At 38.0% G+C, this 69,591-nt stretch overlaps 4 protein-coding genes and 1 pseudogene across 5 annotated transcripts; 3 read left to right on the forward strand and 2 right to left on the reverse strand.

The window, feature by feature from the left end:
* The first annotated feature begins 2,177 nt into the window (after positions 1 to 2,177).
* LOC113076643 (guanylate-binding protein 1-like) lies at positions 2,178 to 7,978 on the forward strand (annotated as a pseudogene).
* A 2,711-nt stretch (positions 7,979 to 10,689) lies between these two features.
* LOC113076644 (helicase with zinc finger domain 2-like) lies at positions 10,690 to 34,560 on the forward strand. 2 transcript variants are annotated; one of them, XM_026249332.1, is made up of 19 exons: positions 10,690 to 10,900; positions 12,452 to 13,017; positions 13,489 to 13,596; positions 13,709 to 14,229; positions 15,774 to 16,418; positions 17,346 to 18,138; positions 24,626 to 24,698; positions 24,882 to 28,962; positions 29,153 to 29,238; positions 29,675 to 29,812; positions 29,958 to 30,113; positions 30,188 to 30,332; positions 30,529 to 30,648; positions 30,774 to 30,966; positions 31,746 to 31,880; positions 31,957 to 32,178; positions 32,356 to 32,521; positions 32,637 to 32,804; positions 32,968 to 34,560. In XM_026249332.1, exons 2-19 carry the CDS (start codon positions 12,502 to 12,504, stop codon positions 33,078 to 33,080), a joined length of 8,379 nt encoding a protein of 2,792 aa, XP_026105117.1. In that variant the 5' UTR covers positions 10,690 to 10,900; positions 12,452 to 12,501; the 3' UTR covers positions 33,081 to 34,560. The 2 variants fall into 2 exon arrangements, with proteins under 2 accessions (XP_026105117.1, XP_026105118.1); XM_026249333.1 differs by having other exon boundaries at positions 10,690 to 10,866.
* Positions 34,561 to 39,361: 4,801 nt separating this feature from the next.
* LOC113076646 (interleukin-27 subunit beta-like) lies at positions 39,362 to 43,211 on the forward strand. The gene is made up of 4 exons (XM_026249335.1): positions 39,362 to 39,418; positions 40,076 to 40,193; positions 42,603 to 42,760; positions 42,932 to 43,211. Exons 1-4 carry the CDS (start codon positions 39,362 to 39,364, stop codon positions 43,166 to 43,168), a joined length of 570 nt encoding a protein of 189 aa, XP_026105120.1. The 3' UTR covers positions 43,169 to 43,211.
* A 4,328-nt stretch (positions 43,212 to 47,539) lies between these two features.
* Positions 47,540 to 50,790, reverse strand: LOC113076645 (outer dense fiber protein 3-like protein 2). The gene is made up of 4 exons (XM_026249334.1): positions 50,430 to 50,790; positions 49,127 to 49,237; positions 48,365 to 48,475; positions 47,540 to 48,043 (listed from the first exon to the last, which is right to left on the reverse strand). Exons 1-4 carry the CDS (start codon positions 50,476 to 50,478, stop codon positions 47,556 to 47,558), a joined length of 759 nt encoding a protein of 252 aa, XP_026105119.1. The 5' UTR covers positions 50,479 to 50,790; the 3' UTR covers positions 47,540 to 47,555.
* Positions 50,791 to 54,382: 3,592 nt separating this feature from the next.
* On the reverse strand, positions 54,383 to 68,725 carry LOC113076642 (cytokine receptor-like factor 1; the record flags this gene model as incomplete). The annotated part of the gene is made up of 8 exons (XM_026249331.1): positions 54,383 to 55,488; positions 56,259 to 56,440; positions 57,729 to 57,897; positions 59,189 to 59,346; positions 60,946 to 61,115; positions 61,685 to 61,814; positions 63,746 to 64,024; positions 68,669 to 68,725. Coding segments are annotated over 8 exons (1,169 nt in total), but the record flags the coding sequence as incomplete, so codon positions are not given.
* Positions 68,726 to 69,591: the final 866 nt, after the last annotated feature.

The raw sequence follows: 69,591 nt of genomic DNA on the forward strand, positions 1-69,591 counted from the left end.
TAGATCCTTTATTCACATTTTACCTTTTACTTTATTATTTTAAATTATATTTATTGTATACATGAACGAAATTATCTCCTTTTAGTGAAGTTACCATTTTGCACATATTCAGTTATCTTATCAGAAGTTTCTCTCACCGGACTGTTGTCCCGCCAGGCGGTTCATAATGTAAGACTTCCCCGTACGGTAGAGTCCCACCACAGACACCACCACCACCGGCTCATGGATCCCATCTAGAATTTCTTTGCCCTCTTTCTTCACATGCAGCTTCCCATTTTCATCATTTTCAATGAGACACACCGGAGCAGACATAAGCCCTCCACACGCCAGAAAATGACTCTGCGAAAGAAAAAAACAAACAAAGAGAAAATATAATGATTAGCTAGTATATTGCATATATATATACACAGATATAGATAAATAATGTATGTATATATTATATAAACTGAAGAATAAAGACAGGCGCACCGTCAGCAAAGCGATTTGTTTTAACAGCAGAAAGCGAAGGCTATTCAGTTATTAAATACAGAACCGAACAAACTCGATTGTCCGAGGCTCCTCCCGTCTTAAATTATTTATTTTTGTTCCATGAGTCTTTTGCAAGAGTGAAAGTGAAAATAAGCTGGTTCGGTTCGCTCGAGATAATGGCTACATAGGCTTCCCAGAAATCACCCGCTTAACATAAACCGCTGAACAATTGCTGGGTGTCAGCAGTGTCGAAAATTATAAATAACCCAAAAGAGGTAGTTTAAGCACCACGTGAGCCCATTAAAATAATTTCTATTAGAACAAATGCTTTTCTTTCTGCACATCAAACAGTGTCTACCTGTGGGGATAAAAAAAATAATAAACAAAATCTCCCGGGTGATGCTATCCCACCAACCACCAAAAGAGCCAACAAGAATAACAAATAAGTAAACATAAATAACTAAATAAAAATATTTTTATTATAAGAACAGCATTCATACGAAACAGAATACCTTTGTAAAATTATAAATATCTTTATCATAAATGTTGATAAATTTAAGCCATTCTTGATTAAAAAAAATAATTTCAATAATTTATTTAAAAATAGATATTAATAATATAACACACACACACACACACACACACACACACACACATGTATATATATTGTATTTTTATTTCACATAAATCCTGATGTTTGGATCCTTCATCAAAGATTCCTGTTTTTTTAAATATATAGCCTATACAGTTTTAAATATTGTTAATAATAAATATAAAATGTTTGTTAAACAGCAAATCAGCATATTACAATGATTTCTGAAGGATCATGGAACATTTTGATCACAGCAATTAATTACATTTGAACTGATATTCATATACATATACATAGAAAGCAGTTATTTGAAATAGTAAAAATATTTCACAACTTTACTGCTAACATTTCTGTCCCCATCACTTCTGAAATGATGGCTACGCCCCTGCCCTGCTGTCTCTGGGCTAAGCCTGGGATAACTACTCACCCTTGAACCGCCCCTGGCTGACTTTGTTCACGAAGTCAATTCTGCAGCAGCATGATTTCCAGGAAATCTCCCCACTTACGACTTTCTGGTGAGGGCAATCTGAGACGCATCTGACCACCACAACCCCTTAGTATTTATGCACAAGCTTCAGTCTGAACCATCAGAAGGCAAAACAGAGGTAAGATCTAATTTTTTCTCCTCTTTAAATTGCTTTAGTATATATGATAATAAAATATCTTAAAACACATAGTAGTCATACAGTCCAATTAATTTGAATTCTAATAAAAACTGTAAAAAGAGCTGTAAATGATACTGTAGCCAGGGGGCAGCAAAGCGATGCTTAAACAGCTACGAAACACATATTCTTCATATTCTCCAGTTATTCAACTGTGGAGAAATTACACTTCTGTATTGCTATTATTCGAGCTCTAATGCAGATGAATGATGGGAAGTGCTTCTATAGAAAAAAAAGAATAGTTATGACCGTAAAATAAAATTTCTATCTAAATAAAAGATAATCATGAAATATGTTTTATTATTCTACAGAGCCTACAAGCAGGGTTTGAGATAACTGATAAATTGTTGTTTTTCATCTTGAACTGAATTGAAAAGACTTTCACTTTCTATTCCTGCATTATGGGATAGGCCAGTGAGCATGCATTTTTTCCCAGTCCATACCTTGCATAGAGCAGAGGACTAGAGAAGATGTTTTTTAGCTGTTTCTCTTAAACTGTATGTTGATGCAGTGGTTTACGCAGTATAAAAAGATTTATTTTCAATTACTGCAGCAAATTTAGAAACATTCCATGTGGACTTCACCTGCCTCTAAATAAGGTAATCTGTAATAATTAATTATCGCTTGAGCAAAAGTTGTAATACCATGATGCAATTCATCACAGCTATGCTGAAACACAGGCAACAAACTGTCTCAATATATGCACACTGTAGGGTAAGTCTATTTAATTTTGTCTGTATGGTTTTTACTTAGGATCATGTCTTGTAGTAAATACATGTCTGCTCCGGTGTGTCTCATTGAAAACGATGAAAATGGGAAGCTACACGTGAAGAAAGAGGGCAAAGAAATTCTGGATGCGATCCATGAGCCAGTGGTGGTGGTGTCCTGTGGTGGGACTCTACCGTACGGGGAAGTCTTACCTTATGAATCGCCTGGCGGGACAACAGTCCGGTGAGAGAAAAATGTTGTTATGTTGATATGATAGTGAGACTATAGAAGCTGAATGTGTGTACATCTGTCAATATCTCAACAGTACTGCATAATAATAATGTGATTGTCTCAGGTTTTGCTCTTGGCAGCACTATTGAATCAAAAACCAAAGGCATCTGGATATGGTGTGTCCCTCACCCTAAAAAAAAGGACACACTCTGGTGCTGCTGGACACAGAGGGACTTGGTGACGTGGCGAAAGTGAGCACAGTCACGACTCACTAACTACTGCTAATAATTTCCCAGTCTCAGTTTGCCATAAACACCTAGGAAGGAGCAGCATTAAGTTGTATTGTGTTCTGAATGAAGTTGCTTTGATCTGAAGACACTCTGTGTTTCAGGGAGACTCTAAGAATGACGGCTGGATCTTCTGTCTGGCTGTTCTGCTCAGCAGCACATTGGTGTACAACAGCCGTGGCACCATCGATAACACTGCAGTGGAAAAGCTGCAGTATCCTTTAAACTTGCCAAACAAACCACTTCCTCTTTACAAACCACTTTACAAGATGATGTTATTTCTTAATGTGCTGCAGCTATGTTGCTGAGCTCGCTGAGAACATCAAGATCAGGTCAGCAGAAGCAGAAGATGAGGAGGAAGGGGAAGATTCTGAGTTTGTGATGTTTTTCCCATCATTCACCTGGGTTGTGAGAGATTTCACCTTGAATTTAGAAATTGATGGGAAAAAAGTGACAGATGATGGTTACCTTGAATTTGCCCTCAATCTGAAGAAAGGTATTTTAGACAGATGCTTTTTTTTCCAACTTGCATACTTTTCCAACTACATTATCAGTTCTTGGTTCAAATGGGAATCGAAACCCATGATCTTTGCATTGCTAGAACAATGCTCAACTGTCTGAGCTAAAGGAAGGCTTATTTGCCCATCAGATGGATTAATTTCTTTTCTGGAGCTTATATTGTAAATATAAACAGGCATAGGCTTACTGACGCATGATACAGTATGCGTTCAGTGTGATTTTTGACATAACCACTGATGCATGCAATCTAGACTACATACTCAACTGGTATGATACAGATGTTACAGATACTGCAGTACACACAATACATGCATCAGCTGTATGCATTTGTGCAAATCAATGATGTTCTCTTTTCAGGTGTGGGTAGGAAAATGAGTGACTACAATCTGCCTCGTGAATGTATCAAGCATTATTTCCCTAGCCGGAAGTGTTTTGTGTTCCCGTTTCCTGTTACCACCCAGGAAAACATGACACGCCTAGAGATCTTACAAGACAAGGACCTTGCACAACAATTTCTGGAGGTCACGGGGCATTTTTGTCACCATATTTTTGTAAACAGTGCTGTGAAAAGACTGAAAGGAGGACACATAGTTACTGGCCGATGTGAGTATTCTACCAAATGAAAAGTTTAGTTAATTTCAGTGTTTAAACACATTTCAGATACAGCATACGCTTTTGATAATCAAACAAATAAAGAAACAAATTAAAAATGTATTTAGTTAAACTCTTCACCTGTGGTTTGAAGATACTATGGAGCATTTATTGTTCTCTTAACTTTTTGTGTATGTTATCAGTGCTTGGCCGTCTAGTTGAGATTTATGTAGACACTATCAGCAGTGGTGAAGTGCCCTGTCTGGACAATGCAGTGGTTGTTCTGGCAAATCAAGAAAACCAGGCAGCTGTTCAAGAAGCTTTGAAAGTATATCGGAAAGGGATGGAAGAGGTGAGGCATGCACATTCTGATTTAGTTCAGTTGATTTTTATATGGTAATGTTTAGTAATGTGTATTTGGTTCAATTAAATGAGTTTATGTGGTTTAAGGTGAAAAACCTTATTTTCCACATATTGTACATTATGGTTTCTCCTCTATTCCCCGCCTTTCTGAAATGTGTAGTTTTTACAAAGCTCATCTTTCTTAAAAGCGATATGTACGCTGATTGGCCAGCTATCCAGTGTGTTGTGATTGGCCGAATGTCTCAAGTTTGTGACGGAAATGTTATGCCCCTTTCCATACGGTGTCTTGGTTGCATTGCATCGCGCCACGTAAACATACAACCATGTCTGCATTAGTGATCAGAGAAACAACAAACAACAAGCGCTACTCTACACTTCTCAAAACTAGCGTTTGAATCATCAGTGGCAAATACTTTACATATGTAAACATACTTACAGACTGTGAGTCAGAACAGCTGGCATTGTAGTTTACTCTCCCAGAATCAGGAAACAGTCCTCCATAAAATGTGCAGCTTACATCTGAATATTTGGATTGAACTGAATATTTGGATTGAAACAAGGCGTTTTAGGAGGGCATGGACTAGTCTTAACTTTTATAAAGAATATCTCTTTGGATTTGAGATTTTAGTCTTTGGAACTTTAGAAATCTTTTCTATTCCCGAACAGCTAGTAACACTCCAAAGAGAAAGGAAAACTTGAAATCGCATCATATGCCCCTTTTAATAATCCCATTCAAATATTTTGAATATGTCTCCAAAATCAGAACCACCCATTTTGGCTTGAAAAGTTTCAATTAATGCACAAATACCCTTCAAGTAAATGCACACTATGTTTTTACAGGTGAAAAATATGTTACCAATCAGTATAGAATATTTGACCTGTGAGCACCAGAAACTCAGCAGTCTGGCCATTTCTCAGTTCACGAAACGCTCATTCAAAGATGAAAAAACGGAATACCTGAAAAAACTGGAGGTGAGTTAAAAAGGCATAAAATCGACTCATACTTGTACACTTATGCATGCATCCTAGCTTATATGTAACTGGGAGATTAATGCCATTGTAATGAATGGGAATAGTAGCTTTCTGCAAGTATTATAGATCTCACTGGATGTGTCAAGTTAGAGATTGTTTCATGTGTTGTCTGGTTAGCACATAAATTACATCCATGAGATTAATGCAACTAATTCACACAGCAATGTATACAAACACCATTTCTTATACTTTCAGCCTTTGTGAAAGTTTACTTATGTATGTTTGAGATTTATATCTGCTTTATGTGTTTATAGGAAGCTGTATGTGTGTGCTATGCAGACTTGCTGCAAGATAATCAGATGGCATCAGAGAAAAAGTGCAGAGACCTGCTGAAGAATCTGTTTGTGGACATGAATAAACGGCTGCAGGATGGAGAATACAGTCAGGCTGGAGGATATGAACTCTATAAAAGAGACAGAGACACCATTGTTGAACAGTACCGCAAAGAACCCAACAAAGGTGTAAGGGTAAGGACACTTTCAGTTTCTATTTGTGAGAGTAAGTGATTCAAGTGCATCTAAACAATAAGGCTCTCTTTATATCTGGCATTGACATATGTTCTGTAGATGCATCTGAAGTATCTGATTTTTTTTTTTTTTACACCAGGTTACACAAAAGTGCAATGTCTATTGCCTATTTCAAATATTTAAAAAAATCCACATGTGATGTATATGATTATTAGCCTCATTCATTATAACTGAATTTTGTGGTTAATGAAAGCACATCTGCATTTACACTTTAATTGTGTTCACAATCCAGTCTAGCATGTCCCCAGTACTTGATTTTAAGGGGTCATATGAAGCTTTTTTAAAGATCATTATTTGGTGTACTTGATGTTATAGAATGTCGACATGCTTTAATGTAAAAACACACATTCTTTTTTAAAATACTGTTCATTATTGCAGGTCCTCTATGCCCCGCCTCTCTCAAACTCATCTTTCAAAATAAATGTAAAGACTGTTAATACTGTCCTTAGTTTTACCATCAGTTCAAGCCCGTAAGGGGAACAGAGTGGAGTGACAGACAGATCGTGTGTGTTTGCAATAGACAAGCCACCGTACTCTCACACACAACACACAAAACTCTGCATTTAAACAGTCAATAGAAAATACTTAAACTTAAAAACAAAACATTCTTACAGTAGCTGATTCTGAAGCCCAGATTGCAATGTCGTAGCAAAATCAGAATTACATCCTCTTCTAGGTTCATGAAACGGCCGTCCATAAAATGCATGCTGTTCTGTTGAAAATAATCTTAAAGATTCCTAAATGCATTTATTTTCAGAAGGCCAAATAAAGTGCTTTTGCTTTTGCCTATAGATACACACGGCATCTCCCTGACATGACTGCTTCAACACTAACTGCGGTTACTGAAACCACACCTTCTTTCTTTGTGTGAACATTTGGGCGGCATTACACAAATATTTCCACATAGTTATGTAGAGGTGTGGAGGTGTGTTTGATTGAGCCATTTTAGGGGGCGTGGCAGAGTCTTAACTTTGATAAAGAACATCTCTTTGGATTTTAGACTTTAGTCTTTAGCAACTTTACAGATCTTCATTATGCACCAAGAGCTTGTAACACTCCAACGAGATAAGAAAAATGTAAATTGCATCATATGACCCCTTTAAGAACCACTGGTCTAAGATATGTTTATGTGCAGGCTGAGGCTGTGCTGGAAGAGTTTCTGAAAGAACGGGAACCTGAAGCAAACAGCATCCTCTGCATGGATAATAAACTCACTGAGAATGAGAAACAAATGAAAAGTAAGTTTATATTAGGCTTTTTAAAGCACAAGATGTAGCCACCTTAAACACTTAAATCTGAATTGCTTAGAGTTGAAGTTATCACCGATCATTTCATTCTCTTTCTATCTTGACTGAATGTTCAGAGCAGAAGGAGAAAGCGGCTCTTCTGGAACAGAAGATGAAAGAGGAAGAGGAGAAACGAATTGAGAATGAGCGAATGATGGAGACTGAGAAAGTGAGGCATGAGGACATGGTTAAACAGATGCAGGAGAAGTTCAACAAGGAGCTGGAGCAGCAGCAGCAGGAGAGAGACAGAGCCATTGAGAGCAAACTGAAGGAGCAGGAAGAGATGTTTAAGAAAGGCTTTAAGCAGAAAGCTGAAAACCTTGAGGAAGAAATTATGAAGTTAAAAAATGAAAAGGAACACTCAAGAGGTGGTGGCATTTTTAAGGACTATGTGATGCCGTTTCTTTGCCCTCTTGTAGAAATGGTTCCCAACCTCCTCATGCAGAGATCAATGTTGAAAAGCCTGACAAAGGGATTGAAACGTTAAAACCCAAAACACAATCATTGTCTCATCCCTTATGAAAAAGAAGTTTATTCAAGTGTGCTATAAGTATAATTCTTTTAAACTAAAAATAGGAAAGTATCCTTTTAGGTTACTCTTTATTTACTTCTCAGAAATGGGCTTTATGTACTCCTCAGAAATACAGTATACTTAAAATGACATTTAAGGATACTTGACTTATACTTAAAAAAAATCTAAATATATTTGAGCTTTACTCCTAGAATCCATGTTTTTAATATTATACATTAGAGGGCGCTAGTACACATCTTCTGCACAGAATTTCAAAAAAAAAAAAAGAAGAAAAAAAAAGAAGTTTTTAATTAGTAAACTATCAGTAAACCTGCTGTATAAGTTTACTTTTAGTATAATTGCAGTACAAACTACAAACAAAGAAGTAAACTAGTTGTGTTCTCAAAGTTTGCTTCTGTTATACTTAAAAGTGTATGAAAAAATGGTTTTTTTTCTCCATTCTGTCACCGATGGAGTTTCGGTTCCTTGCCGCTGTCGCCTCTGGCTTGCTTAGTTGGGGTCACTTCATCTACAGCGATATCATTGACTTGATTGCAAATTAAAACAGACACTATTTCAACTGAACAGAGATTACATAACTGAATTCAATGATGAACTGCCTTTAACTATCATTTTGCATTATTGAGACACTGTTTTCCAAATGAATGTTGTTCAGTGCTTTGGCGCAATGTATTTTGTTTAAAGCACTATATAAATAAAGGTGATTGATTGATTGATTGATTGATTGATTGAAAAGTATACTTTTATATATAATATAACATATTATAAGTGGGCTCATTTGGTCCCAAGGAGTATTGAAACAGTACAGTTACAAGTATAGAACACTGATATTTGTATACTTGCTACATGAAGTATACTTAAAAATATACTTGAACTTTACTTAAGTATACTTAATAAACTTGAAGTATACTACTTTTTGGTAAGGGATATTTTCCATTCACTGACATATCTCAATGGCAGGTTGTCTGATTTTGAAGCCTTTAAAGATTTACTAAAGCATGCACTCTATAGAGCAGGTAGTAAATGAGCTGAGCATCCTGAACATATGCACCATTGAAAGTGCACAATATAATGTCTTCACTGTTAGCAGCACCCTAAGGATTTGTAAAATGCTGTGGTGTGTTTTCCAGTGCACAATTCATCGTTAGGATAAAAAAAGTAGTCCCAGCTCAAACAAACAACTGATGGTTGGGTCGCTGAAACAGATTGCAATTCCATTACTTGCCATTAGTGGTGTAGAAATTAAACACTGAATTCACAAAAAACATTCACTGGAACTGGCACTTTTTGAAATCCAAAACATGCCTCTGTATGCCGCTGATGGGATGAAAATGGGAAGTCCCTTCCTAAACTAATTCCATAAGTGGAGTGAAATGAATAACGTTTAAATGTGTCAAAATAGTTCCAGATTCTGAACAAGACTTACTAAATGTTGTAGGGAGGAACAAATGTTCCTAAACCTTAGACTAGACTATATCAACTATTAGCAGTTACAATTTCTTACAATATTTTTATAAATGGATTGGAAAGATAGTGGCTTTTTTTTTTTTTTTTTTTTTTTTGGAGATGCAAAAAGGAAGTGCTTTGAAAACATTTAACGCATAAATTGATTTTTTTTGGTTCCTGTATTTGCTTCAGAAATGTACTTATGTTGCAATTACAGATTTAGTGTAATAGGCCACACATGGTCAAGAAGGGGTTAAGGGGTTATTGATAAATAGCAAGCTGAGATGTGCATATGATTTAAAGACAAAGATGCTCAGCCCCAATATTATGCAGTCTATATGATCTTATGAAAATGCTTAGCTCTGTAGAATCTTAAATCATCATGACCAATCCCCAGATCAGTATAGCAAGTCAAAGTGAAGAAATCTTTAACCCTTAATGTATTTTCGTCCTAATGTAATTTGGTCCTCAAAACATACAGCATATTTTGTGGCATGTAACATTCCAATATTGTACAATAAAATTGTCTTTCTTCTGAACATCTCTGATCTGGTTCTTTTTCCTGTGCAGTGGTTTACAGATACCCAACCTTATTTATTTTTCTTAAACATAGAATAACATAACATAATGTAATCCCAGCACTTTTGATAAATGTCTACACAATTTTTCATTTTGTCACTTTACATGAACATCAACATTTGTCAGTGAAACAGTTTTGAGGTTTAAATAATCAAATTTTGTGTAATTGTGTTTCTGAAAAACAGTGATCTATGGCATTGCATTATTCTGAATATCAAAGTTTTTGTGTACATTTTTTAATGAAGAATTTGTGGAGTAGAAATTGTTTTTTTATTTTTAAAAAGATCAAATTTGACACTTTTAAGATGCAATAAATGTGGTTATTATTTAATATTCCCACCAATTAGATGTTACTTTAAGACATCTTCACTTTCTTTAAAATGTATAACCTAGGTTCAACATTGAATTTGCATTCACTATGTTGCTATTATATCATATCTTCAATTAAACCATGGACAACTGAACATTTTTACCTTTTAGATTAGATTTTAGATTACTCTCATTTACCGGGATTGTGCTTTAAAAATAGATTTAATATTAATAAGATTAATAAAATTCACACATTCTCTAAAACTGTATACAAGGGGTCTTCTTACACCAGGTCAGTGTAACCCAGAGGTCATCTTACCTCTCTTTCGATATTTTCCATATCGGGCAACCAAATTAGCAGATGTTTCTATTGATTTCCTATTAAAAACACAATGGCTTGTGCATAATTATCGTGCACATCCAAAACGTCTACTGTATATCTAAATATTTGTTTAAAATTATTCTACACTGATCTTAAGGGGCGTGACTTCCACTGTCTTATATTATAAACAAGTGAATGAGAAAGACAGACATGTAGATGGAAGGACACCCATTTGTTTTTACATTCGCTCTCTCTTTATGCAAATAGAAAAGGGGAAGGGCAAACGTGATCCATGACGATCACCTCCCACTCCCAGGAAAACGAAACTCAGACGAATACGGTAATGATGAGTACAGGATGATGAAGTTGGCTTTGCGTTGTGTACACGTGATGGATAGGTGTTCAAGTTCAGGTGACCTCACTTTTCTCTACTCAAAAATGTAAAGGTATGTTAAAAAATGAATTAAGCGTTTTATTTGTATGGAAAAGATGAGTACCGTTCTGTTTCAGGCGTGCCTTCTACGTCAGGCATCTAATTGCAAAGCGCGCGCTAATGCAATATTGTCGTTTCTTTCATCAGCCATTGGATGCGACACTCCAACAGCAAGTGCAAGATTAATTTACAACAGCATCATGCAGAATAATAAGCAATAAGACTAACTGTTGTTATTTTGTCGTAATAAGCCAAACCAACGTCTGAAAACTTAGTAAATCCAATCGAAAAAGGAACTAAAACGAGGACAACGGCTCTCCGACTGTTCTTTATTACGCTTTAATAGAGGCTACATAAAAGCACTACAGAACGTTTTACAACGTGAAAAGTGCAATTTCACTGCACATTTATTGGGAAAACTTCCCCTTCATTGGTGAACATAATCAGGAAATAATAGCTGTTCCTCCTATAAACACCCTCTCTCTCATCTCTCTATGGCAGTGAATGTGCGGAATGTGATGTGTGGTAAGATGTGTATTTATTTTTAGTGTCTGAAGTGGTCAACCTTGTTATTCAATGATGAACTGCCTTTAACTGTCATTTTGCAATAGTGACACACTGTTCTTCTAATGAATGTTGTTCAGTTGCTTTGACACAATGTATTTTGTTTAAAGCGCCATATAAATTATGGTGACTTGACTTGACTTGACTTGAATTGGAACCTGACTATTCAAAAGTAATCAAACTGGTATAATTTCCTGGTGCCAGCACAAAACCGTCTGCGTACTTGTGACATGAGGATATATGATGGTAGTATTAATGTTGGGCACTAATAAAAAAATCTGTATTTACTCTATAGGCTGAAGCAATCGCCTCATAATTAGACAGGGCTGCCCAACAATAAACAATGTGCTTTGATATCTTTCCCCTGTGTGTGTACCAGAATATAAATATGCAATGAAATTAATTCTTATGTGTATGCAATTTTTTTGTGTAATGCAATATTACAAAGGTAATGTACTTTGCATAGTTTTTCTGGAGAGTTTTTCATTACACACTGACCTGAAACAGTCCTTACATGATCTAAAGCCATTTTTATACACTGTCATATTGACGTGAAATAATCCTAACATGTCTTAAAACATCCAGGCTTCAGACTAAAGAGGTTTTAACTACAGTAATATCAGTTTAAATGCTACCTGACCTAAAAAAAAAAAAGATTCTGTGGAGTTAAATTCCCTTGTTTTCATGTTTTTTCATGCCATTTAAATCTGGTTGCTAGACGTTGTGAGCACTTGTCAAATGGGAAAAGAAGTCTTGTTTTGTCTTCTGTGCATGATAATCTTGACCTTGCATTTGTACACCCCCACATTTTCTTTCTCACATGACAAGAACAACTCTGTCTGACAATTACAGAATGCTTGTCTTTCTACTTCCCTATAGCTATTCAAAGGTCAAAATATAGCAGGATTTTCAATAAGCTGGAGTTATATTTGCATACTCTCTAATGTGAGCACTACAAGGGTCATCTGATGAGCTGTGTTCTTCTCTTTCCTCACCTTAGGCTGAATCTACAGCAGCATTTGAAACTGTGAGTGCCAGCTGAAGGCGTTCATGTCTGAATCTGTGAAAATGTCTACAGTACAGTCTAGAGATGCTAAGCTGCAGGCGTTTATGCAGATGTATGAGCTGAGAGCTGCTTGTAACGTCTGTACTCATAAAAAGTCACACGTTTCTTACTCCATCATTGCAACACCTCACCGTTGTTCTCACAGTCTTTTGCTAGTCAGAGCAAAGGTCAGAGGTCACAAATGGAGCCCTGTGTCTGTGCGGCCCACTCACCCACAACCTAGTCGATATGAAGTGTGTTGGTACTTTAAGGAGGATGTCGGGTGCTACATGCATCACAACCGTTGCACTTTTGCCAGTAGCCCAGAAGAAGCTGCGGTGTGGAACTTACAAAAACACACAAACCTTGATCACAAAACACTGATTCATCTAATAACTCAGAGAAAGCGATTGGATGAACATAGCAGGCAAGAAGATGGTCAGTCGAGCGCTCATGAACCTTCATCTTACCAGGAGAAACTCCTGGAAGAATACAGATGCAGCAGCAATGAGATTCTTATTGTAAGTAAAATTAAAAAAATCTACACAATAAAATTGCACTTAATCCAACACTTTACAACTAACGTTTTAAAGATACAATTTAGTTATTTTTCAAGTTAGTGGCCAAGTAAAATAATTCAAAAATGAAAATTGTCATACATAACTCACCCTCCACTTTTTCCAAACTTGTATTAGTTTCTTTCACCTGCCGAATACAAAATATTTAATATTATTAAGTATATTGATAACAGCAGCCATTGACTTTCGCAGTATAATATGGACGTCAATGGCTGTGAGTTCTGTAACTCTTCTTTTGTGTTCAACAGAAGAAAGACACTTATACAGGTTTTTGAACTTGAGGGTAAGCGATGACAGTATTTCCATTTTGGGGTAAACTATCACTTGAATTGTTTTACTTACCTACTAACTTAAAATGGAACAAAATCCACAATAAAATGTGTACATCTAGACACATATATGTATATTTTGCAGATCTCTGAGCAGGTGGATGATGTGTGTGTTACACATGATGAGAATCTCTGTTTGGACTGTTTACAAGAAGATGGTGAAATCAGGTGGAAATTCACAATCACCACTGAGGTCAGAAATCAGAACCTGCATTAACCAGCATCATCTTACACTCAGCCGTATTGCACACTGGTTACTGATTACCTTGTTTTCTTGTGTGTATTTGTGTTTTGTGTTTGTGTAGAGGTCTTTGGCTCATGTAGCTCTACTGAAAGCAGAAAATGGTGCCGTTTTCTCTTTGAGTGACAGTTTAAAGAACACCTTCCCCCCAATCACATACATCGCAGGCCACCACCTTCACTCCTCTCACTCCTACCAGCTGAGTGTGTCCTTTCTCTCGTTCCGGCCCGGTGTGTATGAGCAGTGGTTGGTATTTGATTTTGATATGCGACCGGTTCTGCTCAGGAAGCTGAAGGTGAGAGTCGGTCAGCAGTTCCATGTCCAGCCAGATGAGGCAGAAGAGAGCGAATGTGCTGAGATTCTATCGGATGAGCGCTGGAACAGTGGAAACAGGGTTATCGTGCCCTTCTTTGCCAGAAAGGAGAAGGAGGAGCAGTTACTTAGTAAATACAAACCACCTCAGATTAACCTACAGTTCAATCCCTATGCAGATCACAGTTCCCCACTTCATCGTGACAATTACAGAGAGAGAGCACACCACTTTCTTTTCAAAGAGGAAATTGCAGAGGAAGAGCTCATTAGCAGGTACAGATAGTTTGTAGAAATAATACACCACTTGAAACACCCTTGGGTTATGGGTTAGTGCTTGTTTCAGAATTTTTTATGCCAGAAATGCCCAGTCTTGTTCTTGGAGATCTACCCTCCTGCAAAGTTCAGCTCCAACCCTGATCAATCACAGCTGGATAAGCTACTTAAGATCATCAGAAACACGTGATCATTACAAATAGGAGTGTTGGAGCAGGGCTGGAACTGAAGTCTAAAGGTAGGTAGATCTCCAGGAATAGGATTGACCATCCCTGGTTTAGGAAAACAACAATGCTGAAAACAATTAAACCTTCAGAATCAGCTGCAGTGAATGTTAAGGCTTATATACGCTACTAACCAGTATGTTCATGATTGAAATAATAAGTTCAAATAAAATAACAACAAATGCCAGTTTGTAACATCAAGCAGCATAACCTACTATTTTGCACCTTTATTTTGGCTGTGCCTGTTAAAAATAAGGTGGATCTTTTTATCTTTTTTGATCAAGGACATATTGTTTGGCCATATTTACTTCTTTTTAAATGCAAATTCAATCCTGTTCTAATTATAGTATAAAATGTGGCCAAAGTTCAACACATCTTGATATAATGTATAGATAAAACGGAGATGTGTATAAACAGATTCAGGTTTGGGTTCACAGATAGATTCTATTATAACTATTGGTTTTGTTCCTCCTAGAGATGTTATATCCTTATGGAAACAAATATCCAAATGTGTAATTGTAAATATTACCACATGCTTATCTTAGTCCAATAACGTATTTGGTAGCACTTTATTTTACAGTCCTGTTCCTCATGTACATACTATGTACTTATTATAGCAATTACAATAACTATGTAATAACTAGGTACTAACCCTGAACCTACCCCTAAACCTAACCCTACCCCATGTAGTTACCTTGTGTTACCAGAACTTTCTTAGATAAATACACTGTAAGTACACTATAAGTACATGTTAGTACACGTACTGTAAAATAAAATGCAACCACGTATTTTATATCATATTCTCATCTACAACCACAGACATTTTTTCCTTGGTCCCTCATGATGTTTTTGAATCATTTGCATAGAGAGGAGTCAAAGACTACTTAGTATGGGTCAGATGGAAACATTGTAAACAAATTAATCATAGAGATTTGACTTATTGAATAGAATGTCTACATCTAATACTTTGTATTGTAATGTTACTTATTCCTCATCACATGAATTTGAGCTCATTCAGGGATCAGAGACACTGAAATCACAGAATGTAATGGCCTCTGAGTTTGATAATACTAGGCAGGTATATAGTCTTCACCCAAATTGGTTCTGTGACCTTCAAACCAAGCCAAAAATAAATACATTGTTTATCAGTAGGGATACACTGACTATCTGCTTCATATTGGGTTATAGTCCTTATTAGTGAGTTATAATTGATCTATATTGGATATTTAATTGTGCATGCTCATTTCCTCTGTTTTTACCTTTAGATTACATATGCAATATATTAATGGTTGGTCTTGTTTTCTTTCTCCACACTTGTAGATTAAATGTTTGTGGGAGAGTGTTTCTCTCTGACCAGTTGGGTGATGGTAAGTTTTACGCTGCTGCAGGGAAGCTCTTTGCCACTCTGAAGGTATCCTGCTCTCTCACACCAGACTCTCCTGAAGGGCTGATGCTTAAACGAGGGGTGCAGATGGCTTTGGTGAACTGCATACCAGCAAAGGCCAGTGTGCCTGTAGATCGCAGAAACCATGTGTACGAGGCATTGGTGCTCAAACAAGGTGCTGGTGAGGGTCACATAGGTCTTTATCTGTGTGCACAGTGTGTGTCTGAGCTACAGCTGAGGAAAGAAACTTGGTGTAAAATGGAGGTTCAGTTTCAGTTGGACAGACTGACATTCTGTCAGATACACCAGGCTATTGACCACCTCCCGGACTTGCACAATGTTCTGCCTGACTTCAGTAACTGTTGTGTCCCTGTGAACATAACCAAACAGTGTGAATTGAACAACAAGCAGCAAGTCGCCCTGAACTTCATCCTTGGCAAGTGCGAGGTCAATAAATTGGCTCCTCCCTTGCTGATATATGGGCCATTTGGCACTGGAAAGACACTCTGTCTTGCCTCAGCGGCAGTAAAGCTGGCCCTACATTCTAAAAACAAAGTGCTCATCTGCACATATACTAACAGGTAAGTTTCTACGTTATAAATATGTTTGAGATATGTTCATTTTACATCATTATTATGTGAGAAGAAAGAAACTGGAAAAGGAAAAATCAATCGTAGACATGGCATGCATTCCTATATAGTTTATTCAGTCTTATCCAGCAACAGAATTATAATTTAGAGCCTGTCCTCCAACAAAAAACGACCATATAGGTTGTTTGTGCAAGCATTTATTACGACCTATATTTACGTTTTAAAGTTAAGCGCCCTCTAGCTGCGGTAAAAATAATGACAGTTTCGCGTTGCGTCTGTTGTCATGAATTGACGTATAACGTCATTACCAATCAAAACGCACGTTTATTTAAATGCAATGTGTGGGCGTTTTACACCGATCTCACAGTATTTCCTACATATTTTACTACTGTAGGTGGCTTATTCGTTTGAATGACCATACCTAACCCCACCCCTAAACCTAACCCTCACAGAAATCATGCTAAATTATGATTTATTGATCATATACATTTTCGCACACGTCTGTTCCCTGGGATCGAACACATGATAGCATGATTACATATCAAGGTATAACGCAATAATCTACTAACTGAGCTACACGAAACGCAAACCAGAGGGCAAATAAAAGAGTACAAAACAGTAATATGAAAACGACCTTTTACCTATAGGGGCGCAATTGTAGTATACGCTCTGATGGGTTGTATTTCAGGGATTTGGACAAACGACCTATACAAGCGTATTGGTTGGAGGACAGGTTGGATAATCAAGTTACTTACGTGTTCATAAAATACAATATTATCAGTTGTTTATTTAAATTGAGATAGCAACACTTAATTTGTATAGATATGCTTTGCAATATTTCCCCTGTGAATATAAAAGCTCCTGTTTATTAAAATGTACATTTAAGAAATCAAATTTTTTTAACTTTGTTTCCTGTAGTTCTGCAGATTTATATGTCAGCGAGCACTTCCATCCATACATTGCAAATGGACACCCAAACCTCAAAATACTCAGGATAAAGGCAAACAGAGGTGGGGCCTCCATCAAGGCAACTGATGACATCACTCAGAAATATTGTCTTTGCTCTCCAGATAGACAGTCTTTCATCCACCCAGCACGCTCTGATCTCGAGTCACACCGCATCATTATAACCACCACATCGATGACAAGGCATCTCCGTGAGCTGAGGCTTCCTGAAGGATTCTTTAGTCATATTCTGATTGATGAGGCATCTCAGATGCTGGAGGGTGAAGCACTTATGGCTCTGGGCTTAGCAGACAAACGCACTCGAGTGGTTTTGGCAGGAGACCACATGCAGATGGCTCCAAAACTTTTTTCTGTAACCGATGAAAAACGATCAGAACACACATTGCTCAATCGTCTCTTCCACTACTATCAGGATGAGAGCAGCAACATTGCCAAGAAAAGCAGGGTAATCTTTAACGAAAACTATCGTTCCACTGCAGAAATAGTGGACTTTGTATCCACTCACTTCTATGTAAGTGATGGAATCAAGGCCAAAGGAGAGGTCCCTCCCCACCCAAGGTTACACCCCCTGATGTTTCAGCATGTCAGAGGAGAATGCCATCTGAATTCCACCTCCATGTCTTGGTTCAATCTTGCTGAGGTCCACAGTGTGATAAACATGGTGCAAGAGCTTCTGACAGACTGGCCAATGGAATGGGGTGATAAAGAGCCAAGGCAAATCTGTGTTCTTAGTGAAGGCCAACAGGTACAATTCAAAGCATTTATACATTGGACATATGGGAAATGAGTTATGAATAAAATTATTAATGCCATACTGTAAGTGGCTGTTCACACAGAATGCATATTTGCATCTAAAAATGCTAGACGCAGTGCTCAGTAATTGTTTTAAAAAGTGTGCAGAAAACAGTGCAGAATGCGGGTGTAATGATGACTGACTCGACATGGGATCCATTTGCAAGCTTTTATTAGAACACTCGTAGTCGTACAGGCGAAGGGTCAGGATCAGCAAACACAGTATAGTAGAGATATCAGAATCGTAGTCAATACCAAGCAGTGGGTCGGGGTAACCAGCAAGTATCACAGTCCGTATTACAATCTGGGTTCAAAGGTAGGCAGCAAAGGTTCTAGGATCGATAATCATCAAGGGTTGGCAACTGGGATAGCAAGACAGGGTATAACGCTCAGAAATGTTAGCCGTGGCAGAAACAAGACTTCGCAATGAGGTGACGCCAAGGTCTGGCTTATATGGCAGTCTCTGATATGGAACACCTGGCCGGTGATCAGTCCAAGATACGGGGCTGTTGGGTAATGTAGTGCGTATCAGTGTAAGTGAGTGTTTGGATGCCTGTAGGTGTCAGTATTCGGGCGATGGTGCCCTCTGCTGGCCTCTGGAGGGACTCACGGGGTTCGTACTCGTGACAGAGCCCCCTCCCTGCGAACGCCTCCTGGCGTGAGGTGGAGGGCGACGTCGGGGTCTTCCTCGAGGTCGAGGGGCCGGTTTCTCTGGATGTTCTCTATGGAAATCCGTGGTTAAGTTGGGGTCAAGAATGTCCTCGGCATTGACCCAGGAATGTTCCTCTGGACCGTACCCCTCCCAGTCAACCAAGTATTGGAGAACTCGTCCCCCGACGTCTTGAATCAAGCAGCTCTCGCACCTGATAGGTCTCCTCGCTCTCCACCTGAACCGGTTGGGGACTCTGCTCACGGGACCTCCCCTCACCCTCCTCCTCAGGGGCAGCAGCGGGCTTGAGCAGTGACATGTGGAAAGTGGGAGAAATACGATATGTGTCAGGCAAAGCAAGGCGGAATGACACAGGAGTGATTTGTTGTGTGATTTTGAATGGACCCACGTACCTAGGACTTAGCTTTCGGCATGGCAATCTCATCCGAAGGTCTCTGGTGGACAGCCAGACCCATTGACCCGGTTGGTAGGTGTGTCCAGGGCGTCGACGACGGTCGGCCTGTTCCTTCAGGCGCCGTACAGCTTGTTGAAGATGTACATGGGCCTGATTCCATGTGTCCTCGCTTCGTTGAAGCCAATCAGTAACAGCGGGAACATTGGTGGGTTCACCTGACCAGGGGAACATGGGTGGTTGGTACCCTAGAACGCATTTGAAGGGGGTGATTCCAGTGGAAGGCTTGATCAGGGAATTCTGAGCATATTCGGCCCATAGGAGAAAACGAGACCAGTCCTCTTGATGGGAGCTGCAGTAGGAGCGAAGGAACCGAGTGAGCTCCTGGTTGAGGCGTTCCACTTGACCATTGGCTTCGGGGTGATAGCCAGACGTGAGACTTACGTTGACCCCTAGGGCTTGAAAGAAATCCTTCCATAAACGAGAGGTGAACTGAGGACCTCTATCCGAAACGATGTCGTCAGGTATGCCGTAAAACCTGAACACCCAATTACACAGGAGTTCGGCGGTCTGAAGAGCAGTAGGGAGTTTGGGTAGAGGTATGAGGCGACAAGCCTTGGAGAATCGATCGATGATCGTGAGTATGACCGTGTTACCCTGGGATAGGGGTAAGTCTGTGATGAAGTCTATGGCAAGGTGTGACCAGGGTCGTTGAGGGATAGGAAGAGGTTGAAGGAGTCCAGCTGGCAGTTGACGAGGGGTTTTGTGCATGTTACACGTCTGACAGTTCTGAATGAATTTAATGGTGTCGGGGTTAATGGTCTCCCACCAGAAGCGGTTCTTGAGGAGATGGAGTGTGGCTGTGATGCCGGGGTGACCGGAGGCAGGAAGACAGTGAATATGACTCAGGACCTGATCACGGTGAGGGGCAGGTACGTAGGTTTTATCCGGTGGACAGGCGGCTGGTGGTGCTTCTTGTGAATTGTGTTGTTCAATAAGAGTCATGATATCCCACTGGATGGGAGCAACCACCACATGGAAGGGCAATATGCGTTCGGGGACTGAGATGGAAGGGTCGTCATCATGGATACGTGACAAAGCATCGGCTTTAGTATTCTTGGAACCTGGGCGATAAGTGACATTGAACTGGAACCGGGAGAAGAACAAGGACCATCTGGCTTGGCGTGGGTTGAGTCTCTTGGCGGAGCGTAGGTATTCCAGATTTTTATGATCAGTAAAGACGGTGAAAGGATGAATAGCCCCTTCGAGCCAATGTCTCCACTCTTCAAACGCTGCCTTCATGGCTAACAGTTCTCTATCACCCACATCATAATTCCTCTCCGCTGGGTTGAGCTTGCGTGAGTAGAAAGCACAGGGATGAAGTCTCTCCTGAGGGCCTGGTCGTTGTGAGAGAACGGCCCCAATGCCAGTATTGGAAGCGTCAACTTCGACTAAGAAGGGAAGAGAGGGGTCAGGGTGATGCAGGATAGGAGCGGTGACAAAGCGTTCCTTTAATTCCTTAAAGGCTTGACGGGAGGCTTCGGCCCAGGTGAGACGATGGATACCTCTTTTGATCATGGAAGTGAGAGGACTGACGACTGTACTGAAATTTCTGATAAAGCGTCTGTAGAAGTTGGCGAATCCCAGGAACCGTTGTAGCTCCTTGAGAGTCTGAGGCTCTGGCCACCTGAGTACAGCAGAGACCTTACTGTCGTCCATAGCAACTCCCCCGGACTGATGACATAACCCAGGAAGGTAGTGGATGTGGTGTGAAACTCACATTTCTCGGCTTTGGCGTACAGTTGATGTTCGATGAGGCGCTGTAGCACAGTTCTGACGTGTTGAATATGATCCTGTAGGGTGTTGGAGTAGATGAGAATATCGTCAATGTAGACCACAACAAACTTGTTCAGCATGTCCCTGAAGACATCATTAATGAACGCCTGGAAGATGGACGGACTATTGACCAGTCCAAACGGCATAACCCGGTATTCATAGTGACCGTTGGTTGTAGAAAGGCCGTCTTCCACTCGTCACCCTCTCTGATGCGAATCAGGTTGTAGGCACAGCGTAAGTCAAGCTTGGTGTAGTATTGAGCTGTGCGAAGTTGTTCTAATGCAGCTGGAACCAGAGGAAGGGGATAACGGTACTTCACCGTGATCTCGTTGAGACCACGGTAATCAATGCAGGGTCTTAAACTGCCGTCCTTCTTTTTGACGAAGAAGAAACCAGCGGATGCAGGGGAAGTGGAAGGACGTATGAAGCCTTTCTCCAACTCCTCCTTGATGTATTTAGTCATGGCTTCGGTCTCTGGGAGTGACAGTGGGAACACACGACCCTTGGGTGGATTGTGACCTGGTAGAAGATCAACAGCACAGTCATGGGGTCGATGAGGTGGTAAGGTGTTTGCTTGGGTTTTGCTGAAAGCTGCCTTGAGGTCGTGATATTCCGCTGGTAGGTTGGGAACCTCGAATGACTCCTTGTTAATCGCCAACGAGCGCACTGGAAGAGGAGAAACGGTAGACAGGCATTTTGTTTGACATTTAGTACTCCACTTTAATATCTGACCTTCCCTCCATGATACTAGCGGATCGTGCAGTCTCAGCCATGGTAGTCCCAGAATTATGGGTGTATTAGACGTGGGCAGAACGTAGAACTGAATGACCTCCTGGTGCAGTAAACCGGCTGTGACGGATAGACTTTGTGTAAGGTGAGTGATGATACCAGTTCCCAGTGGACGACCATCTATGGTAGCTACAGACAGAGAGTTAGCACAGGGTATTAATGATACGTTGTTTGTTCTTGCAAACTCAGCTGACATGAAATTCCCAGCCGCTCCAGAGTCCAGTAAAGCGAATGTGGTCACTTGAACGTTGTTAATGGTCAGCTTCAGGGGTACAAACACACTGTTTACTGGATGGAGAGAGTGTAAGGATTCACTCACCAATTTGGATGAGACAGATGAAGGACGTGAAGGACAGTTGACTCGTTGATGACCAGGGGATCCGCAATACAGACATAGACGATTTGCCAAGCGGCGATTCTTCTCCTCAGATGAGAGATGATAGGTATTAACTTGCATGGGTTCAGAGTCCTCGACAGACTGAGCTGCTTTAATGACAGTACTGACATGAGAGCGAGGTTTACGTGAAAGCTGCAGATTGTCAATTGCTATCGTCAACTCGATGAAATCGTTCAAACTTCTCCCCTCATCTCGACATGCTAGTTCAGTTTGTAATTCATGACTTAAACCCTTTCGAAACAGAACTTTTAAGGTGTCACTCACCCAGGTCGTTTGTGCTGCCAATGTGCGGAAGTTCATAGCATACTCAGCAGCTGAAGATCTCCCCTGAGAGAGCTCTAGCAAGCGTTCGCCAGCACTCTTTCCCTCCTTGGGATGATCGAAAACCTCACGGAAGCGTGTGAGGAAATCATTGAAGGAGGAGAAGGATGATCCATCCGTGCGCCATACAGCGGTAATCCAGTCAAGAGCCCTTCCGGTTAACAACGAGCAAACAAAGGCAACCTTACTGTTGTTAGTGGAATAGAGCATGGGTTGTTGTTCCACAAACAGCGAACATTGTAGTAAGAAGCCTTTACATTTGTTAGGGTCACCGTCGAATCTCTCAGGAAAAGCCAGTCGTGGGTTAATCTGAGAGGGCGTGGGAACCGCATGTGCAATGGCGGCCGCTTGTGGCGCGGGTGTCGTGACAACAGGACTATGGAGATTCTGAATAGCCTTCACCAATTCCTCCGTGACGGCGGTAAGATGATTTAACTGTTGCTGATTAGCAGCGATCTGACTTGCCTGAGCTGCCAGGTTGGTGCAGAGATGTTCATGGGCTGCTGGATCTTGTCCTGGCGAAGTCTTCTGTAATGATGACTGACTCGACATGGGATCCATTTGCAAGCTTTTATTAGAACACTCGTAGTCGTACAGGCGAAGGGTCAGGATCAGCAAACACAGTATAGTAGAGATATCAGAATCGTAGTCAATACCAAGCAGTGGGTCGGGGTAACCAGCAAGTATCACAGTCCGTATTACAATCTGGGTTCAAAGGTAGGCAGCAAAGGTTCTAGGATCGATAATCATCAAGGGTTGGCAACTGGGATAGCAAGACAGGGTATAACGCTCAGAAATGTTAGCCGTGGCAGAAACAAGACTTCGCAATGAGGTGACGCCAAGGTCTGGCTTATATGGCAGTCTCTGATATGGAACACCTGGCCGGTGATCAGTCCAAGATACGGGGCTGTTGGGTAATGTAGTGCGTATCAGTGTAAGTGAGTGTTTGGATGCCTGTAGGTGTCAGTATTCGGGCGATGGTGCCCTCTGCTGGCCTCTGGAGGGACTCACGGGGTTCGTACTCGTGACAGCGGGGTTCTCGAGATGCACTTTTCAGATATTATCCAGTAACAGATATAATAGTTTCTCCTTCACCATGTTTCCAGGGAGTAAAACAGTTGTCATGCCAACTTTCTGTTGTAAACAAAAGCTTGCAATGCTTGCTCCTCCTCCAGGATCTTCTGATTGGTCCACTGTATTGGAACTAACATTGATGAGCAATGCTGTTTGTAAAAAGTTGAACTTCTCTTAATTCTTAAAGGGGTCATATGATGCAATTACAATTTTTCCTTTCTCTTTGTAGTGTTACAAACTCTTGGTGCATAAAAAAGATCTGTAAAGTAGCAAATACTAAAGTCTCAAACCCAAAGAGATATTCTTTATAAAAGTTAAGTCAACCACACACCCCTAAAATGGCTCATTCTAACATGCCCCCACATCTCTACGTCATGGTCTGGGAAGATTTACATAATGCTGCTAAATGTTCACTCAAAGAAAGAAGGTGTAAATTTGATTCTTCGTTGTTGCCACCAGTGCCATGTTGTGGAGATGCTGTTTCGTTGTGAAATCAAAAACATTTTGTTTGGCCTTCCAAAAGAGGACACAACTAGAAACCAGTGGTAAAGTTTTATTTACATCACTGTTCCAGAACAGTTCATCCAAATATTAAGTGTGCAGCACATTTTATGGATGACTGTTTAGCAGCATAATATGACCCCTTTAAAAATGTGGTGCTCATGTCCAACGATCATACGCGTCTACCTAGCATGTTTGCATAAAAAAACAAAGGAAAAGTTGTGCATTGGAATGGAAAAACGTATTCTGTGTGAATTCTAAGTAATGTATAATGTATAATGTGAATTCCTTAACGGTTTGATTTAAATTTCTTTGTCATTTTGAGGAAAAAATATTTTAAAAACACTGCAAAATTATAGTAGTGATAATATAAAAGTTTTTAAAGGCTTGAATTTGGTTAAAGTCACAATACTGATCATCAAATACATCATCAAAACATCCTTTCTCTTTCATTTCTTCAGCTTGAGGTCATCAAAAATCATCTCCGCCAGAAAGGAGCTCATGTTTCTGTTCAAAATTTAGCAAACATTCAAGGTACTGTGGGGTTCAAAACAATACTGTCTGCTGAAGCTCAGGAAACATGCTTGATTAATCGAGACAAAAGTGAAATAATCTCAGTATTACCTTTTATTAATGTCTGTTCATTCATTATTTAATGTTTTATTATTGTAATTATTTCTAAATGATAACTTTCCCATTCAATTTCTGTGTCCTTAGGGAAACAGTTCAGGGTCATCATAATATCAACAGTTCAGACAAGAGACAGGCTTCTTCAGTCAGAGTTAAGCTGCCCAGAGTTTTTTGATGACATCCGTGCATTGAACACTGCCTTGACCAGAGCCCGATCACTGGTGATTGTAGTTGGAGATGCTGGTGCTCTTTGTTGTTTTGGAAAGTGCTCAATAATCTGGAGGTCTTACATAAAACACTGCATCAGCAAAGACAGCATGAAACCAGAAAATTTTACCCAAGACATCCTACAACTGGAAGTATTGGAAATTTCTAAATTTCAAAAGACAGAAAAGGTAGACATGTCTGAGACTTTTGTACCTCTCCAGGCTGAAACTGATGCTATTTTGAAAGAGATGGATGACTATGGTTCCGATGTACAGGAATCAGATGAAGAGAATGAACAAAAAAGACCTTTATTCTCTTCTTCTGAAAAAGAAAACCTATTGGAGCTGGTAAGGAAATACCCTGCTAAATACAAGCATGGAGAACTGGTGATGAAGGGCCACCAGTCAGGTTATGTACTACCCTATGACAATCCATCTGAACACATTCATGTTAAAGGAAGGAAAAACATTGGCATGACTTTCCCTGGGGATGAAGTTGTGGTTGAGACTGGACGAGATCATGAAGGCCGTCTTACTGGGAAAGTTTTAGGTTACACAAACAGACAACCTACATCCTCTGAATTTGTGTGTTTTTTAGAGGATGAAAAATATCACAAACGAACACAGAACACTGCCAAAAATTTGGTGCCAAAAGTGATGATACCCCTCAATAATAACACCACCAAAATACGCATCTTGACAAAGAAAGAGACTCGCAATTTGATTCCAGTATGGAAGTATGCCAATGGCAATTGGACAATAACAAGACATTTTCATGTTGATGAACAAATAAAACAGTACTATGTTTTTGTTGTTCAGATTTTGGGCTGGAAAGAACACTGTTCCTTTCCGCTAGGCAAAGTTATTAATATTCTACCAATTGGGACATCTTTAGAGGAGGGACTTGAGATTTTAAAATCAGAGTTTAAATTAACACCTCTACTGCAAGAAGATACATTTCTAGAGATGAAAGCTGATGGGACTGATGACGAGAAAAGAAGAGATTTCAGAGGTTTACAAACCTTTACCGTTGATCCACCCACAGCTAGAGACTTGGATGATGCCATTAGTGTTAACAATCTGGGAAGCTGCTATGAAATAGGCGTTCATGTTGCAGATGTGGCTAGTTTCGTGTCTAAGGACAGTTCACTTGATAGCTTCGCAAAACAGATGGGAGCAACTTTTTATGATCCTGGAAAAGAACCTGCATTCATGTTCCCAAAACATTTTGCCACCACGTATTGGAGTCTTCTCCCAGATGAAGATCGCAAAGCCATTTCATTAATTGTCACAGTGGAAAAGCAAACAGGCCTTATCAAAAAAAGGAAATTTTACCTCTCTAAGGTCAAATCTAAAAAGCAGCTGACCTACATGGAGGCTGAGTGTATAGTAAGTCAGAGTGTTGGCGAGCTAAGATTTGATACTTTAGAGGACTGTGTCAGAGTGGCATACCGCTTTGCCAGAAGCCATCGAAAAGCACGACTTAAAGAAGACTGGAACTATGCCCAACCTGATAAACACCGGAAGCCAGGGGAGAGAGAAGCAAATCTAATGGTTGAAGAGTTAAACATAATGTTTAACCATGAAGTGTCAAAATTCCTGACAGAACACACAGACACTAAACTCTGCACCCCTCTGAGGTGTCAAGCTCCTCCTATGGCAGAACAATTAAAGATGATCAGTGATCGACATATGGAAGTTCCTTTGTCCTCGCACCTGACATTTCATATCGACAGAAATCGAGTGGACCTAAATAACATGATCACATTCACTGTGTATTCTCCAGAGTCTATAGATGTTTACCCTAACAATCATCCTTTCCCTGATGGTGACTCAAGCCACCTACGAGATGCAATCTCTGTCAGTGACTCTGAATGTCATTTTGAAATTGGTGTTCACAAAGTAGATTTTTTTAGCTATGTGTCTCAGAACAATATTCAGAACTTGACTGCACAATCAAACATGTGGAGTTTTATGCCAGGCAAAAATCGTCGTGCTATCTCCTTAATCCTGACAGTGGATAAAGAAAAAGGCAGACTAGTAGAGCGAAAGTTGGTGCTTTCCTGCATAAAGTCAAGCAGTGCATTGTCCTACAATGAAATTGACAGCATCATCATCCAGCCAGGTGAAAATGAAATGAAGTGTGATTCTCTAGAAGGCTGCATCCTCGTGGCTTATAGATTTGCACTTGATCACAAGCAAAAGAGACTCTCTGGACACATGGGCAGCTACAGTCCTGCTGATCTCAGATCATCAGAAGACAGCAAGTGCAGGTTAATGATGGAGGAGCTGATGCTGATGTTTCAAAAAGCTAGTGATCAGCTGATTAATCACGAAACTCCATTACCGAACACTTTTAGCAATCCAGTGACAGCATCACCTGAACTGGTTGGGAGACTGAAGAGAGAAAATGAGGAGTTTGGGTCCCTCCATGCATTGGAGGAACGTCTGGATTCAGATATTGGGCAGAACTCTGGCAGTTTCGTCATTCTTACATCTGTGTGGCAAAAGATTGAATCAGCAGCATTGACATGTGACTTTTACAGAATGGCTGATCTCATTTCTACAGATGACATTCATCCACAGTTAGCTCCAGCAATTGCTCAATTAAGGGCCATTACCAATAAAGCATTCTTCATTCGTTCACTCTCCTGCAAAGATGCTTTACTTGGGCACTATTGGTTAAATCTGGAATCATACACACATGCATCCTCACCCATTCGCCGGTACATAGATGTGGTTCTCCAGAGGCTCATGCATGCCGTTATCAGTGATTGTCCTGTTGAGTACTCTCAGATAGACATTGAGCTGATGTGTGACAAATGTAAAACAGGAGAAATGAGGGCACGGGAGTATGAAAGCAAAGCAGAGTCACTATATCTCGCAGTCAACCTACAAAAACAAAGCTCATACAAAGTGGCTTTTGTCACCATTGTTCGACGTGACAGTGAAAGTTTCAAACTATCATTTCCATTTGACAACGGAACTTTCCCGGACAAGCTTCCTGTTAAGTACAGCAATTTACAACTTGAGGATCAACCAGTATTTGACAAGAATCAAGTGACACTGACTTGGAAAAAACGAATGTACTCTATGAGCATGACCCAGACACCACTGCAGAACATGAAATTCTGTTCAGAGATACAGCAAAACACCTGGCATGCCATTGTTGAGGCAGTACGAGATGAACAGTGGGAAGAGGCAAAGTCCCTTGTACTGAAAGCAGATGTGAGAGATCACAGTGATACAAGTGAAGTGCATATCTCTGGATTTGATCCTGATTGCACTTTTATGTCTGAAGCGGATCATTACACGGACTTTGCACTCTGTCTGAAGGCTGGAGACACTGTGCAGGTCCAGCTGACCTCAGAAAGGGACAGGGGCTACTGGGTGCCTACTGTACAGTTATTGAGTTTGAGTTCAACCTTTGAGATCTGTGTGGAACATACTGACAATCCTATTAAGTGCTTTTCCAAACTTGCAACCCGCCCATCCAAAGGTAACTATAAGGATGTAAAGGAATATGTGGAGACATGGAAGCCCCTATGTGACATGGAGTCTGCGGCAACTGCTGTAGATGACAGTGATTGTGTTGTCATAGACAATGTGCACATAACTTGGATTACATCTTCTGAAGGTTCCAGACTCTCTGGAACTTTCTCTCTGCCTGTGGAATATGTCAAGAAGTGGGCAATTGAATTTAACCTGGCCAGGTGTTTGCTCTGTATCCGAAAAAGAGGAAGCAGAAAGCAGAACCAAGCAGATCAGTCAGAGCTGGATCCAGAAATCTTCACTTGGGTGGCCCATGGTGTGACAACTAAGTGTTTGGATCCTTCGGAAAACAGTGTGAATAAGTCCAAAATTATTCACTTTATCATAAAATATGCATCCATAAACATTCCAAAGTTCAAGAGGGATGCCACATTCACAGTGGAGATCATCCCAAAACTCATTCCAGAGATGTAAGCATGAGACTCATCACACCACAACCACCATATCACCAAATCTCATTATTCAATTTTTGTATATTTATTTATCGGTTCTTAAAAATATTTTGTTCATTATATAGATGCAAAGTTACGACAACCATGATATATATTGATGCCTATTTTTTGTTGTTGTTTTGTTTTGTTTTTTGCTTGATTCATCCAGACAGAAGGAAAGTGCAGTGAATAATTTAACAGCAGCTAATGAACTTGTTAAGAACATTGCACTAAGACACCGGATTCCAAAAGAAAGTATGCATTAAATTCATATACTGTCATATGTTGAGTGAGAGCATGAACAGCAAGATCCTTAAGAAATGCCAAGTGTGCATCATCAAAACAAGTTCAAACACATAAAACCCCTATAATACAGACCCATATTGAAAATATTAAAATGCTGATTTCATACATACTGTATGTGAATGAGACCCACTGTTCTTTGCAAAACAGTACAGTATATTACATCATCATTTATACTTCATAAGAAACAGTACAATTTTAGATTGATATAGTATGCTTCTGTTTATTTATTAATAATATACCTACACAGGATGTTAGTGTCTTATTAGCTTATTAGCTCTTTTTTATATACATTTTAACACCACAGTGTGAGCGAAAATGTATAAAATTACACTGGTTTCATTAGTCCCTTGGTTTTTAAGGTACTTTCGCTTCTATCAATCCACAGGCTCTAATCCAGCTGTATATCTATATGTGCTTATGAGAGAGGAACCACCAGCAGGTCTGCCTCGACTGAATGAAAGCCAGTTTAAAGCTTTGGAGCATGCTCTGAACAGCAAATTCACCGTCATTCAAGGGCCTCCAGGTTACCCATTAACCATATACAGTTTTTTATCTTAAAGATCCCAGATAGACTCTTAAGTTTATGGACTTAGGAAGGGAGTTTTACTATAATTTTCCTAAATGTTTCTTAATGTGACTGAAAAGTGCCTCTTGTTTATTCTTTATAGGAACAGGAAAGACAGTTGTAGGAGCGTACATAGTGTACTGGTTCTCACAGCTGAACACTAAGAATCCCTGGAAGCTGAAGGATGTGAAAGACAAAGAGAAAAGGGAAGTTATACTTTACTGTGGACCGTCAAACAAGTCTGTGGATGTAGTTGCAGGTAAGTATTTTTTTTTAAACTAGAATTTGTGTAAAGGATAAACTTGTATTAATTTGATTGTGTTGTGTGTACAGAATTCCTGCTCAAGTTTGGACATAAGCTGAAGCAACTACGCGTGTACAGCAGACAGATGGAGATGCAGGAGTTTCCCTACCCCGGCAGCAACCTTCAGTTATCACAGAAATCACTGCGCCAAGAGCGATCAAAACCTGAGCTCAAGTACTCATATTTGATATTGTACTCTGTTATTTAATCTATAATGAAAGAGTTATGGTGAAATGGCTTAAAAAAACTGTCACTAGCTGAAATTTTAAGTACAGAGGGTCAAAACGGAATGAAATACTTTTTCACTGTGGAATAATGTTTTTGCATAGTTTATCTGTACAGTACTCAATTTTTACATCCTTTTGTCTAGGGAAATATCACTTCATCACAGAATTCGAATGAGTCATAACCCCTGCTCTCAAGAAATAAAGAAATTTGATGAAAGAATTGCTCATAACCCCCATTCACTGACAGATGCAGACATAGAAGAGTAAGTTCTAATGCGTCTTCCCCCTTTCTTTCCTTTACTTTTAGCATAATCTCCATCATCATTCTCATCAGCACATCTCCGTATTTAACAATAAGTGTGTTATGTAAATGCATGTGTATCCTCAGATATAAAAAGCTGCTAAATTCTGCACGTTTGCATGAACTGGAAAGGCATGATATTATTCTATGCACTTGCACGGCTGCTGCCTCCCCAAACCTCACCAAGACACTCAGTGCACGACAGATCCTCATTGATGAGTGTGCCATGGCAACAGAACCCCAGACGCTTGTCCCATTGGTCAGCTTTAAACCTGAGAAGGTCAGTGTGACTCTTGACCCATAACAAACAAGCCAGTCAAAAATAATATGAACTATACAGACTGGACGTAAAACTTGCTGCAAACCACATGACCTAGTCTTGCAAAAAACAACTGCCTGCACAGCCTAAATTATTCATTAAAGTACTGCAACTGGGCTTCGGAAGAAAGCTAACCTTAAAAAACACCCTTTAAAGCACACTACACAGAGAATTCAAATGAAGCTGCTGGACACAAATAACTCTTTACCAGCTCACCTTTAAAAACAGTACACTAGAAACTTAGAGGCAGAATAAACAAAGTTTGAAAATCACACACTGCACAGAATTATGCTTAATTATTCATTCAGAACCTTCCATGAGGGTTTTCAGTTCCTGGCCTTGTCATACAATAATATATACCTTATTTTCGGGACTATAAGTCACACTTTTTTTCATAGTTTGTCTGGTCCTGTGACTTATAGTAAGGTGCGACTTATTTATCAAAATTAATTTGACAGGAACCGAGAGAAATGAACCAAGAGAAAACATTACCGTCTGCAGCCGAGAGAGGGCGCTCTATGCTGCTCAGTTCTCCTGTAGTCTACACTGAAAACATAGAGTGCCCTCTCGCGGCTGTAGATGGTAATGTTTTCTCTTTGTCTTTGGTTCTAAATGAATGTGACTTATAGTCCAGTGCGACTTATATATGTTTTTTTCCTCATCATGACGTATTTTTGGACTGATTAGACTTATACTCGGGTGAGACTTATAGTCAGAAAAATACGGTACATGTCTTGCAGGTCGTGCTGTTGGGGGATCACAAGCAATTGCGTCCGATAGTGAAGAATGAGCATGTGCGGAGACTGGGCATGACACACTCTCTCTTTGAACGTTACATGGATAGAGCACTACTGCTTGACACCCAGTACAGAATGGTACAAGACAAACACATACATGCTTCACATTCATGCTTACATACTGTACACATTTAATGTGGGATTCTTTCTTCAGCATGAAGAGATCTGCAAATTCCCATCAGAGGCATACTATCAGGGTAGGCTGATAACTAAAGTGGATGAACGGACCAGCGTGCTACATATTAAAACTGAAACAAAAAGACAAAGCAAACACATTCTGTTTGGAGACATACAAGGTGATGAGATTAGTTTGGTTGTTCCAACTGCACGGGGGAACGAGAACTCAAAAGCCAACATTGAAGAGGTTAAAAAAGCTGTAAGTAAAAGATAAGATATGAAAACTATAGAAAACAGTAACCCATTTACATCAGACGCCAAACTCTGAATAGAACCTACAGTATTTGTGACTACTTCATAAAATACTTCAAATAAAGTTTAGCAATTAGAAGTTGGAATTAGCAGCCCAGATGTGTTTGAATGTGTTCTTATGCAGGTTGAGATTTGTCATCAGCTGGTGTCAGCGGGCAGTGTGATGCAGGAGGACATTGCCATTCTGTCACCATACAATGCACAGGTGGCCCAGATCAGAGATGGACTCAGAAAGTCCAAGGACCCCCAGATGGAGAGAGTCACAGTCACCACCATTACAAAGAGCCAAGGTGACGCTTTTTATTGAAGACTATTGTATTTGGGCTTTTACATAAAATTGTATTAATATTTGTGGTCATCTTCAAGCTTCATTATAAATAAGGGAGCATGATAATGTGATTGCAGGCAGTGAGTGGCGGTATGTGATTCTGTCAATGGTTCGCTCCTGCCCCAGCAACAAGATTGAACCTGAACCTTCAAGGGAATGGCTCTCCAATCACATTGGCTTTGTGGGCGATGAAAACCAGATCAATGTGGGGATCACAAGAGCACAGGATGGGCTATGCATTCTGGGTATTCCATATATTACATTCATCTAGTTGTTTAACAAATGACTAAATATATATACAAATATCTAAAAAAATAAATAAATTATGTTTTATGGAAAATAACTTTAGAATCCTTGCTACTACCATTACTATTTTAAGATATTAATATATTTAATTCTGTGCTTTAGGCAATCAGGAGGTACTGAACTGCAGCACAGCGTGGAAGAAACTACTGAAACATTATTCAGGTCAAGGCTGTGTGGTCTCTGCAGACCAGATTACAGTACACAATGTCCGTTAAATCAGATTTTAAAGTTGAATCTTGAAGAATATTACACTTAGTGTTTTTTAAGACTATATTTTTACCCATACAGTCTAAATTCCTCACATTTTAATCAATGTAAAACATTGGCAGCTTGAGAGAAGAAATTACATATATTTTGATGCATTATAATTATACCAACTCTTGTTGATTGATTGTTAAAAAAGATATAATAATTAATATATTTTCACAAAAAAAAACATTTGTTTTTAAAATTTTGAAATAGTGTATTGTAACTGTTGATCTGCTGAGCCATTTCTTGGTCTATCATTGCCATATCTGCATTTTTGTTATTTTTATTTTTGCTTTAAATATAGTAAACCAGTCCTCTGCAGTGGGAAAAAATTTTTTTCAGAATCTTTCTATAATTTTATTATTATTATAATTATTATTATTATTATTATATATTTTTTTTACATTGCTGGGTAATGTCAATTTACCACAGTCCTACTGTAGTACAAAATGCAACAATGTAAGTGTAGCAGCTATATTTGTATGAGTGCTATATCATATTCACTAATGAAAAGAATGTCTTACAAATCACAGATATATAAATGGCTTGTATGTTTAACATTTTTGAGTAGATGAAGAAAGTGATTTTTAAAAAGTTATTTAACATTTAAGCTGCAAAAAGTCAAGCCTACGCAGAGGTCCCATTATGTTTATTTTTTAGGATTATAATTTTTTATGCTTTTTAATGTTTCCTGGGGGTGTACTTATATTGTTAGTATGATTTTTACAGTTAAAATTTAGAAATAAAAGGCATTTTCATATCCTGATTTTAGTCCTCTGGTTTGAATGCTCTTTTTGAATGGGCGTGTCTGCTGTGAGACTCTTGTTGTGATTGGCTGACATCTTTGCATTCGAAATACGTATTACATGTGGAACCCCTCTCAAATACTTTTACTATGTTTTTTTTTTACTATTACAGCTGTCAAGATTAACGAATCGTGGAAGTGTTGATTATAGCATTATTTTTTTCGAGCTTTTCACATCACATGAAAGGCTGCGGTGATGAACATTGAGTAGGCAGTCTGTTTATCGCGTGAATGCAGTGATCTCGTCATTGCAACGCATTTGCAATGCAGAAACAGTATTAAACTATTTAGAAAGAAAGTCTGTGTGAACTTGAATAATTTTCTACACATTATAAATCACTGATCACAGATCAGGCATTAATGAACACTTTTACTCACTGTTTGTTGCGGTGCTGTCGAATCCAAATAGTAAAAGTCTGTTTGCAATGCCTGTGCTGACATTGCGACTGTAACGTAAATGTTTGGCGGGCAAAGCAGAGAAAGGGGAGATGACCTTTCCCGTAATGACAACATATGCCGACATAAGGGGAAGATTCCAGATCGGCCAGTCTGAGTTCTCATTTTCTCAAAGGCCGAGCAGGCACCCAGAGCTTGGTTTACACCTATCGAAATTGGTGGTGCAGCGCGTTTCGTTATATGCATGTGTTGTGAGATTTTGCAGCGCGTTTCGTTATATACATGTGTTATGATGGATTTGTTTATTTGTTTATCGTTTCATTATTTGCATGTGTTGTGATGATTTGCATCAAAAATGTTTTGTTTTTTTTATTTGCAAGTGTTTTTTCAATTTGCATGTGTTTTCTTAAATTGCAGTGCGTTGAGCTCTCTCGGCCACCGTAAAAAAGTGGATTCCTTAATTCCCTCAACTAACCACCAGGGGTCAGCACAAACAGAGAAGAGTACTAGAATAAAGTCATTATTCTGCTTAAACCAGCTACCTACCACATATTAATATATTTTACAGGTTTTGTTGCAAGAAATTACGAAATCTGTCACTAAAACACTCTTTTTACTACTCTCTGGTACAAATTCAGAATCCTGATTATTCGAAACCAGCATTCCTATATCAAATTACTCACCCAAGTTCCTACTGATTTGAAGTTTTATTTTTATTTTTATTTTTTTTACTGCTATTTATTACGTTATCTACGACTGAAAAAGCTTTGACATATGTTCTATTGTATGTCAGTTATATGGCAATGAACACACACTTGAACTGAAGCTCACTCTGATGGCATGGAGTAGTGTAACCTGTTTGAGACTTTATTTATTGGGCATTGAGGGAACACTGAAGGATTATTTTCCTTGTGTAGATTGGTGAAATGTTATGAGTATGGTAAGGCTTAACATTGTGTTGTACCACTCACAAATCTATTACATTAGCAGATAACTCTAAATGGCCATCACATTACACCCATTACCATATTATAAACAAGAAAGTTGCACATCTGTGGAGGCAGGAAAACATGAACATGAAGGGGCGGGGTTTAACCAGACTGAATGAAGTCCTGCATACAATTCACTCTGGTGTTGTCTAAACTCCTCTGTTTCATACCACAAAAAAAGCATTTTGACCTAATGGGAACAGCAGGAAATATACAGCAAGGTCACCAAATCTGAAGAGAGCAATGCAGGTTTAGCGAACTGTACCGATCTGTTACTTCTTTCGATTTCTCACATAATGGCTTTAAAGTTACCCGATTTACTCTGGTCATTTTTTACATTTTCTGTTTTATACCTCAAAAACATTTTGGCCTGATAGGAACAGCTGCAGATATACAGGTGTCACCAAAAGCCACAAGGCAACATTACAGGTTCCCAAAATCTGTTACTCCTCTCTATAGGGAGGGCAATTGGGCTACCACTTATTTTGTTTTTGATACGATACATATACTTTTAAAGTATCGTTGATATCAATACTGATACTTCAAAGCGGAACTTTTTAATTAAAGAAATGTATTAAATTACTAAGAGTAAAATGGGTAATGATACCCACTTTATATTAAAAGCAGCCCTTTTTGAATGCACTGTCAGATGTGAGTGAACGAATGGCCTCTGTGATTGATTGATAGTGGCTTTCAGCATTTGTGTGTTCAGATGAGCAGGAAAATAGTTCTGTCACAGTAATTCACAGTAATTCAGTAATATGTTATTTGTCCAATTAAATGCATATTGTATTTATTTTTAAATAAAATCACTGGTAAAAGACACACTAGAGTACATTTTTATTTGTGAATTGATACTTTCGATACTTGCATCAGTAACATTATTGATATATCGATACCTAAAGGTACAATTTGTAAGATATTTGCAGTAAAATATCCAAAAACCACTAGGCTAGTGTTATATATTTTGTCCAGCTGATTACTACAATATCTCTAATGTTTTCAACTACTTGTAAATCATGAGAAAATTCCCATTCTAAACAGTGACACGAGACAGTGCAGTCACCTGTCAATGACGTTAGTTAATTTTTGTTACCGCCTTTACTGATGTAGAAACCACATGACAACAGTGTCGTGGACAAATGCGGAAGTAACTTCGCGACAAACTTCAACTAGAAAGAAATGCAGATCTCACTCGTGTTTTATTTGACAGGTGAGTTTTGGTTCGTGTCATTACAGAAAACATATGCTTTTATAATGATCAACAAGATTAGTGTTATGAGCAACGCGTCTCTAGACCCGCGCGAGGATGCGTCTGATCCATATTCTGATCGCGTCTTTGCATTGACTTTGTATGTAATCTACTTGCGCAAATCGTTGAACTCATGTTAAATCCATGATTTATCTCTTCGTCTGGTTGATGGCCATCAGCGGTTGGGTAGAAGACAACAAATACCATCATTCCACGCCCCTTCTTAGCGTCATCAAACCACGCGATTGTTATTGTTTTGGTAGTGCGCCCTCTAGTGGCAGGTCCTACAACCTGTACCTTTAAGGATCGATACACCCATCCATAATTAAAGATTAAAGATATTTTTAAATGTACAAAGAGTAAAAGCCAAAAGACTTAATCAAGTTTTCTTAAACCATTCCATTTATTTGATTCTGATGAACAAAGTGAAATTCTGTTCTTTATTTACTGAGGGTTTTTCACTTTGAATTCTCCGCTGTCACATTCAATTAAAAATGGCGCTGCTGGACGTTAGGACGCCATTGTGTAGCGTGTCATGTTATAGACGCGACCACAACTTATATTTGAGATCCACACAGTTTGACTGAAGATTATAAATAAATAGTGGCCTACATTTTTCATTATAAATTAGTGTTCCTCACACAAACCCTTAGAAAAACTACTCACCAGTCGTGTGGACTACCTTATTGTTTTTTAAATGGATAAAGGCTCCCCTGGCGGGTGGACTTCTGAAAATGTTAAGTTCCCAACAAAATGCAATAATGTCCATTAACCACTAGATGGTGCCTAATGACCCCAGTTTGTTAGGTCTTTGTTTCTTTCTTTCTGTCTTCAATGTTTAGGTTCAAAGGTCTCAGCCGACTTTGAAAATCTAATTTAAACCATATTCTAATCATGCTGGAGAGCATGCTCATCAGGTTTTAAGCAGACTTCTGGAGTTCAGGCAGCTTGAGCTCTGCTGTCATTAAAGCAAATGCTCTTTCTCAGAAGAGCCAGAAGCTTCTGTTTTTAATCATTTAAAGGTTCTGTTGTGATGTCATAAGGCTCATAGATAGCATCTTATCCTTTACAACAATAATAATCAAAATTAAACTGTTTGTTTCCTGGAAGCTGATACCTCTTACCTCATCTGAGATTCGGAAAGACACAGTAACAAAGCCTTAAAAAATAATGGGCTGGTGGAGTTTGATCTTCAAAATTTTCTCATCAAATTCTTCCAAGATCAGATTATCTGGTCTATACTATCATTAATTTTAAAGTTCTTACTTAAAGAGCTTACGGTCTACTTTAAATAAGCAATTTTTTTCTGCTTATTTTCCCTGAATAATTTTTAAGTAAACAGCTACCTAAAAGATGATTATTAAATTAAACATATACAGAAACTCAGTTAATCCTCTTGAGGCATGAAAGTGCAATGTTTAAGCAATACAATTTACTTTGATAACAGATTTTGGTATCTGTTGGAGACTTTATAAAATTGTCTAACAACAAATCCTACCATTTAGTCTCCAAAATGTATAAAGACGTGACAGCAGGCCTCAGTAACAGAATAATATTAAAACACATCAGAAAACAACTCCGTTCTGTTCATCTTATGAATCCCTAAAACCTTTAAAAATGGCCTTAATACCATCTGTCAATGTATTTTAGTCCTCGGTTCTCAGTGATGCTGATCTCAGTCTCCTTTAATTCTCAGTCTTAGCCAAAAATCTCAAATTCAAAACATGTTTTCATTTAAAGTTGTTGCACTTTCAAGGCTTATGAGAATTAAGTCTTCACTAAGGGTTGTGAAAATACATGGAAGAATGAGAACAGTCCCACACAATCAATAAACAAGCACATTGTGCTGTTTACAAAAGTATTCTGACCTCATTATATCACAGTCCACATGGTAGCCGAAAACCACTCACTGAATCCTGCAGTGTGTAAACTGAGAGTTTTTTTTTTTTTCTAAGTTTAAATTATAATTAATGGGCTGGATAAAATCTTTTATGAATTATAAGGCATTATATAACACACTTTGTTTAGCACCTTGAGGTATGAAAACAGTGATTGGATGGTTGGGTGCTGTTGTCATTGGCCACATAAACGCTTGCGATTCTGTACTGATGTCAAAATACCTTCTTATATTGAATCTGTTTTATTAACCACAAGTGTGTTCTGTTTCTGTTTTGCAAATATAAAACTAATGACCTGTTGACACATTATTTGTTTGCAGTATCAATTGTTTGAGGAAACTGTGATTTTAATATTTCATAACCCTTTATCAGTGGTTATTTGTAGGCTATTCACTGACCCGGTAGGTAGTAGCTGTAAACATTATTTTAAAGGAATAATTCACCCAAAAGTTGACATTTGTTGAAATCTTACCCATTGACCATCCAAGCTGTAGATAAGTTTGTTTTTTCATCTTAACAGATTTGGAGAAATTTAGCATTTCATCACTGGAACAGACTCTTTACAGATTTCAATACACGGACTGGAGTACAGTATGTTTGCTTCTCAGGGTGCCTGTGGCTCAGACACGGACACTGATATCTATACATCCTCTGTACTAGATTACATCAACACCACCACTGACAGTGTTACAACAGAAAAACAGATCACAACATACCCTAATCAGAAGCCACGGATGAACAAGGAGGTGCGACTTCTGCTGAAAGCCCGCAACACTGCCTTCAGATCAGATGACGCTCAGGCCTACAGCAAATCCAGGGCTAACCTGAAAAGGGGCATCAAAAAGGCCAAGTACTGCTGTAAGCTGAAGGTAGAGGAACACACAGATCCAACTATGACCCCCGACGCATGTGGCAGGGCATACAGATCATCAGCGACTACAAGTCAAGCAACTCCACGCCAATGGTCACAGACGTCTCCTTCCTTAACGAGCTCAATTACTTTTATGCTCGCTTCAACAGCAACAGCAAGGAAACGGCCACCAAAATCACACACTCAGCAGACCATCAACCCCTCAAACTCACCTCCACAGATGTCCACACTGCATTGAGCCAGATTAACGTACACAAGGCTGCAGGCCCGGATGACATTTCTGGACATGTGCTTAGGGCATGTGCAGAGCAGCTTGCAGGGGTCTTCACAGACATTTTCAACCTGTCCCTCACCCAAGCAACTGTGCCAACATTTTCACATGTCCACATCCATTGTGCCAATACCGAAACACCCCTCCCTGATATGCTTAAATGACTACCGCCCCGTAGCACTCACACCCATCATAATGAAGTGCTTTGAGTGACTGGTTCTAGCACACCTCAAGGACTGCCTGCCATCCACACTGGACCCAGACCAATTTGCCTTGGTGTGGGTCCAGACTTGGAGACCTGGAAATTTATCTTTTAGGTGACCTGGACATTAGGTGTTAGGTCAGGCCACACCTGGTCCACCACCACCACCATCACACTCAACACCGGCGTACCACAGGGCTTTGTGCTGAGCCCATTCGTTTACTCCCTTTACACCCACGACTGCAAGCTTGTGCATGGATCCAGTTCCATCATTAAGTTTGGAGATGACACCACTGTGATTGGCCTCATCAGAGACAACAATGAGACTGCCAACAGGGAGGAGGTACAGCACCTGGCCGCATGGTGCACGGACAACAACCTGCTCCTTAACACCAGTAAGACAAAGGAGCTCATTGTGGATTTCAGGAAGAAGAAAGGAAGAATGCACGACCCCATCCACATTAACAGGATTGTTATAGAAATCTTCTCCAGCTTCAAATTCCTGGGGACCACCATCTCGGAGGACCTGTCCTGGACCACAAACACCTCCAGCCTGGCCAAGAAGGCTCACCAGCGCCTCTTCTTCCTCAGGACACTGAAGAAGAACCAGCTGTCTTCAGCCATCCTGGTGAACTTCTACCGGTGTGAGGTTGAGAGGAGAGCCTCCGGAGAAGGACCGGCAGATTTAGGAACAGCTTTTTCCCTAAAGCTGTCTCCTTACTGCCCTCTGACACCACCCAACGGCCCCCCACACCATACACACAGACTCCTCACTCCTCCTCATCACTATATCTGATTTATTTATTTATTTACTAAAAGCAAAAAACAGTAAACTTGTTATTACTTCCACTACTGTCTGTTCATCCAGAATACTGAGTAATCCATTTGCACACTGAAATATTTTCTATGTACTTTACTGTCCATTACACTAGTGTAAATGATGTTCATATGTTCATAGTTTCTTCCTATAGTATACATACATTTTTACATAATCCATCTGTTCTGATAAAGAAACAAACTCATCTGTGAGTAAATTTTAAGTAAATTTTAGAAGCTATTCCTTTATTATCAATTCATCATGTAATACAGAGGGTTATTAAACGCATGCTTTTTGGCTTCAGTTTTGCCTTTGGTTTTTGAATACTCATTTTTGTGTTTGTTAAGGACGGTATATTAATTTATTCAAGAAATAATTAGAATTTGCACGTGACTTTAAAACTAAATTGTTAAACACAAATAGTTTTGTTGTCTTTTCCATTTTTAGCATCTCATATGTTTTGATGTGTTACTGAACCCCATAAACGTATACATTAATTTTTTTAATTTTTATGTCTTTTTACACTGGTGCCCAACTGTAGAGGGTTTATGTTTTTGTGAGCATAAAACACCAAAAATGAGCTTGATATATGTTTTTGGAGCACTAGCTATAACAAGTGGAGTTTTAGCCAAGACTTGACAAACTTAAAGCCAGTGATTCAAGGTATGCTTTATTTGTTCAGAAAACACGCTGTTAGTCTCTCATGCACAGACACCTCTATACACACACACACACACACACACACACACACACACACACAGAGTGTTGGATCTGTCCAAGCCTGTTTCTTTTCCTCCTCACCTCCCTCAATAGACCTGTTTGTAGCTGTGGGTTCATCTGTGAAGATACCATGCACTGACGGAGAAGAAAAAGGGGTGGAGATTCATAAGTTCAGTGCTTGTCACAAGCACTGTTCTTTCCATAAAGAACACCAGTTTGAAGGACCAAGGCATCTACACCTGCCACCAACCGAATGGAGATGAAGGATTATGCATATTTTCCTTTAATGCTGTATATACTCAACATGTTAGTCTGGTAAAATGTCTCACAATTTTCCCATGACACCGAGAGCTTGAAATGAAATTTCACTGCGTGTAATGTTTGCTCTATTCAGATCCCCCCTCTCCTCCGGATGTGCATTGTTGGTCTCCAAGTTACCCTAAAAGATGCTCTTGGACACTAACTCCAGGCACAATACTTCTAACAGATTATATTGCTACATACAGGTATCCTACACTCTTAAAAATATAGGTTCTTTAATGGCATTGATGGTTCCATGAAGAACTTGTAACATCCATGGCACGTTTCCATTGCACAAAATGATGTTTATTGTGGAAAAAAAGGTACTTTAGATTATTAAAATGTTTTTCACACATACACAAAAAAGGTTCTTCTTAAGAACTGATCACTTGAAGTAATGTTCACCTGTATACAGTATGTTAAATGCTTTGTTAAAACAAGCTTATTTTAAAAGTTTGAATTATAAATGGTTGCTTTTTAAAAAAATGCTACTTTCATGCTTTAAAAAGTATGTGAAGGCACTGTAAAATATAAGTAAATTGTCCATATGACTTGTGCTCTATATTCCAAGTATTCTGAAGAATCTGCGATAGCGAATCATTCAGACTGGTTTTGTGACCCAAATAAACTGATTTATTGAAAAGATCCAATTCAAAAGAATGATTTGTTCATGAATCGGACATTGTTTCTCATAAATAGGTTTGGATTATCATGACCATTTTGAGTAAATAATGACAGAGTTCTTGAATGAACTCTTCCTTTAAACGTAATGTTAGAGATTGTGTTTTTATATATTGCTTTGTTTTGAATATTGTGCTGTACTTTAAATTGTACACCTGTTTTAATTGCTCTAATTGTATAATTCTGCTTTTGCAGTATTTTAAAGAGTTTATCAGTGTTTCATCTCGATGCGTATGCCATGAGCTCATATCGAGTGTTTCAATTCTTGTCCTTTGTTGGTCTGTAGTGGAACCTGATCCTCCGGTGAATGTGAGCGTGATGGTAATGGCAGACAGGAAGTTGTCTGTGGAGTGGGGTCCATCACCCACTTGGCCGGATCCTTTCAACTTTCTCCTTAAATACACAATGAAATTCCACTGGGGCAAACCTGAGACTGCAAGAACTGTGGGTTTCCTATGTAGACCATGTTCAACTGTGTTAAAAAACAACTACATTCCTAGCTGTTAAATACTGAAACAAAAGGCACCAAAAAGAACTATTTAAAAAAAAGTCACTTCATGCTAAAGGAAGGAAATATTGTATGAAGGTCATTTAATTATTTAACATTCTTTGTTTTCTAGCACGGGGTCTAATAAAATGGTTTTGAGTGGACTGGTGGCAGGAAGGACTTACTACATCCAAATATCTGCAAAGGACTCCCTGGATGATGGACAGAGCAGTGAGTGGAGTACACCGATAAATGCCACCATACCTACAGTATCCACTGATGTGGTAAATCATCATTACACTACCTTAACCAGAAGTGTTAGAATCGCAGTGTTTATTGTGTCACCAAAGGATACATTTGTTTGACAGGCTCAATGTGCAGAATCTTCTAAATAAAAAAAATAATGAACACCCAGCACGGCTCCATGTTTAAAAAAATGTATAGCTTTATGTAATGCAATCTTTATTATCTAACTGATTTTAACTAGTCTGTGAGTAAAAAACATAATAATTATCATAAATAAATATAAATCGAACATTTTCTAGCAGCCCAAGAAATAATGTAAAAAAGTAACAAAGCTGTACAGAAAAGTTTATTATTCTGCTTTCACTGGAAAATCACTTGAATTTTGATTATATTATAAACAGTGGTAAATATAATTTAATCATATTTTAAATTAGCTCTAATTTCTATATTTTTTTAGTTTTCATTTTCATTTTAGTTTAGGTTTAAGTCGGTTTGTTACATACTTATTTTTTCTTAGTTTTTTATTTAATTTTTTATTTAAGTTTTAGCTATTTTGAATTAAAAAAAATCATTTAAGTTAAAGGTTCTTTGTCTAATATTTATACTTCTTTTTATTTAATTACTTTTTAATATGATTTATATAATTTTATGTTTTCATAATTTTAATGAATTAATAGTTTTTGATTTTCAAATATTTCTCTTTACACTCTAAAAACTGCTGGGTTGAAAACAACCCAATTTGGGTTATTTTGACAACCCAGCGCTGGGTCAAAAAGGGACGAACCCAGCGCTGGGTTATTTTAACCCAACCAGTTGGGTTATCATATTTAACCCAGCCTGCTGGGTTGCCATTTTTTATGGTTTAAAATGACTATATTGCAGGGTTTCAAAAACCAGAGCGGGTGTTTTTTATCACTGTATTTCAGAAGGAAAACTACTGTATTTAGAAAATGTTCGATATCATTTCGCATGTGCTTGATAAGGCAGCGTTTGTGAGCTCAGCACCGCTCTGCAGCCGTTACCGGAGAAACCTACCTCTCCCGCTCTTAGCGCCTCCTGCTGGCAGAAAATAAACTCGCAGAGTGCAGCCATGTGGGGAAACAATGCATTTCTACGTTAAAATTAACCCAAATTGAGCTAGGCATTAAACCTACAAATGTTGTTCATTTTAAATATCACTTTTACACACAAATAATAATTATCAAAAGGAAAATATTTATTAAAAACAAGAGAAAAGTCAAAAAGTAACATGTTAGAAGAAATGCAGAAAAGGATGGCATTAACAGCTACAGAGTTCATAAAAGCATTGAACATTTGATGAATATAACTTAAGATCAAATTGGACTTTGTTCAATTGTATATATTGTATAAAAATATACGAAAACACATACAATAAATTTACAATTAGTTAGGTTCTTTACCAACTATTCTGGCATGACAGTACACAAATAAATCACAACATTAACTTTGATATTATAACATTTAACAGACGCGTGTGTGTGTGTGTGTGAAAGAATGTGAGCAGGTGTATGAATGACAGAGTGTAAACTCTTCTACTAAACAACACAGAAAAAGCATTTAACTTTTTTTTTTTTTTAACAAATTATACACTTACAGTTTGTTTCATAGTCCATGAATACAGATCATGCATCACGGTCAATTTTCATGATCTCTTTAGCATAACTGATGTAATCATGAAGAAACCCCATCAGCACAGCATCTGACATCTTCTACATCATCCAGGGCAGCGTCCTCCTTTAAAACCACTGCTGTTTAGGGGAAAGAAGATTCTCCTCTCTGACCAGCATTCATCCAGTCACGACCTGTTCTTCATCAGTGGCCTAAGAGAAACACATTTGAAAAAAATTAAACATTTAATTAAACTATCGATTTTCAGGTAGAGGTGTATTCACATCCGTAAGGATAGGTAAATAAACGGTTTTAAAGTTTCAACACTGTGTGGTTGTTTAATGTCTGTCTATCACAGCTCTCATGAAGTCTATAATGGCAGCACTAGTGTGAGGACATGCGATATTGTTTGAATAAATATCGCTTTCAGAAAGCTTCTTTACTGAAACATTAAAACAGACATGACATTCACATACCTCACAATATTCATGTACGTGGAGGGCTGCTCTTCAAACCGTTAGTTCACCAAATAATTAAAATGTTCATAATTTACTCTCCCCATGTTTTTCCAGACTCATACAAAATCTGCTAATTTTTTGGAAAACGTATGAATATATTTAATATTCTCTTTTTGTGTCCTCCATTGCTGGTCTGGGAGACCAGTATTTTATTTTGAACATACATGTTTGCTATCATATAATTTAAGATGTATTCATATATAAATATCAGAATTTACTTCTACAATAACTCTATATTTATGAAGCTTGAAAATACTGATTATCTAAACTATAAATGGATTAACAAATATTATGAGAAAACTAAAAATATATTAATTTATGTTGTAAAGACAGACAAAAGTCTTATAGGTTTGGAATGACTTGAGGGCAAGTAAATGATTTTTTGTGTGAACTTTACCTCTAAGAGCGAAGACCAAGAATGATGACTCTCCAAATCAGACAAGACAACTCCAAACTTGGGTTTGATTTCTGCAATAAAAAACACAGACATCAATGGTCTTAATGAAATGAGCAAGTAATCACACTGTTGTTGCATCAAAATGTGAAGTAAACCGGCAGAAGACAACAGAAAAATTTATTTTCTAAAAAAAACTTACATAAAATCTCAAAGGAATGATGCTCTCCCATGTCCCTTGCTTTTAACATCTACAAAAACAAAAAACAAACATTATTTTACTCTTAGTAAAACACAACAACAACTGATAACATGAAATTATGAAGTTTACTTGCCTTAAACGATCTTTCCCTCTCTTCAGAAGAAGCTGAGAAAACCACCTCCTCACACAAGCAGACTTGTGTGTCCTTAACTCCAGTTAGTTTGAGTTCTGCAAGAGGTTCAATAAAATTAACATATACATACATATATATACATACATATATATACACACACACATACAGACAGACATATATATACATATATATATATATATATAAAATCACACTGTTTTTGCATCAAAATGTGAAGTTAACAGGCAGGACACAACATAAACATTAATTTTCTAAAAAAAAAAAAAAAAGTAATAATAACTTAACTTACATCAGTCTCAAAAGAATGAAGTTATCTTGTCTCTGGATTGCAACATCTAAAAAACAACAACATTATTTTAGTCTTAGTAAAAATAAAGATAACTTGATGTTATTCTGAAGTTTACTCTCCTTAAACCGTCTGTCCCTCTCTTCAGAAGAACACCTCCTCCTCATCCTCACACAGGTCTGTGACTCCTCACACAAACAGCTTCTGTGTCTTTAACTCTCAGCGCGAGGACAATGAAGATACAAGCTTGACAAGTCTGAAATATTACATGTAAAACATACTTTTAACAGTTACCACTTCAACAGCCTCAAAATAATTATGCTAGTCTTTACTACACAATGCCGTTTCCTTTAGGAGACAAACATACATTCAGTTTAACCGCGACAAATTCACATGAGCGTAACCGTGACCATAACCGTCTGTTAACGCCTCAAAAAGTACAGATAATGTTAAATCTTATGTAAATATGACAAAATACATTCACAGACGCTATATTAAAAGTACATCCTCCGTTCAGTACCGTTAACGTTACATGAGGCAGTTAAGACCTCCGTGTCTGAGGCGAAAACCGCGTCCGTTTTTTTTTAAATATATATATATAACGTTAAGCTCCTTTGTTTCCGCCTTTCATAAAACCTTCCGCCTTTCATACAACCGGGTAAACAATAAAAGATAACTTTACATTTTGAATATTTACTTACCATAGTCTTTCACTCGCTTCTTGCTTCTATCACGCTGAGAAAATGGCGGCTGCTCGCACTGGAGACTTACGATTTTGACGTGACGTGCGTGCTCTCCTTCACGTCCGCGTCCTCAACCCACCCCGCTGGGTTAAACTTTTTTTTTTTTAAACCTTATTTTCAACCCAAACTTGGGTTAAAACATCCCAAAGTCCTATCCAACGGCCTCAACCCAGCAGTTGGGTTGAAAAAACAACCCAGCGTTTTTTAGAGTGTAGCTTTAATTCATTTTTAAGATTTGTAATTTTGGTCATTTAACTTAAAATGTATTTATTTCTGTTAACTGCAACTTATTTAAGTTAGTTTCCAAAGCAACATTTATAATTTTCATTCAAGGTAAAGTTAGGGTCTTTCATTTTATATTTATATTTTATTCAATTTTTATTTCAGCTTTATTTCATTTAACAATTTTAAAATGTTCGATTAAAGAATAAAGAATAACCATGTTTATAAACCCATTCAGAAAAGAATTAAAGAAAACATTCCAGATGTCAGGTAAGGGAAATTGTAACTGTTTCTATACTTTTATTTTTCCCTGAACAAATCCTTTTTTGTAGGTGCCAACAAAAGCCTTGCATGAAACCCTTCAGTCTAATACGTCAACAATCAGAGGCGTTACAAACTCTGAGTGACGAACACCCATGGAGAAAGACGGTGCACAATGCAGGTATGCCGTCACCTTTTCTGGGCTGTGTGTGCCTGGGCCAGGTTTCCGAGTGGCATCGGTGGGGATATTAAAACGGCTGTGCATAGAGAAAGAAGGCTGTCTGTTCAGGTAGATGCTCGGATCTGTGCTGTTGTAACGGCCGGGCCCCGGGGTCATGGATAAGTCCTCCGATGGGCCGCCTGCTTTCCTGCGTGCTGACATGGTGAAGCTGGCGCTGGAGGGTTTGTGGGGAACGTGAGAGCTGAAGAGGTTGGGTAAGGTGTAGCGGTTGGGGGCCGGTACAGGATCCACAATACGGTAGCGTGTACGGAAGGCCATGGTGTAAGACGGAGATCTGTGGTGAAGGTTCAAAGGTGGAGCTTTCTCAGGACTGTAGGCTCCGGGTCCCGGAGTCTGGAATGTATCACCTGTTCAAAAACAGAGAATCAGCAACTTCTTTGTATGATTATGCATCCCCCTCTTAAAAGTTAAAGTGAATATGACATAAAATTATGCTATTTACATTCTGAATACACATTACCATTCGTATTGTGCATGATTGATCGAAAAATTGCATGTGCATATTATTCCAAAAATACAAATATTGTAGGGAGAGGGATATTTGCAATGCTTCATGGGAGTGGGTGGGCACTAATGTTCACTTGTTCACTTTCAAATTTCTTTGAGGAATCATGAGAACTTTGAAATAAAAAGGTGAACATCTAGAGTCAGATCAGAAAAACCCCCACCTGTCTTTTTTTTGCCCAGCATGGAGTACGATGGGGTACCGTCTCTGCCAAAGCGTGTCATTTTGGCATCTACATGATACTGCGGTCCTGGACTGGAATCCACGGACACCACTGTTCAAAAGCAACATTAAGAGAAAACGCATCAGAATTTATTGAATTACAGTTCAGCACATGCAAATCAACATCTCAGAAAGAAAAAGAAAAAGCGGTCACTGAGATGGAAAATGTATGCTTTAAAAGGTATTAATATGTACAATTAAGGTACTAATATGTAATAGTATGTACCTTTAAAGTATTAATATGCACACTTTGAGGGTAATTAAGGTACAAAAGTGTGCCTTTTTGAAAGTGTGCCATCCCAGTTGCAGATTTTGTATCAATTTTTTGATTAAAATCAAACATGGATTTTATTAGCTTAATATGCTAGTGAAATAACATTAATCATCATATTGCATGCTGTTGTTTGTGATATAAAGTCCAGATGTGCAAGGTTTTTAGTATGAATGATCAGACTTGGTATTCTCAGTTCCTATGAGGATTTTGAGTGTGTATGTAAATCCACCTAATATTTAATACTGCATAATAGACACTAATTAGTCTAAGAAATTATCAGTTCATATAAGTGCCATGTTTATGTATATCCATTTTATGCATGAACATGCATGTTAAAAGCGTTCTCAGATGATTGAACGCAGCATTAGTTAAGTGGATCATGTCATGTGTCAGTGTGAGAAGTGTTTGATTTCATGTCATGTCACTCACTCTTGCTGCTCATGCGGCTGTGGAAGGAATAGGCCGGGCTGCTGGGTTTGGTGTAGTCATGGTTTATGTAACCGATAGTGGGTGGAAGAGCATAACGCCCCGGTCCGGGCCCTGCGGCCATAAACAACAACATAGAGTGTGCATTTATTACTGAAATTGGTTTGGTTAATTAATGGGAAATAATTAGTAAATAAATACAATACATTATTTTTTAACTTTATGAAAAAAAGCACATAATAAAATGACTAAAAATGAAAGGTATCATACTGCAATTATTTATACGTAAATGACCATATATTAGGTAAAATATACCAACTATTAGCTAAAATAAAATAAAAATAAATAAATAGAAAATTAGAAATGTTGCCTTGCCAAATAAATGAAATGATGAGCAACCAACTGAAATAACTAAGTTGATATTTTTTTTTTTACCTTAATAGTAATTTTAACAAAATAATAATAATACAGATGGAAAAACAAAATGACTAAATTTGAAAGTAGGGTTTTTTCTGCAAGTAAGGTTATTATCATGAACTAAAACTATTAAAAACATTGTTTTTAAATTGAAGTAAAGCTTTAAATTAAATATGAATATCAGATGAAAAACTTAGCTTGAAGCATTAAAATTGCTAAAAGAAAAAAAAGCTAAATCTGAAATGAAAATAAATTAAATCTAAATAATATTAAAACAAATAACAAATAATAAAGATTACAAAAGCACATAACAAAATGACAATTTAAAAAAAAAAAACTGTAAAATTACAATAAAAATGTATCAAATAAATGAAAATTATAAATATAAGAACTCTAATAAAAATACTAAAATCAGGTCAGTCCGCTTAGGTTGATTCATTTTGTTAGTCAATATAAGGTATACATCTGCTAATTGTGTTCCTCAGAGTCATATATAATAAAACTATGGAATGTGATTCATGTGAGACATAAAATCTCACACATGCTGTGCACATTTCTAAAATGCAGGAGATCCTTGGCTGTAAACTTTCATTCGAAATCGTTTGAATTTTGCTACATAGTTAAATGTTGTTTTCAAAGCTTTGGCCAAAACAAGAAAAGAACAGACCAAAGATGTTTTATTATCAGAATGATATAAGGAGTTGCAATAAAAAACCTAACTGACACTTTCTTTAATCAAACTGCCAATCCAGACTCAAGAGCCAAATAGGAGCATGCAGTGAGCCCTGTGCTAAAATAAATCATCTGATCTCCTCACTTTGCTGAATACTTCTTTCGACGCAATCATTTGCACAAATTAATCTACTGAAATATGCTATCACAAACTCACCTCTTTCCCTGCCAGCAATGATGGGGCGCCGTCTCACCACTTCCCCCATGCCGCATATGTTTTCTGACTAGCTTAAAGAGCTGACAGCAAAATCAGCAGCAAGAGTGCTCAAGGAGGTCCAGGAAAGGTTGAAGTTTCAGTTTAGACACACTGGAGAGATACAACTGCGGTCTGAATTATGAATGAGTCTTACAAGCACAAGAAACCTTACCCTTGTCCAGGCTACAAGAACATCCATCTCAATAACTTAACGCATTACAGATTTCCAAACATCCATCACCGTCTACAAAGGAGAACTACAGTTACACCTTGGCAACTTGTCTGTAAACGACAGCTAATGAACTAATTACATGATGTGAAATAGACAGTCAACAACTATTTGAAATGACTATACGGTTTATATTGTAGGATAACTTCATTCTTTTGAGATAAGATTATATACTGTATTAATAGCCACCTCAAATGTAAATACTAAGAGATATTCTGTAAATAATTTCATCGACTTGTGATATAAAAAAATATTTTTATCACAGTAATATTCATAACTTTTAGCTAATGACCGTGATAAAAAATAAAAAATAAATTAAATAATTTTTTCTGAGTGTGGAAACTCTTTCAAATATAAATTATTAAAGGTATTTAAGAATGAATTAGGTGAAAATATTCATTCAAATATACATATAAGTTAATGGAGTGAAGTACAGAATATTTCCCATGTTCCTATTAAAATATATATTTTTTAAATAATAAATAACAATTAAAAAAAAATCCATATATATATATATTATTGTTATAATTAATATGTTATAATTATGTACAATGTAGCATCACCCACCACTATATATATGTATGTCTGTATGTGTGTGTGTGTGTGAGTGTGTGTGTGTGTGTATATATATATATATATATATATATATATATACAGTATTGTTCAAAATAATAGCAGTACAATGTGACTAACCAGAATAATCAAGGTTTTTAGTATTTTTTTATTGCTACGTGGCAAACAAGTTACCAGTAGGTTCAGTAGATTGTCAGAAAACAAACAAGACCCAGCATTCATGATATGCACGCTCTTAAGGCTGTGCAATTGGGCAATTAGTTGAAAGGGGTGTGTTCAAAAAAATAGCAGTGTCTACCTTTGACTGTACAAACTCAAAACTATTTTGTACAAACATTTTTTTTTTTCTGGGATTTAGCAATCCTGTGAATCACTAAACTAATATTTAGTTGTATGACCACAGTTTTTTAAAACTGCTTTGACATCTGTGTGGCATGGAGTCAACCAACTTGTGGCACCTCTCAGCTGTTATTCCACTCCATGATTCTTTAACAACATTCCACAATTCATTCACATTTCTTGGTTTTGCTTCAGAAACAGCATTTTTGATATCACCCCACAAGTTCTCAATTGGATTAAGGTCTGGAGATTGGGCTGGCCACTCCATAACATTAATTTTGTTGGTTTGGAACCAAGACTTTGCCCGTTTACTAGTGTGTTTTGGGTCATTGTCTTGTTGAAACAACCATTTCAAGGGCATGTCCTCTTCAGCATAGGGCAACATGACCTCTTCAAGTATTTTAACATATGCAAACTGATCCATGATCCCTGGTATGCGATAAATAGGCCCAACACCATAGTAGGAGAAACATGCCCATATCATGATGCTTGCACCTCCATGCTTCACTGTCTTCACTGTGTACTGTGGCTTGAATTCAGAGTTTGGGGGTCGTCTCACAAACTGCCTGTGGCCCTTGGACCCAAAAAGAACAATTTTACTCTCATCAGTCCACAAAATGTTCCTCCATTTCTCTTTAGGCCAGTTGATGTGTTCTTTGGCAAATTGTAACCTCTTCTGCACATGTCTTTTTTTTAACACAGGGACTTTGCGGGGGATTCTTGAAAGTAGATTAGCTTCACACAGACGTCTTCTAACTGTCACAGTACTTACAGGTAACTCCAGACTGTCTTTGATCATCCTGGAGGTGATCATTGGCTGAGCCTTTGCCATTCTGGTTATTCTTCTATCCATTTTGATGGTTGTCTTCCGTTTTCTTCCACGTCTCTCTGGTTTTGCTCTCCATTTTAAGGCATTGGAGATCATTTTAGCTGAACAGCCTATCATTTTTTGCACCTCTTTATAGGTTTTCCCCTCTCTAATCAACTTTTTAATCAAAGTACGCTGTTCTTCTGAACAATGTCTTGAACGACCCATTTTCCTCAGCTTTCAAATGCATGTTCAACAAGTGTTGGCTTCATCCTTAAATAGGGGGCACCTGATTCACACCTGTTTCTTCACAAAATTGATGACCTCAGTGATTGAATGCCACACTGCTATTTTTTTGAACACACCCCTTTCAACTAATTCAACTAATTTCCCAATTGCACAGCCTTAAGAGCGTGCATATCATGAATGCTGGGTCTCATTTGTTTTCTGAGAATCTACTGAACCTACTGGTAACTTGTTTGTCACGTAGCAATAAAAAAAATATACGAAAAACCTTGATTATTCTGGTTAGTCACATTGTACTGCTATTATTTTGAACAATACTGTATATATATATATATATATATATATATACGTTAAACTGTACGATTGATATAATCTGTCAGTCTCACTATTCCTATGGCTCAAAACAAATGAAACGTCTGGAAAGCTGTTCTTGTTTCTGTGGCATAGTTTTACAATAGGATGTTCCATATCATGTTTCTCTGTTACATTAATTACTTTGATTTAACAGTCTGAGGCTACTTCAAACAAACATGGCATCGCTTTAAAACAATCTGCTTCTCTTCGGCAGGTCTAAACTGACCAAATTTTGTACTTGGAAATGTAATTAGCATGCTAAGAAAGTGTGTCTTGTGAAAGCTGAGATGTCATCCCTGACCAGTGAGCAGACATTAAACATTAACCTGCTCTACCTTCAGACTGGGTGACTCGTGTAGAAGCAGCTAACACTACAGATGACCTCTGGCAGAAGGCCAGAGAAGACTATTAGGAGGTGTAGGTCAAGTTACACTGGAATATGAATTTGTATTTAAACATATCCGTCACCTGGTTTCCATAAAGTTGGTGCATTAACTCATCAACATATGTTTCAAGAGCTGGATACCTTAAGAGCTTTGAATTAAAGCAGGGAATGTTATTCTGCAATTTGATATCGAGCATATTATTGATCTCTGTAGCATGAAAGTGCCTGAGGACTCACTTTACAAACACTTATTTGTGAAACAATACTCAAATAAGCAGCACAGGGATTCCAGTTACAGTAAGGCCCGTCGTTACAACCCATTGGCCGTATTTTGTTTTAAGTCACATGTTATGAAATCACAGGGCTAAAATGTTGAGGACTCTAAACTCAGTGGCCTAAAGCTTTTTATTTTTTGTTCTTTGTGGGTGTCACTTAGGGAAAAGTGAAATACTGACCGTGGAAGAGGCCAGTGTAAGAGCACTAATTGAACCAGACAACTGCTCGTACACACATTCATCTTTTTCCCTGTAGAGAATCATATTCTGGCAAAAACACTTCTGCTTTGTGCAATTGTTTTTTTTTTTCCTGCCATTTCTGGATCTGTTTGTAATTGTTTTCCTGTACTGTACTTCTTAAAAAGTCAGAAAATACAAACAATCCAAAAATAAGTTCAAAATCGGTAGTTTTCTTGTTTTCATAAGTAATTAAAGATAAATGACTGGATTTTTTTTTAAACTTGAAAAAACTTGTTTTCAGAGAATATACCTAAATGGTTGTAAATTACACAAAGTAATATTAAAACAAAACAAGAAAAACTGAAATTCCAATGTGATAAAAAAAAAGGATAATCTCGGAAAACTAGTAGATTTATCTTTCTTTAGCAAATGCCGAGATATTTCAACAAAGCAAAAATACAGATTTAGAGGCTGTTGTTTTGTGCTTGTTTTTGGTAAAAAAGGACCAAGTCCATAAATTTTTTATCTTAAAGAAGGATTTTATGAACAATATTAGGGTTTAACAATTCAGTCAATAATAATATAATCTACCTACACATAACTTAAGAGTCAAAACATAACTTTAAATTTAAATATGCGGATACAATTCAGTACAAAAATAAAAGCAGTAAAATGTCTCAATATATAAAATTATTTCCAAACAGTTCAATGCTACAAATACAGTTACAGTTTTGTAACTGCCACACACATATATAAACATGAGAAACAACATTAAATGGCCATTTTCTGAGTCCACTCTATGGTTCCAATATGTTAACTTTGTTGTAGTGTTGATCCTGAATATAGTGAATGTCTGTAGGTCCTCCTTTACGATGACAGCGGGACTTATTTCAGTTAGAGGCTTATTTCTATGTATTGATATGTTCAGCATTGCATTGCATGTACCAGTTATTTAAAAAAAAAAAAACTAGAAAACTAAAAAGTGGCAAGACGTTCTCTGAGGTATACCTGTCAGATTTTTAGGTAAACGGCTATAAGTGTAGTCACCATTGTCACTCAAACATTCATCAAAGGTACCTTTGGTAAAACTGGATGGTCTTAATATTCTTCCAGTTGTCTTGAATTTGCACAAAACTCTGGCTGAAAAAACATTCAGACATTTTCCATTTGTCCATGAGGCACCTCTTTAACGTACAGGTCGGCTAAAGTTTGCAAGGTCACGGGTCCACATTTAGACCATGTGTCACGTCGGCTAAGCATGGCTTCTGCATAGTCATCAGTAAATGTGCAAAGTATGACCTTTAATTAATTGCTCCCCGATACAATCAAGAACCTGTCTCCACGGATAGCGAGTTGCGAGGATATAGTCCATGTGATCTCCGTGGCTATTATCAAACACAGTTTGTTTTCCTGTATAATAAGGCATTTTATAGAACTGCACAACCGAGGGACCGAATGCCCGACACCTTTTGTTGTTTGAACTTCCCGTTTTAAGTCCAGCTGTACTTTATCTTTTCGGATCTGAGCCAAGCAGCAGTCTGGAAAATGTGAATTCTTCCACAGTGTGCTGTTGTTGTTCAATGTTCCTGCCTGCCAGGAGCGACGTGCTATGATTTATCTCCTTGAAGAACCTGAAAGCAGACAATATTACGGTAATCAGATAAACGCCCACAGAACATGAAAGGCTTCAAATAGCCATTCAAAAACAATCCGAGGCCACGGTTTCGGCAGGGATAGTGATGGCCAAAAATTATAGTTAAAAAGTCTTTGCATATTTGCGGTTTAGAGATTTGGATATCCTTAGTGTAATTGCTATGGGTTTATCTCTTGTTGGTCTTGTCATGAAGTAGCAGAGGGTCATCCAATGTGAAGTCAGATCTTTTGGGTCATGTTTTTCATACAATACTGATCACAGCACACTAGGGACAGATGAAAGTAGTTGGGTATATTCTCTCGAGGTAAGGACTATCCCTGTCACTTCCAAAACAAGATTACTGTGCAATCTGAAAGATGTGAGCTCCGGACCGAATTCATATGTTGAATGACACTCGGCGTGCAGAACTTCATTACTCAAGTTTATTGAAATAGTCTGGTTTACTACGGTGGTTTATGAAAAGTTACCTGAAATCATATGAGTCGCCTCATGTTATTTACTTCTGTGGTTACCGAGCAAAACACAGGAAACTCGGTACAATAACACCAGGAGCACTTTAATTCAATTAACACGGGCAACTCCAATTACTCAAGGGCTTGGATCCAGTCTCACAGAGTTAAGAGAGCAAATACTCTTTGCCTAACAGCTGAAGAAACTAAAGCTGAAGAAAACCAGACACCTAAATGGTGATTAACCGGGTTTGGGTTCAAAAACAACTAGAATGCGAATAAAAAGCTTCTTACCTACCTGGTTGCGTGTTTTGTGAGATTTCTGCAGCCAGACCCGCCACTGATCATAAAGTTTGATACTCATACCGCTGCAACCGTAGGCGTGTTTGCGCACCCAGCCAAAGAACTGCTTCAAATCCCGCCGCAACGTGGAGTTCTGCTGCCCCACCTTCGAGTCACATGACCCTGTCAGCAGCCGCTCTGCGGGGGAAAAACAAAATCAACACGTATCCATCCTGGGAGACAAGCGCCTATCGTACACGCATCAAGCTTATCACAGATACAGAGCACAGTTTACACAGCCAACAAACACAAGTTGGGATAAAAATAAATCCGTTTTCCATTTTAAATAAACAACAGGTTTCTGAGCTCCAGATGTGGGCTGCTCCAGAAGAGTTAATGTGCAGAGGAGTTAATCTGTTAATCTTCAGAAACAATCCTCTGAAAAATATATCCAACACCCCCCGTGGCTCTCTGGCAAGCCACAAAATGGGGAGATGTATGACTAAAGTAATGCGTTGCATCTGCTAGTTGGTGTCTGCCTGGACTGAGCACAGTCTTGGAAATATGTATCTGATTATAGGATGGACTGCACGACACGTTCAAAATGTGAAAATATGATGAAGGACAGCGAAAGCAACATCTCAATCCAACTATTCCTGCTACCATTTAACTAGTGCCGCTGGCTATATTTTTTTATTTTCTATGTTGCTTTTTGGCCTTTATGTCATTTTTAATAAGAAGAAGACGGGAAATAACAATGCGCCGGATTTATATGTAAGATGAGATGTCTCCCACATGAGACCCGTTGCGCAAAAAGACTGCTAGGCTTTGAGTCTACAAGTCCAAGTTGAAAATAATTATAATTTCATGAACTGCATGACTGGATATTCAAATGTATTAGCAGACTTTACTTAGCATGAGTTAATAAAAATCTAACCGTTCATTGTTCATGTTATTCCATTACATTTTATTAACAGACACAACTTTTGATTTTAATCATGTTAAAATAAATACATATTTAAAATATTATAAGATTAAAAATGCTTTAGAAGTATTTTTCATTGTTCACTAATGTAGCTAACTAAGGCTTAGCTAACTAAGGCTTGGTTCATTAACTTAACATTTCGGCTTTTTGTGGATGCCAAGCACAACCAAAAAAAAAAAAAAAAAAGGCACATTATCAGAATTTGTGATTGTTTGTGTGTATTTACATTTATCTGCATTTAACAATGGTTTTGAACATGGATCATAAATTTTGGATGTTTTTTTTTTTTTGTTCAAAACTCAGAAATAGTATTCTCTAAATGTAATTATAAACTAAGCAAACTTATAAAAAAAAAGCAAAGTGAAATCCCTGTACTTTGCTTTGATATTTACCATGGTATTTACAAAGTACTTAAAAAAATACCATGGTAAACTTCCAAAAAAAATTATTTCCACTAAGTACTTTCTTTTGCAGGGATCTCTTAAATGATATTTCTCTTACCACTGTGGGGTGTTGAGGCTGCAGTTGGGTGACTCCAGTCACTCCAAATGCCAGCTTTCCTAGATCCCAGAATCCCTACCGGATTACAGCGCACCTGCACAAAATACACTGTGCCTGGCCGCAACCCAGCCAGCCTGCAGGAAGTCTGGTTTCCAACATCATCCACCACCTGCAGAGAAAGACACCCAAAACAGTCTGTTACATCAAACACCTACAGTGGCCACATACCACACACACACTGTTACCCTAACGGGCATATTTAATGTTCTCTATAAGAAGGAAACAAAGCCATTCACTTTCAAAATCCTTAAGCAAGTTCACACAAGCTCATCTACAAAGACGTAGAACAAAGAAATTTTCCTCTTTTGTGTTCCTAGGGGATATACCAACATATATCAGAGACAAAGACAGGAGGAAAATAACAGGGTCACACACAAAAATAATTGGCCTGCCTTCTGGCTCTACATATACGCAGAGAGCACTAACACTACCCTGAGAGAAAATCTGATTAAGTAATTGCACGGGTGCAGACAGCATCATTAACATGTGAGACAAGGCCATTCAAGCCTCAGTGCTTCCTCCTTCCTGTGTGTTAAAGCAGAGGTATATGGGATTCAAATGCAGGAATGTCGAAATGGCCTGGGCCCCCTGTAATTATTTACAATCCCAGTACCCCTGAATCAGTCCCTTTCCACGGTCCATTTCCAGACTCACATTTCAAAAACTACAAACACGGTTAATATGCATGGCTCCGTAATCCGAGGACCATCATTACTATTGGAACGTGATGAGTGGCAGAATGTTAACATCATCAGGTTGCCGTGTAACAGGCACGCTGGGTAATTATTTCCCTTCGCACAGGCTATGTAAGCAATCTGTGGGATTGAGAATGGCCCGGGCGATAAACCCCGCGCTTTGAAAACAATAGATCGTCTTCTGTGATGCGTGGGCACTGTCATATTTTGACATGGTTAACTGTGTAAGACTGTGCAACTGACAGCACTATGATGGGTAAGTGAAAAAAAAAAATTATGTAACCCAACTCTGCCCAGCTTCAGAAGGAAACCTGCCAACTGATTGGATCCAGATGAGTGAAATGGGGACAGCGAAAGCTTAAGTTTATTTGAAGCCCTAAAGTTTAGCCGGACTCTTCCGTGGCCAGAGGACTGGAAACCATGTGCTGTTCTGCTACAGCTGGAAATGACGTTTCGGACAAAGTAATACAAACACGGCAAATTCTACTGAAACATGGCTGTTATCTTTTGAACCACTCTAATTAATCATTGCGCCACTCTACAAATGCTTTAAAATTGAGGAACTGACACTTACTCACAAGCATACACAGTTTGCATTACAAAACAAGTGGGTGTAAAAGTGGGAAGATGGTAATAGTAATCAGAATAATGAGAGTAAGGAGCGAGCCGATGACGTGTGCTCATTGATCGAGTGTGCTACTGTACCTTCCAGTCACTGCTTTCCTCCAGTCTGTATCTGATCTGGTATTTGGCCTGAAAGAGGAAGTCTTTTAGTGCAGGTGGTGTCCCCCAGCGCACGGTCAGCTGGTCCTCCAGGTCGCCCACTCGGCTCACAGTCACATCAGTCGGTGGGTCCGTCGTCACTGAGAGGAAACGACACAAACAACATGTGATAAGGATGGAGTAGCTGCAACAAAAGACTTATATTTGTAACTTATTCTTGAAATCTTGATATGAATTTGAATTGAAATTACAAAGAAAAGCAGTTTGTTGAACTGCAATTTGACAATTCTAAAGTTTTCTTCCACCCTGGTCCACAAGCAGTACATTCATTTCAATTCAAATATTATGAAAAATCTATCTATCATCCACTCGTGCAACCATTCATCCGTTACCGAAATTCTTTTGAATTTGTACTCCGTTTCATTTTTTTACATTGAATTTACAATTAAAATTCTGCATCTTATGAACTTTAGGTTTGTATGAAATAAAGAGGTTCAAATAGTGTCATGCTTCAATTCTTGACCTGGAATTTGAATTGGAATGACAGAAAGGAATTTATTAATCAGCAATTAAAATGAAGAAGTAAAGAAATTTCCACTCTGTTCCACAAATGTTAATTTCTTAAATATTGTGGTCATCAAAATATACATATCTATATTCTAAAATGACTGAATAATATATAGTTCTGATCTCGTGGATATCTAGTTTACTCGCTACAAAAAAAACATACTTACTTACTCTGGTAAGTTTTGTAAAACTAGCCAATCCCAAACTTTTGCCATTTTTTGTGTGCAATATGCACCAGCTTGGGCGGTCTGCAAGCCGAGACTAGAGACTTTCGATCTTGTGATTCAACTAAGATGAAACAAAGGCTGCTTCTCGATATTCAAGCTGACTAATTTTTTCTGTATTTTTCCGCTTTGCCTGCATTTTGTTCAGGCTGCACTGATAGTGCTTCAATTTCCAAGTAATTGGAGTTTTCTTGGAACTCAAAGCTGTTGTTTAATTAACTGGTAACTAAGATGAGCATGGTCTCTTTTGCTATGGAGGTGGAGGCACTAGGTGTGGTGGCTGTGTCATAACTATGGCATGTTTCGAGGAGCACCCACCTTCCTCTTAATGCACTTTCCATTGAAAAATCACCCTGCCTCCCCCGTCAGGTACAGTTACACTGATTTACACTCACAAGATATAAAAGTTTAAAACCTTTCTCATCAACTTTTTAAGAATGGAGGCTTAAGTGTGTGTTCAGGCTATTTAAGTTTAATTGCAAATACTTTCTAATGTCTTGCCAAAATGCCCCCCAACTTAGGTCCTAGCAATTCTAATTCCATTTTTATGAAGATGTTTGTTGTATAAAATGTCTGTTTGAAGAGATTAGCTTGGCTTGCACTCAAAGCACATAAGATCTTAAGAATTCAACAAAACAGACTTCATCCTATTCCAGTCAGATTCCTAAACAGTAGCCCCAGGTAGGTCACGGTACTGGGATTAGCGAAAAACTTCATAAAAATTCCATTCGTCTGTAAAGGAAGGCTTTGCAGGTATGTGTGAGTAGGTGGGTAGAGACTGTATGAGGCAAAGGGATACTGACGCTGCGATGGACCGCTGCAATTCGTCATGCCTCCACCCAGTTTTTACAAGGAGTGGCGCTCTCACGTTGCACGCGGTCGCCTCGTATTCTGTGCTGCTCATGAGGAGAACACCTGGGGCTGGGGTCAAAGGTCACGCACACTCACCCACATCTAAGATATCCAAGTAGATGATGTCAGACGTTGCGGTTCCGAGTTGGTTGGAGGCCTCCACCCATATCTCGTAGGGTGTGAAGAGGGCGAGGTCGCGGGGGATGTAGCATGTGTACGGCTCTCCAGCGCTGTAGTCCTCACACTCCTTCTCTCGTCCATACCACCTATAGGTGCGTAAACATGGTTTATTTTCTGATGCGTACCGACAGCTGCATGGACACAATATATCTGTAGTCTGTAATCTATAGCGGGTTCCCTGTATGGAGGCTTTTGATGTTAAGAGCCAATGGACAAGCCAATCATATAGCCTCAAATGTGGGGATGATACTTTAATTATGGCTTATTCCTTCTGGTATGTTAATGGGGATGTCAAAAATTGATCTGCATTCCATCTGCTCATTGGGCATGGATGCCAATTATTAATGAAAAAACCTTAAAAATAAATATTACATTCACATTTAGTCATCTGGCAGACGTTTCTATCCAAAGTAACTTACAAATGTAAGTATTAAAAAGCATTTTTTTTATTGGAACTTCCCTGTCACAAAAAAAAAGTGTATGGCATGTGCTTATCAGGAGGAATTAGCACAGATGGTTGGTTTGAGACATCCTTAAACATCCTTCCACTGTCCTCCAGTGAAGGGGCATGTAAGAACATGACATATACAAACAAGATAAGGCGTGAATTTGGTAAGAGGCATTGACATGATTGTGAATGACCTGTGGCACTGACCTGAGCTTATATTTGAGTGTGTATCGTGTCTTGATGAATGTTTCTCCCTGGCCCCCAGGGGCCCATCTGCAGGTAAGGTCTTTGGTGTTCCTGGACCAGCAGGTAAGATCCATGGGTTTCTCAGGAGGCACTAAAAAACAGAAAAGGACAATGAGTTTTCACTTAGCTGTCAAAGTGAGTTAGTGGAAAGTGACTCATGCCTCTCATAACACCTAATTTCACGAGAACACGCTTACATATAATTAGCTGAAGTATGATAATGCGCATTTGCCGTGCTGTCTGGGGAAGACCTCAAAGAACAGGAATGGCCTCCCCGTAGAAAGTGTAAAATGAACTTGAAGTGAGGAGATGGGGCAGGGGAGGGATGCTGATAAAATGTCAATGGATAGAGGCAAGTCAGCTGTATTTATACTATGGTGTTTCTCCACCGGTGTTTAATGCGCTCCAACCTAACCTTGTTAATAAAACATCATTAAAGGTACATGCTGTAAATGTTGGTAAATGCTGAGTTAGTACAGAAAATCTGTCAAAAACAGTTGCTTGTTTTGAAGTCAACATGAAACTAAATACAAAAATGAAGGAAGAGACTTGATTTTACAGAACTTAAAATATATATATTTATATTTTATTTAAATATTATAAAATATAATTTTGTATAATTTAATTCTATATAATATCATTTTTTTTATAATTTAATAATTCTAGGTAGATGATAGAAAGATAGATACACAGACAGACACCACAGATACATTAAACTGAAAATATATATTATATATTTTTTTTATTCTATTATATAATTACTTATAATTATAATAAATTATAAAAATAATAATAATAACATTTGAGATAATACAAAAATATACCAACAATACATTAAACCGATTCGAAATTACAGAAAAACTTTTACCACTGTTTTTTTATTCTCTACATTAAAACAAAATAATCAAGAAATGTATAAGCAACACAACAATTTTCAACTGTTTTATATTTCAAAATAATACAAAATGTTTCTGGGGAACCAAATCAACATTTTGAAATGAATAATTTATGAATGATCATGTGATATGAGTACATTTTAAAATACATTAAACATTTTTAAAATTGTAATTAAAATATTTCACAATTTAACAGTTTTTTACCGTACTGTATATTGATATAAAAAAAAGTAATTTAAAAACAAAAGAAACGTTACGTTTTGATGAAAGATTATGAATACTGTCTTTTTTGGAATAATACGCACAGATGAATCATTCACAATGAGACGAGGAGCATGTATTAAGAAAGTAAATAGGGTCAGTTTTGACTTTGTGTTGACTTTAAGTATTTTCAATAATGGATGAGTGTCTTCAGCTGTCATCCTCATTTAAGTTCAGGAATGGGGCCAAGATTCCATTCAGATGAGAACAAAAGACACTGCGTCTAAGTGTAAGACTGTGATTATGTGAACCAAACCTTACAGAGAAGACCTCAGAGACATAGAGAGCTTGAGTCAACACAGCACTTCACTCACACACAGACACACACACACACACACACACACACACACACACTTATCGTAACCACATCTCTCCATTTCTGGCTTTCAATCTTTTTTCCAAATGACCAGACACTCGCTTCCTTGACTTTGTCTCGCTCTTGTGTGTGTGTGTGTGTCTGTGTTTGTAATTTTCCATACTGCCACAATTCCATGTAACTTGACAAATGCGGTACATTTGTTCTGCCATACATGTCAGTTGAGGAAAGCGCCTATAATGGACCACACAGGTGCTAAAAGCATAACAGTAGAACAGATAGCTATCTTAAGAGGCTTAAACAACTCTCTAGTTCATTGGTGGACAGGCAGAAAACATTAAATACTGCAACAACTGTGGCTCAGTGGCAGGGGGTCAATTCATAAAGACTGTCTAATACTTCCACGTCTGACCCATATTCCCCAAGGCTCCAGGCTCACCCACAAAATCCATTTAACTGTATTTAAGTTGGATGCGTGCACATTTGCCAATTAGACACTCTTGGTAGTTGTACAGGAGTAAATACAAACAATATGGTAGAGATACTCACTGCCAACATAGATGCAGGAGCCGGCCAGCACATGACCCCCACTGTTATGGCACACGAGGTTGTCTCCGGAGCGTTGGCGGGACCCTGAGAGACGCGGGAGGGTGACACTGAGCACGGTGGGGCTCAGAATGCTGTAGGTGCTGCTGGGAAGACGCTTTCCGTTCAGCGTCCAGTAGAGTGAGCCTGCGTGAACGCCATGGTCTGGATTCACTGAGCATGTGGCTGTCAGGCTGGAGCCGATTGGAAGGGCCGGATCTTGAGGGTAGATTGTAGCCACCTCTGTGGGAGGGTGAGATAAAGCAGGTTAGAGCTGGAAAGAGGCAGCATGGTTATTACAGGCTGTCTGGATATGGGTGAGCTCACATGATATATGACGTTAAAGGAGGAGACAGACAGACCTCATGACTAACACATCAAAAAAGTTGAGAATGACAGCCTAAATCAGAGCAATGTGGGATACGCAAGATGATTACAAAAGAAAATAATAGGGAACACATACAGTCAGATGGTCCGTCTTCATCTGACTGTACATTATCCCCCTAGATGCGGTTTACTAAATAAATAAATGAATTAATATTAAATAAATATATGCACAAGAAACATTGTCTTGAGGTTATTTTGTGAGAAAAAGTTAAGTGTTCCTTAAAAAAGTATTTTATAAATAAATGCACACAAAAAAATCATAATAAATGAACATTAAATATATATACATGCATGTAATATTGGTTTGAGATTATTTTGTTGAGAAAAATTCATTTTGCCTGGGTCAGTATTTAAATACATCTATGGTTTAGTGTCCATTCAGAAAATATTTTACTATAGAATGCACATACAATAAATAAACTAACATTAAATAAATATACAGTACGCACATGAAAAATTGGTTTGAGATTTTTTTTGTTATGTGAGAGAGAAAAAAAGATATAAAACTGGCAGAGTGTAAAAAATATTGTTTACCAGGGTCAATGTTTGAATACACGCATGGTTTAATGTTCTTTAAAAAAAGAAAAGCCCACAGAATGCACATCAAATCATTAAATCAACATTAAAGAAATACATGAACATGAAATATTGGTTTAAGTTTGTTTTATAGTATGAGAAAAAAACTATATTGTAAACAATATTGTTTGTCAAGGTCAAACTTTAAATATACATCAGTTCCTGACAGCTGCCTGAATTTTGTGTCATTTCTGTTATATTTGACAACTATCACTGCACTGAACAATCCTAGATAATTAGTATAACACGTACTCACATACATGTATTATTTTGTAAACCCTTTTGGAGTTCATTATCACCCTTGTAATATGAAAATGTGGAATCCCTCAAAATAAATGTGTCAGTGCAGAACAACTGAGTAATAGAGGTGATGAGAGAACTGTCATGTGATTACGTGTAATTACATCAAGATGGATAGATAGACTAACCTTAAAAGAAAGATTACATATTCAACACACACTCAGACCGAGAGGAAATAGTGACATTTTTCTCCTTAACAAAAGGGAAACATACAGTTGCAATCAAAATTATTCAACCCCCTTGACCTGCAAGACATTTTGTTGTGGAGAACGACATTTTATGAATTCAGTTCAACAAAGGCATCAGTAAAGTATTAGAGAAAGTTTGTTAATACACTTTTGAGTGATTCTGAGAATGGAACACTGATGAATCATGATAAAATTCAAATTGGCTCTAAACATTCATGTTCAAAATTATACCACCCCTTTTTGCAGAATCTTTTATTATTTAAAATCACCAATAAACGCTGTCTGTAAGTGCTTAGATGCTTCTGTCACCTCTCTAATACAATTTTGGACCATTCCTCGCCTGAAAAAGCTTTCAGATCACTGATAATCTTTGGTTTTCACATTGCCACTGCTTTTTTTTTTAATTCAACCAGATATTTGCAAATGAGAATTAAATTCTGGAGACTGAACAGGTCACTCAAGTACATTCTATGACTGATCCCTGAACCAAGCAGAAGTAGATTTGAATGTGTACTTTGGGATGACTGGCCTGCAGGAAAGTGCATTGATCATCAGCTTCAGTCTTTGCACCAAAGGCATCACAATTCTTGTCAAAATGGCCTGACACTTCAAAGAATCCATGATGTCCTTCATACAGACATGATTTCCATTTCCTTCTACAGTAAAGAAACCCCATAACAGGACTGATCCACCACCAAGTTTGAGGATGGAGATAGTGTTCTTCTGCTTATGAGCTTTGCCTTTTTTTGCAGCAGACATACCGCTAATCCATGGGTCCAAAAAGTTCCAGTTTGGTCCCATCACTTCATAAAACATTCCTCCAGAGCTCCACAGGTCCACAGACATTAATTTTATTAAGTTCAAGTTGGCTTTTTGTTCATCTTGATCATGAGTGGTATTCTACCAGATGTCTCAACACGAAGGCAATACTTGTCTAGTGTTCTTCTACACACTGCATTGAAATGGTTTTCCTCCTTTCATCGGGTCATCTTGCAAGTCTTCAGCTGTACATTGCAGGTTTTTTCTCAGTTGCTCTGATTAAACATTTTATGATATTGTGCTTTTTCTTCCACACCCTCAAAGGTTTTCTGGTAAAACACACTTTAAGCTAAGGAATAAGGCTCAGAGCTGTGTCTCTAGGAACTTTCAATGTCTTGGAAATCATCATATAGCCTTAACCTTTCTAAATTAATACAATATTTCTTCTCTTCTGCTTTTGTGAGATCTCTGTTGACATTTTTGCTACTTAACTTCAACACATGCATGGGCTAACTGTATGTGTAACAGCTTAAGCTAATTCTGTTTTTAATAGAGTTTCTAAAAGCTTAATTGTGTTTTGAGACAGTTTTATTCCCCACCATGCAAATAAGTGATTTAAAAACAGCAATGTTGAATAGGGGTTGAATAATTATGACATAGCAGTATTATTAAAAAATCTTATAACTCAAATATATTACATTATATACTGACAATATCACTTAATATGCCAGTGAACTGTTATAGATGCAAGTTTTATTATATCCTGGATCTTCAGAAAAGCTTGTATTTGTAAAGTACTGCAGTCTCTGAGGGGTTGAGTAATTTTGATTGCAACTGTACAAATCAGTATGCATTAATGAAACAGAATTATGATAGGGCCTTGTAGTACTCATTGCAAGGTGCTGTTTTGACTTAAGTGGATTTAAAAAAATCTCACTCAAAAACATTTCACTTCAAATCCTTTAATGACAGGGGAAATTACAAGTATCTAGGAAATAGGAAATGAGCAGTAAGATATTTGGTTTCAGATCAGAAGGTCTCGTGAAGTAAGCCTGCATCCTGTCATCACTAATGCAATAGCAGAGAAACTCAGTAAGGCCTGGATGCACATCTTACCGCTGATACGGTGAACAACGGGACCACCCTTTGGACAGTCACACTGTGTTGTCAAACCGCAATGAGCTTTTAAAGGGTTACTTCTGTCTACACATTTTTTATTTTCTTTTAACTCAGTTTATATTAATCTGGGGCTTTTGCATTTAACGTTACCTAGAGAAGCGGGGAGTGTATTCTGTCAGTGGCTGTATTGCACTTCACTTTCTAAATCCCCTGCCTGGCACTGAGGGTGTGAATGAGGCAATATTTAATTAGATGTAATTAGTCTCAATCTTCCCTTCCACCAACACCTGCGAATGTCACGTAAGGGGAATGTGCTAAATGCTTGCATTGTAAATGTATTTCACAATAGCTATTAATAATTTAGCCTTGTTATTTACAGCTCAATTATGCCCTTTGATCCAGTTACATTGTTCCTTGCAATTCATTAAAAGTAAATTAAACTTTCACAAACACCTATATTACACCAATACCGAAAGTAGCTATGAATAGAATCCATCATCTCTGTGATAGAGTTGACTTGACCTCAACTTTTCATTCAGTCACACATATGCATAACAGAAATAAGCTTTAAGAACATGATGTCAGGGTTTGTTGTGGTGCATAAGGCTGAACCCTCCACAATGCTCTGACCTTTTGAAATTTAACCCTTGGTATGCTTTTTCAATACAGTGCCATATAATCCACCGATATAGATATCATAAGTTGTTCAATTCGTTAAACCAGGCAATTTACTACAACAGCATTGTAATGTAAATAAAACACTGAATGCTGTTTTCTTAAAATCTTGTTTACAGGTCAATGCATTCAGATTATTAAATTATTAAAAAATACATTAGAAAATGCAAAGCAAAATTTCAGTTATATGATGAACTTATAAAGCTCAAGTTTTTGATATTACAGCATAAACAAAACAACTTAATAAATAATAATATTACTAAGAATTTTTGATTACTTTGAAATGTTGTGGGGCTTAATGTAGACTAATAAAGAAAGACATTTTTTCTTAAAATGTTGGAAAACCCTAACCACCAGATTAAGGTCCAGGGTAACCAACATGTAAATATCCAATTTTCATTTTAATGTGCCAACAAAATCAATAAAAAAAATTAATATATCACAGAGAAGATCAATCTAAACCATCATAACTAGGTGTAAAGATTATTAATAAAATATATTATATTTGTTTATAAAAACAGATGTTTTCTTTAGGCAAAAATGAGAACCATTATATTGCTGTAAAAAAAAAAAAAAAATACCAGTCCATAAACATTACAAGAACATGCACGTTATTGACCTATATACAAAAATAGTCTGTTTTGCAGATGCTGTATAGTTAAAAATTGACTTAGATGATTTTGTTCATTATCACTGTAAATAACTTAATTTACATCGTATAAGAGTTTTTAACTTTTTACCTATTTCTATTTACTAATTTAAATTCAATAGCCTGCTGAGCGCGTTCAAGTTCTGAACAAACCTCATTCGATGAAGAAGGTACGTAAGAACACATGTAACACACAGACACACACATACAGAGAGGGCTATAAATGTTACTCACGGGTGGAAGACGACAACACGCCGCAGCACAGTGGAGCAAAAACAGTAACCAGATCATCTTACGAGAATAAGTTCGCTTTCTTTTCTTTTTAGTACAGAGAGAGTGTATTTTGGAACATATGCAGGAATAGCCCTATTTTGATCCACGCATGCCCACACGAGTCCACCTCTCAGTTGCAAGCAGAAGAGTTAGATCCCAGCGTCAGTTTCCTGAGCTGCTGCGTCTCGCGGATGTTCCAGAAGACTGAACTTTAAAGAATATCCTGGTCAAAATGTTCAGTGTGATGGTCAGGGTGGCATTCGTGCCTCTTCATTTACTTTTGGTCATCGGTTTACCGTGCTGAGGATCTCCCACTGGCTAGGAAAACATCCAATTTTATACTTTTGGCAAGCCTCGGCTCCCATGTCTACGCCACATAGTTCCAAGTCATATTTTGCCTCTTTCGTTTTATTCTCCCTTCCTTCTGTCTGTGCCCTCCTCTTGTCTCGAGCAGGTCTTGAATCTAAGAACAGTGTAATATCTGTTTCCTGGTGAATCCCGAAGTTTTGGCCTACCTGTGGGCCAGGAGAATCTCTTAATGGAAATCTTACCTTTAGCCTTATTATGGACAGTCATTTAAGGCTGAGCAGTTAGATTCTTTGACAACGGATTGGAAGAAGTAGCAACTTAAATCACCTTCTGTACCCCTTATCTCTGACATGCCTCTTATATTCATATTATTATATTTGAACAGAATGAAATAAAAGGGAGATAATGTGACTCTAATAATAATGTATTCTCTTCTGTATTCAAATTTCTATGCAATATAAAAAGAAAATGTTATTTTGATTATATTGTATAGCATTTGCCAATTGTTTGATATGAAAAAGGTGTGATAAAAATTATGGAAATATTTATATTTATTATAATATAAAAATAGATTA

The sequence above is a fragment of the Carassius auratus genome, unplaced genomic scaffold (genome assembly GCF_003368295.1).
Source record: "Carassius auratus strain Wakin unplaced genomic scaffold, ASM336829v1 scaf_tig00020914, whole genome shotgun sequence".
Taxonomy (NCBI): Eukaryota; Metazoa; Chordata; class Actinopteri; order Cypriniformes; family Cyprinidae; genus Carassius; species Carassius auratus.

What these genes read in the sequence shown, in the direction of transcription:
- LOC113076644 (XM_026249332.1), top strand. Translation starts at nt 12,502, where the DNA reads ATGTCTGAATCTGTGAAAATGTCTACAGTACAGTCTAGAGATGCTAAG. An exon ending in CGTCATTCAAGGGCCTCCAG is followed by an intron (nt 29,813 to 29,957) that starts GTTACCCATTAA and finishes TATTCTTTATAG; the next exon opens with GAACAGGAAAGACAGTTGTA. An exon ending in TTGAAGAGGTTAAAAAAGCT is followed by an intron (nt 32,179 to 32,355) that starts GTAAGTAAAAGA and finishes GTTCTTATGCAG; the next exon opens with GTTGAGATTTGTCATCAGCT.
- LOC113076646 (XM_026249335.1), top strand. Translation starts at nt 39,362, where the DNA reads ATGTGGCAGGGCATACAGATCATCAGCGACTACAAGTCAAGCAACTCC. An exon ending in CAACCTGCTCCTTAACACCA is followed by an intron (nt 40,194 to 42,602) that starts GTAAGACAAAGG and finishes GTTGGTCTGTAG; the next exon opens with TGGAACCTGATCCTCCGGTG. An exon ending in AACCTGAGACTGCAAGAACT is followed by an intron (nt 42,761 to 42,931) that starts GTGGGTTTCCTA and finishes CATTCTTTGTTT; the next exon opens with TCTAGCACGGGGTCTAATAA.
- LOC113076645 (XM_026249334.1), bottom strand. Translation starts at nt 50,478, where the DNA reads ATGGGGGAAGTGGTGAGACGGCGCCCCATCATTGCTGGCAGGGAAAGA. An exon ending in CATTGCTGGCAGGGAAAGAG is followed by an intron (nt 49,238 to 50,429) that starts GTGAGTTTGTGA and finishes TTATGGCCGCAG; the next exon opens with GGCCCGGACCGGGGCGTTAT. An exon ending in GCTGGGCAAAAAAAAGACAG is followed by an intron (nt 48,044 to 48,364) that starts GTGGGGGTTTTT and finishes GTTTTTGAACAG; the next exon opens with GTGATACATTCCAGACTCCG.